This window comes from Mobula hypostoma, chromosome 6, assembly GCF_963921235.1.
Source record: "Mobula hypostoma chromosome 6, sMobHyp1.1, whole genome shotgun sequence".
Lineage (NCBI taxonomy): Eukaryota > Metazoa > Chordata > Chondrichthyes > Myliobatiformes > Myliobatidae > Mobula > Mobula hypostoma.
In genome coordinates, this window is record NC_086102.1 from 145,172,190 (window position 1) to 145,244,278 (window position 72,089).

Genomic DNA, 72,089 nt, shown 5'->3' on the forward strand with positions numbered 1-72,089 from the left:
AAATGGGGTTTTGTTGTTTAAAAATGCCACTATACACCACTGTGAACAGATGCCCTACTTTTGTGGATTCTATGGAGCCAGGCTGCTGTTGGATCTTAATACAGTGACGCAGTGAGGTGCTCTCCAGTGGAGTGGTTTCCTACGACATTTACTCAATTTGAAAAGATGTGTTGAAGTCTTGTCTCCAGTGTTGTTTTCTACACAATTTATAATCTAGTTTATAATCTAATTACTGCAGTAGCAGCAAACAGATAAGGTGATGATACATATTAGAACCTACTGCGAGAGGTTCTTCCAGCTGCTCTGCTTTCAGGTTGATGAGTTAAGTGGCCACTGTGTTGTATGTGTAGGCAGGTGACAGAATCCAAGGGGAGTTGCCGAGAATGTGTGGAGGATAAAACGGGATGAATGGGTGGTTGATGGTCAAAGTGGACTGGATGAGCTAAAGGCCTTGTTTCATTTCTGTATGTCCCAAAGACTATATGACTTCATTCATACAGAGCTGAACTAGATGGTGCTTGACTTTTGACAGGTACTTTATTCCTGATCCTTTCTAATAATTAAAGCTCACAACAGATGAGTGAAAGAAATTAGTCAAACAACTTTGAAGACGTAGGAGAGCAGAAGGCACACAGCCCGCCTCCACTGAATCAGTGAAAATTGCAATAATATTCCCTTCAATTGTCACATGGTTTCCATTCTGGTCACAGTATTCCCTTTTTCTTGCATAGAGCAACTGGATTTACTTTGTGTCTCATTTCCGACATACTCATTTTAAACATTCATCTTAATTTATCCAGCAAAGGAGTTTGAAACAGTAACAATACACTATGTGCTCACATCACATTGAAAGCAAAGCCTCAAACTAAATAGAATCTATTCTCCACTGCCTCGAGGGAAAAAAAACTTTTACTAAAGATGGCAGGACAAAGTTGAAATGTGTAAGTTTTAGACTAAAGTGCTTAAAATAAATCCCAGAATTTACATTATAATTATAGTTGACAAGAATCTTTACTGTTGATGCCAGCAATGCTCCTATAACTGTGGACAATCAATAGCCTGCAAATGACCATTGTCCAGGCAATCCCGATTCTCCCTTTACCACCACCTTCCTCAAATCCCAGACAGAATCCTGGTTATTTAGATTTCAGACTTAGTCTTGGTTCTCAACCACACATATTTCTTCCACTTCTACAGTGATGGCTGTGAAGGCTAGGAGCACCATGAAAATTGCAGCTCCTGCCCACCCTCATTTGCGAGCGGAAGCAGAGATTACACTCCACAAGGTCACTCCTGAAAATCGAAACAAACTAGATCAGGTTTCTCTGAGGCTTGACTTAATAGAGCTATGTAAATTTATGGGAGGCATATGTAATGCCCTAGTTCATTTTTTTTGATGTTATGCTGTTTTGTTTTTCATTTTGTGCTGTTCCACAGAATCAGAGTGTTTCACATGGATAAGGTAGTAAATCACAAACATAAGAAAAACTGCAGATGCTAGATACCTAAAGCAACACACACAAAATGCAGGAGGAACTCAGCAGATAGGGTAGATGGCCAATGCTTCTTTCCCATGTTAAAGATATTCCCATATAAAAACTAGAAAGCATAGGTGTATTTTGATGGGAAAGAGGCTTAAAGGAGATCTGAAACATAAATCTTCTACTCAAAGTGTAGTTGGTATCTAGTATGAGCCACCAGAGGAAGTGGTGGAGGCAAGGTCCATAAAGCCAATCACTTGAATGAGCAAGGCGTGGAGTGAGCTGAAATTGATGCAGGCAAAAAAGTTTAGTATAGATAGGCATGGCGGTTAGTGTGGATGCACTTTGATTAATGACAGAAATTCAAGGGAAAGAATTGCAAGTTTTGATTGACATCTGACATCTGATGTCATCTCCAGTTTGTGCATCATGTAAGAGCGGTATAGCAGATACAGAATTCATTGGCTTTTGTGACATTCCCCACAATTGTAACATCAACATCTAGTTTACTGATTCATCAATGAAAATATTTCCTCTTGGACACTGAACAAAACTGTAAAGGTACCCCCCCCCCCCCACCTTTGAGGATCAGCAACTTCAGAATTTCAGGAAAGGAAAAGTCATGGGTGTGTGGATGAGGTTGGAGGAGTGTGCAAGAGAAATCATTGGGGCAGTTATGAACCAAGCAGTCAAAGCTCCACTTGTGTTGGGAATTTTACATGCACATTGTCTTTTTCCTGTAGCATTTCCAAAGTCCAGGATGACTTACTTCCACACTGCCTTTGTGGGCTCTGAGGTCACTAACAGGGGTAATATGGGAACTGCAGACTCTTTTACAGATGGGGCATATGGTAGTTAATAAGGGACTTTGAGGCGGATGGTCCCAAGATCGAATCCAGCCAGGTCTCAACTTGGGCAGCAGCAGTATCTGTGCAGTAGAAAGGCCTGGCAATCTACTTCCATATCTTGCCACAAAAACACTATGGACAACTGTACTAGGATTATCATGCACTCAACAACAGGGAGGGTAGTAGATGGGTAATTTATAACATGGTCTGCTTCTTCTGCTCATGAAGGGCTTCTGTGTGCTCTCAATGCATGAAACCAATATTCTCAACTTTATCTCAAATGCACCTCCTCCCTTAGAAATGGTCATGGACTAGAGATTCCCAGGAGTCAGAGGGGCTGGTACAATTTCTTTAGAGAAATCCTTGAGCACATCCTTGAATCTTTTCATCTGTCTACATAGTATTCTCTTCCCACACCAGAGCTCATAGCAGTATCTGTTTTGGAATCTGGAGTCAGGCATAGGTGGCCACAGCAACTTCCTGCTGCAACATTGAAGTGCTTTTTGAGAATCATGCTATCTGTCAATATTAAGTGAACTACTGGATCGCTGGCTCTTGGCAATCATTCTGCTCCGTTGAAATTAACATACTGCTGGATGAAGTCTAGCACACGTACATGCAAATTAATGGTTTATCATATCTGGGAATTATTGCTTCTTCAGAACAAGCACTGGGGAAGTGCTGGGAGAAGAGGTGCAACCAGCTAACCGGAACTCTAGGATTTCCACTTTTGCACAGAAATTCTCATGTGGCAAATGGTTTTGTGAGGAAATAACAAAATTGATCTGGGACATGTTCCAGGGTAATGATTTCAGCTGGAATAGGTCATGACACTCAGAACGGCAGAATCTTTCTAAGTATGTGCCGTAAAGTGAGTAACAAATAATTAGTCTCAGTACTGAGTATATCCTTAGCACAACATAACATCATTGCCAGAAATACGATAATGATCACTGTGATATCCATGAGAGGGTTTTTCTATTTTACTTATTTCAATTACATATTAGGTCGCATAATTGATGGAATTGTTTGGTTAGTGTTGAATAGTTTTCAAAATTAACTGAAACTTCCCATTTCAAAATCACTGTATTTTACGATTCATTTTACATATGAAAGCATTTTGTGCAATCAATTCCAGACCAACAAAATACCAAAGCAACAAAGCAACGTTTATTCAATAATGTTATGCTAACCAAATGTTCATAACAGAAGTATTACACACTCTATAATGATGCACTATGGCCTAGAGCTGACAAGTGACTCATTTCTATCAGTAGGTAGCATGATTAAAACCAACTATTTAAAACAGGGTCACTTTATACAGTACTATCAAATGTTATTTAACCACTAACCCTCCTCCATCATAGCATACTTTCCTGAAAGCTTTATTTTAATGGATTCCATAGTCTGCCTTTAATTGGGGGGAGGGTCATCCATGGATTGTTAGAATTAAACACACTTTCAAAAGTTCCTGTACCTGAAGTTAGAATGCATGGTATCAATTGAGCTATCCCAGTCCAAAAGTATAAGGGAAACTATTAATAGCTGATTATTATTGATTTGTTTACTTAAACACTAGGGGTTCTCGAGTGATCACTGCACATGAAACAGAGGTCAGCGTGGTAACAAGATCAAGCAAGAACTCTAGAAATTTATCTAGGTTACATGACAGCACCCTACCCCAAGAGCTTAGCCTGAAGAAGCCATATCAAGGCTGATGTCAAGTCACTATTGTCATTGCTCTCAATGAGCCTAGAGTGGGGCCTTTGAGCAATCCAGGAAGCTGATTGTGTTCCAAACACCAGCTGGAATGAGGACTTACAATAACTGCTGGAAGGTTTGACATCACTGTCAAGTATTATTGACCGATTGTTGCATCTTCTTTCATCTGTCCTCACGTGGAGTGAATTTGTATTTTAGCACATGCCATGCATTTCCAGTTTCCAGTCGGATTATTTTGTTTTCATATACATCTGTCATGGCTATTTACATCTTCTGTGATTACAAAACGTGTTATCTTTTAGATCTTAGAAGCTACATGCAAGAGTGTACCAAACCAAATGTTGGCCTCTTTAAAGGCAAGTTTCAAAGGAAATCATTTTGAGATGGTCAAAATGTTAATTGCCATCACTTCGACTTTCCTTTGCCAAATATCAGTTCTGCTTCCAATATAGACTGTAGTCATCTGTGAGTGTGGTAACTAGGTTATATAGCACAGATTCACTTAACACAAACATTCTTCTTTGCTTGTGAACTAATGAAATTAGACAAATTTCAGATGTCTCTCATGACTGTGGAAAATCAGCAGTTTTTATACTGGATTAGAAGACAACAAAATATTTAATTTGATCAAGTCCACAAAATGTAAGCAAATGGAATGCTAAATGAAGGCAACTCAAACAGTACCTGCAACAATAGTTTAATGTACGAAAACAGAGATTAGACTCAATTAGAATTTGTGGTGGAAAAATCACATATACTTAGTCTACAAACTATTAAATAAATTTCTCAGGAGTACCAGTTTCATACATAAGCAGCTTTTCCTACTCAGCTTTACTGAGAACAAATGAGACCAAGACTTAGTGATTTTTCTGTCACCATGGATCACAAGTACATTAGAATGCTTGAAGAACCCTGAAGTGATTGTCCAGGGAAGGGCTTTCATTTTCAAAATGAAGTTGGTTTGTCACTTTAGCACCGTACTCCCCCAACAGCTGGATGAACTTCTTATGCTCTTTCCCAATCCAAGCCCTCATACTATCCTGTACTTGGTAAGGTGTAACATGTGCAAACACAGGAATACCGGTCTTGGCAAATCTTTTCAGGATTTCTGGATCGGTGACCCAGGTATTGCTTCCTCCAGCATGACCACCATCCAACCAATACATCCCTTTAATGTTACTGATGAAGGCAGCTAGTTCTTCGTCTTTTTGTGCTTCATTCAATGCATACAGCAGCTGGTTCAACACCACACAACCTTTGCTGAAACCAATCAATATAAACTTCAATGAAGGGTCAGTGCATTTCAAGTCTTCAACCTCTGTGTAATTTCCAGAAAGACTTGGAGTACTCAGATCATTCTTGGTGGAAAAACCGCTTGAAGTTTTAGAGAGATCTCTGCAGCCTTCATCATGTTCGACTGCAAATGAACCACAAGACCTTTCACCAGGACTTGTCCGTGAATGCAGAAGAGTGCGCTCTTGCTTGAAGCCATTCATTAACAGTGAATATAAGTGTTTGAAAGCCCCACTGTCAAAGCTATGCTCAGGTACACCAAATAGATTGCTCTGCACAAAGTTGTCGTAGCAACTGAACTTGTGTAGATGAATCCGGGAAGCCTTAATGATCCAGATGTGGCTGCGAGGAAATCGACGGAACAGTAAAACAGCCACTTCTTCTAGGCTCCATCGCTGCCAGCGAAGGTTTTCTGAATGGCGTGTCATCAGCTCATGATAGTTCTGCAAAGAAAGTGCAAGTACATGTATAAAAGGGTACCAAACTCAGAAAACCATTCAGATTTGAAATACTGCTGCTTGTTGTCAGCATGGAAATAATCATCCCCAGAATACAAACATGGAGAAATATTTGTTGCACTGTTATTAGACTCTGATGTACACACAGTTGAAAAGCTGAATCACAGGCACCAACACTAATGCAGATTCGCTCCAGCTTCTACAAGAAATTTGTTTTTTATTGTTTCAATACACTTAAACAATTCATAAACTTCAAAGGCTTATTGCTTGGTATTCAAAGCTCAAAGTAAATTTATTATTAAAGTGCATATATGTCACCATATACAAACCTGGGGTTCATTTTCTTGCAAGCATATTCAATGAATCCATAATAGAATCAATGAAAAATCGCACCAACTTGGGCATTCAACCAGTGTACAAAAGATAACAAAGTGAGCAGATACAAAACTTAAAAAAAGAAAAATAAATAAATAAATACTGAGAACATGAATGAAGAGTTCTTGAAAGTGAGTCCTTCGGTTGTGGGAACATTCCTGTACCTTCTTCCTGATGGCAGAAGCAAGAAGAGAGCACATCTTGGGTGGTGGGAGTCCCCGATGATGGATGCTGCTCTCCTGTGACAATGTTTTACATAGACGTGCTCAATAGTGCGCAGAGCTTTAATTGTGATAGACTGGACCATATCCACTACTTTTTGTAGGATTTTCCATTCAAAAGCATTGATGTTTCCATAGCAGACTGTGGTGCAGCCAGTCAATATACTCTCCACCACACATCTACAAAAGTTTTTGGAAGTTTTAGATGTCACGCTGAATCTTGCCAAACTCAGAGGCACTGGTTTCTTCGTAACTGCACTCACGTGCTGGGCCCAGGACAAGTCCTCCAAAATAATAATGCCCAGGAATTTAAAGTTGCTGACCCTCTCCACCTCTGATCCTCTGAGGAGGACCGGAACCTCTGGTTTCCTCTTCCTGAAGTCAATAATCAGTTCCGTGGTCTTGCTGACATTGAGTAAGAGGCTGCGGCATCACTCAGCCAGATTTTCACTAAATGCTGATTTGTCAACGGCAATTGTGAATATGACATTGCAGCAGTGCCTAGCCACACAGACATATGTGTAAAGCAAGTAGAACAGGGAACTGAGCACACAGCCTTGTGGTCCACCTGTGGTGATGGAGATGTTGTTGTCAACCCGAACTGACTGAGGTCAGCAAGCGAGGAAATTGAGGATCCAATCGCATAGAGAGGTATTGAGGCCAAGGTCTTGTACCTTATTGATTAGTTTTGAGGAGATGATGGTATTGATGGCTGAGCTGTAGTTGATACAGAGCGTCCTAATGTATGCATCTTTGCTGTCTAGAAGTTCCAGGGTTGAGTGAAGAGCCAAAGAGATGGTATCTGCTGTGGACCTTTTGCACCAGGCAGCACATTGGAGCAGATCCAAGTCGCTTCTCAGGCAGGAGTTGATACGTGTTAACACCAACCTCTCAGCACACTTCATCACTGTGGATGTAAGTGCTACTGGACAACTGTCATTGAGGTAGGTTTCCATGTTCTTCTTGGGCACTGTGTATAACTGAAGTATGCTTGAAGTAGGTGGGTATCCGAAACTGGTGAAGCAGGAGGTTAAAGATCTCAGTGAACACTCCAGCCAGTTGATCAGCACAGGTTTTTAGTAATTGACCAGGTACGCCGTCTGAGCTGGATGCTTTTCGTGGGTTCACCCTCCTGAAGCCTGCTCTCACGTCAGACTCAGACTCTAAAATCACAGGATTATCAGGGACTGTGGGAGTTTGTGATGATTCCTCCATGTTTTGATGGTCAAAGTAAGCATAGAAGGCATTGAGCTCATCCGGAAGTGAAGCGTTGTTGCCCATCTCAGTTGATTTTCCTTTGTAAGAGGTGATAGTATTCAAGCCCTGTCACAACTGTCAAGCATCCTTCATTGATTTAAGTTTAGTCTGGAATTGCCACTTTGCCCATGAGATGGTTTTCCAGAGATCATACTTGGACCTCTTGTTAACTTTCATCACCAGGCTTGAAAGCCTCTGACCTGGCCTCAACTGACTGTGGATCTCATGGTTCATCCAGGGCTTCTGAATGATTTTGTAGGGGCGCACTCGTCTACAACTGTTTTTTTATAAAGTCTGTGGCCACCACGGTGTATTCATTCAGATCCAAAGATGAGTCCTTGAACACAGCCCAGTCCACCGACTCGAAGCACTCCCAAAGCCATTCCTCTGCCTCCTGTGACTACCTTTTCATCGTTGTAAACTCTGGAGCTTTGTTCTTTAGCTGCTGCCTGAATGCAGGTAGAAGGACAGCCAAGTGATCTGATTTACCAAAATGCAGTTTGGGCATTAGGCATTACTTATCCCAGTACATTCCTTAACCAGGTAGAATTTGTGGAGAGAGAAAAAAGGGTTGATATTTCAGATCAAACACATTTCATCAGAGCTATTCTTAAAGAAACTCTTTCTGTTTCCATGGCTTCAGTCATTGACTTATACAACACGGAAACCGGCTGTTCAGCTCAACTTGTCCAGGCTGTGCGCCCTGCGTGGCTGAGCTAGTCCCATTTAACTGCATTTGCTTCACATCCCTCCAAACAATTCTGATGCACGAACCTGTCCAAATGTCTTTACAATATTCCCTCTGGTAGCTCTTTCAACATATACATCATCCTCTGTGTGAAAAAGAACAGCCCTTCAGCCACACACCCAAATTGCTGGAGGAACTCAGCAAGTCAGGCAGCATCTATGGAGGGGAATAAACAGTTGATATTTCAGGCCAAGACCACTTTATGTGTGTATCTTGTGGAAGGTTCCAGACTTGATTACCAAACAGGAATTTAGATAGCTTTGTTTTTAATAACCAAATTCACCTAACCAAATTACCAACCAACTCGGATATTCTTAAATGTCCATATTTTTCCCATAAAAAAACTTACCATTCCCTAATCACATCTCACAACGTTATGGCTAATATTTCGTACAGTTTGAGATAGCAGGTCATCGTGACTTCATTTATCCTCGTATTGACATTCTGAAGAATGGATATTATGCTAATATTCGGGATATTTGAACTCCTTTCACCACTGCAATAGCTGGGAGGCTACAGCTAGCTCCACAACAGACAGAAGTGAGGCGGCCGACATCCACTCCCGCGGCCCAGGACGAGGAGGGGGTCCCAAGGCTGGGGTGGGTGTGTGTCGGACACCCACGACCTCGACGCGGCGACGCTCCAAACCCCGGGGTGCCTCCCCCATTGCGCCTTCGCGGTCTCCCTCTCCCGACCCCCAGGCTCCGCATTTCGAAAACTGCACACACACCTGCACGTCCCCGGGGAAGTACACCACATGCTGCCCGCTCCGGGGGCCGTCGCCTACACCCAGCACCAGGTCGTTCTTCTTCCTCGGCCCCCAGCCTGTCACGCCGCTCAGGCGCAGCACCTCGATCCCGGGCACCTTCCAAATCCGAGCGGCCTCCGCCGCCCAGCCGGGCCCACTCATGACGACCGGGCCCCGGCCACCAGATCCCAGTACTCGGAGGCGCCCAGAGAGAGGCCGCCGACTCCAGGCTTCCGACTGCGGGCGGCAGAGAGCAAGGAGAGGTCGCTGGGTCCTAGTGCCCGTCCAGCAGAAAACGAGAAAACAGAATCCGAATTTCCGAGTGAATGTCGGAGAAAAGCTGCGAAGTGTTCGTGCCATCGCGGTTCACTGTTTTTTTTTCATTTTTTTATTACATCTTACTCGAGAAAGAAAGCAGACCCAAAGCACCCGGAATTATAATGCAAGTTTATTGGTTAGTCTGTAACTTTGTTTACGGATTAAATTGCAAAACTGTGCCGAATTAAACAATAAAACTGCAGATTCTAGAATCTAAATTAAAACAGAAATGACGAGAAAAGCTCTGCTAGTCAAGCAGCATCTGTGGAAAGACAAAGTCGTTAACATTTCCAGTCATTGACCCTTTTGAGAAAAGTGTTAGCAAGGAAAGCTGGGAAGATTAAATGGAAAGGACAATGCTGTGAGCCAAAAGGGGCTGGTCATACAGAGAAAGAACAGATCAATCCCAAAAACATAGGAAATGACTAAAGCAGAATCATTACCTAATTGTTGACTGAGACCATTTACAAACTTGGAGTAACCATTAATATTTGTAAAATTGCATTAATTTCCACACTAACATGAACATTAGCATTTTAGGGCTTTACTGGAGTATTATACTTCGTTGGGAGTAAATACTGATTCCAGTTCAAAGTGCTTGAATTATGAATTTTACATCCAGAGATAGGATTATTACCTTTTTCTCATATTTAACCCTAAATAGACATTAATTAGATAACATTTTGATGTAGAATTAAGTTTCTGTGTTGTATTGCTCTGTGCCAATGTCTTCAATTAAGGATCTAAACTTTACCTTGGATTTCAGTTCTTAATATGTTACAACATATTGAGTTTTAAGGTGCTTGGAAGTAGGTACAGAGGAGATGTTGGGTAAGTTTTTTACGTAGAGTGGTGAGTGTGTGGAATGGGCTGCTGGCAACAGTGGTGGAGGCGATTATGACAGGGTCTTTTAAGAGACTGCTGGGTGGGTACATGGAGCTTAGAAAAATAGAGGGCAATGGGTAACCCTAGGTAATTCCTAAGGTAAAGACATGCTCAGCGCAGCGTTGTGAGCCGAAGGGCCTGTATTGTGCTGTAGGTGTTCTATGTTTCTATGTAACTACAGTGGAAATTATGTTACGAATGGATAGTTTCATTTTATTTAACAGAAGAATGCTGGAGTCAAATTAAGTATTATCTAAAAATAATTTTAGGTACTTGTGTCTACACAAATTAATGAATCTTTTCGTATGAATAATTGCACTCAAAACAATACTTACCATTCTGAGATTAATTAAATAATGTGATTGTATACAGATAGTTCCTGGGTTATGACATCTAGTCATAACCTGAGCCATTTGAAAGTCAAAAATGAACACAAAGTAAGTGGGAGAGTATCACAGAGCCATGACAGGAGAGTGAACAGACACGGGAAGGGTGGCTGGTGACCAGCCTCTCTGGCTTAGTGAATAAGGGAGTTATTCTCAGCACTCACAGCTGTGCTTAGTTTAACTCAGTCTCCAACAGTTTCAGCTCCCAGGGTGGAGAAGTGGGGTAAGGAGGAAGAGAGCACATGTGGAAAGGCCTCATTTCCAGCTGGCAAGTAATGATTGCAGCCCACAGCATCTGGTAACTCCATCCCGAACCACCCTTCCAGTCTTCCAAAAGCTCATTCATGTGTATGGGATATCCAAAAGTCAGATGTTTGTAAGCCAGAGAGGACCTATAATGTAGAAGGTAACTGTTCCAGAAAAAAAAACCCAAAACTTTACCGTCAAGAGAAAATCTGTAGATGCTGGAAGTCTGAGCAACACACACACGCTGCTGGAGGAACTCAGCAGGCCAGGCAGCATCTTTGGAAAACAGTTTTGGGCAAAACTTCATTGTAATTTGAAAGTAGATAATTGTTTCCGAAGTATATTGTTGAATCAACTAAAATACTAAAATCAATAAACTCCCTTTATATATTTTTTCTTCTATAAACAATATAAAATCCCTCAACAGCAAAGAACATTTGAGTAACATGCAAAATATCTATGTATGTGCCTAATAACTTCATTATGGCAGAAAAAAGATCTGTTCATCTGTGACGTATTAATAAAGTCCTATATATACACTACTATTTTATCGCTGATTTTTGTGGCTACATTTAGAGACTACCTTTGCAAATTTGTCATGATGCAATTAGATTTTTTTGCTGGTGGGAGGGACTAAATGACATGTGTACAATCAATGGTAACAATAGCACAAACATTTTACAGGACAAGCTGCAGCTTGCAGGCAGTGGAAGGTTGAAATACCAGATTTTGTCGTGGAAACATTGGCAATTTCATATGCAATTATGTAGCTGATGGCAACCACAAGATTTCTGCACGAGGATGGAAATCCTCAAGTTGTTGTTAGTTTACTGCAGGAATACAGAGTTGCGGCAGAACCCCTCCATCTACTGAGGAGAACCCACCCTTCACAGCATTGTACCCTGTACAGGGACTGCTTCCCCTTTGAGTTCGTAGGTGATGAGGCTCTGAGGGACCAACTTGTTTAAGTTTAATTTCTAAAAATAGATTCTTGTTAGATGGTTTAATAGTTTTGAGAATTGGTGACTATTTCTGTGCAATTCAGAAACATGCAAATCTTTGTCAATTTTCAACAGTTGGCAAAACAAGAGGGTAGTGTGTACCTTATCCAGCAGTCAGAGTTTTTTTTAAACTTTTTTTTTGGTCAGGGCTTATTGTGGCCCCATTCAACTGTTGATTTTACTGTGCAGGTGTCCTTGATGAATAGAGCTTTATAGCCACTTCAGTAATCCATTATCGAATAAAATCAGTAATCCATGACTGACGTATATTCTGCATTTGAAATAAGCACTTTGCATTTATTCACAGACTGTCAAGGCCAGGGTTTATTCTGCATCCCCGACCATGTTACATATTATGGTGAAAAGCAGGTCTGCTGCTGGATCACGGCACCTCCCCGAAACTCCAGTTGTGTTGCTGAATTTATTACTCTTAATGCAGTGGTAACAACACCAAATCTGATTGAGAGTATCTTCAGGCATAGGGCATTAACGAATCCAATAATTTGATTGGCAAGATTTGGTAAATGCATTTAAAGTATAGTGATTATATTCACATTTATACGGATGGTGTGAAGGAACCTGAAACAGGAGTGACAGGGTTTGGGGTGGTAATACCAGCAAAAGAAATTGGAATCAGCAGAAGAACATCTAATAAGTTAGGGGTGTTTACAGTGGAGATGCTGGCAGTGTTGGTTGCGTAGCAATGGGTGCAGAAAGCCAGACAAGCCAAAGCATTGATATGTTCAGATTCATCCTCAGTTCTAGCAAGTTTAAGGTCTTTTCACACAAACAGTCGGCAAGAAGTACTTTATGAAGTCCTTCAGTTAGTTACAAGAATTGCAAATCTGGGAGGTCAGGTAAAATTTCTATGGGTTCCAGCACATGTAGGGGTGAAGGGGAATGAGAGGGTGGATGAGTTGGCAAAGAGGGCGTTAAAGAAAGAAAATGTGGAAATGCACATTAGTATCAGTAAAGCAGAGGTTAAGTGTGTAATCTGGGAAAAAGTCAACCAAATGTGGCAAGAAAGATGGGACAGGGAGGGGAAAGGGAGGCATTTATATCAAATACAAAAGAGTGTTGCAGTTACTAGGGTAGGTAATGGAAACAGAAGAGAGGAAATTGTGTGGACTAGTTTAAGGCTGGGGCACTGTGCATTAAACAAAACATTGAAAATGATAGGGAAACACCAGACAGGATTATGTGAGGAATGTCAGGAAGAGGAGTCAGTAGAACATGTAGTTTTGTGTTGCAGGAAGTATGGGATACAGAGAGAGATGATGAGAAATAAATTAAGGGAGTTGGGGATGCAGGAATTCACATTGAAAGGGTTGCTGGGCATGGGTGAGAGAGCACAAGTCCGGGTATTTTTAGTGTTTTTAAGGGGTACAGGGTTTTTTTTATAGAATATGACGAATAAACAGGAATAGGATACTAGGATGGTCAAAGATGGGAGGGTGAAGTGTAGGTTTGTGTGTGTGTGTGTGTGTGTGTGTGTGTGTGTGTGTGTGTGTGTGTGTGATTGGGTGAAGGGATTTAGAATGTATGTCTAGTGCACATCCTGGAGCAGAGGGTGGCGGTAATGCACCATTAAGCTGGATGCCAACCGCTGTAAAACAAGATACAGACAGAAGGCAAGACCAAGGCGGTCATTCACCCTCATTGAGGTTTTCTCACTACCTGACATAGGTTGGTAACGATGACCCCAGAGATCAGAAATGGTTGCACTCCATTGAAGATCCCTTCCCAGGGCTTGCACTTCCCGTGCACCTTGGGATTTCGCACAAGTAACAGTGTACGATTCATTGGTGGAGAGAGTGCAGTAAATAGTAACCAAACAGAGTTTTTTATGTCTATCTTTGGCCCAATGCCATGAGTTCATAGAAACATAAACATAGAAACATAGAAAATAGGTGCAGGAGTAGGCCATTTGGCCCTTCAAGCCTGCACCGCCATTCAGTATGATAATGGCTGACCATCCAACTCAGAACCCTGTACCAGCCTTCCCTCCATACCCCCTGATCCCTTTAGCCACAAGGGCGATATCTAACTCCCTCTTAAATATAGCCAATGAACTGGCCTCAACTGTTTCCTGTGGCAGAGAATTCCACAGATTCACCACTCTCTGTGTGAAGAAGTTTTTCCTCATCTTGGTCCTAAAAGGCTTCCCTTTTATCCTTAAACTGTGACCCCTCATTCTGGACTTCCCCAACATCGGGAACAATCTTCCTGCATCTAGCCTGTCCAATCCCTTTAGAATTTTATACATTTCAATAAGATCCCCCCTCAATCTTCTAAATTCAAGCGAGTATAAGCCCAGTTCATCCAGTCTTTCTTCATATGAAAGTCCTGCCATCCCAGGAATCAATCTGGTGAACGTTCTTTGTACTCCTTCTATGGCAAGAATGTCTTTCCTCAGATTAGGGGACCAAAACTGCACACAATACTCCAGGTGTGGTCTCACCAAGGCCTTGTACTACTGCAGTAGTACCTCCCTGCTCCTGTACTCGAATCCGCTTGCTATGAATGCCAGCATACCATTCATCTTCTTCACCACCTGCTGTACTTGCATGCCCACTTTCAATGACTGGTGTATAATGACACCCAGGTCTCGTTGCACCTCCTCTTTTCCTAATCGGCCACCATTCAGATAATAATCTGTTTTCCTGTTCTTGCCACCAAAGTGGATAACCTCACATTTATCCACATTAAATTGTATCTGCCATGAATTTGACCCATCCAAGTCACCCTGCATCCTCTTAGCATCCTCCTCACAGCTAACACTGCCGCCCAGCTTCGTGTCATCCACAAACTTGGAGATGCTGCATTTATTTCCCTCATCTAAGTCATTAATATATATTGTAAACAACTGGGGTCCAGTGACAATGGTAAGGACTTCCATCCTCCCATCACCACAATATAACCTCTGGTGGACATGATGGTCTTGATACCTGCTAATCCAGTGGGGGGTGGGGGATGTTAAAGAGTGACAAAGTGTCATGGTGCTGGAGACATACAAAGGTCAGGCAAAAAAGGAAGAGTGGGCTTCCTTCCCTAAAAAAAAACAGCTGGAGTTTCATGACAATCCAATAATTAGTAACGAGGCTTCTTCAGAGTATTTTTTATTTATATTCTCACAACAGTAGGCCTCTAATTCATGATTCCAAGATCGTTGGTCAGCTACCTAGCCAATGTACCCACCTTCCAAGTGTCAGGAGATTGGATGGAAGCCATGGTGATCTTGATATTTGAAATGGAAATGGAAGTAAGTAACTAAGATATTTTAAAGTAGGTTCTTTGTTCATTTATTGTGACTATAGTATTAAATTAAAAGCAGCAAATGCTGCAGCTACTCACCTGCTCAGGTACATCCTGTTTCGGGGGCGATGTCCTTTCATCATAAGTGCTGATGAAACGAGAAGCAAACCCGGGACACGACAGGGTTCCGTTCCTGAGAAATGTTCATAACGTGAGATATATGTAAGTTGGAAATGAACAAAAACAGTGGGAGAGGATCAGAGAAAGAGATATAACGGGAGAGCGAACAGGTGCGGGAGAAGCTGCCGCACTGACCCGGTGTCTGAGTGAGACTGTACAGCGCTCCCTCCTCGGCCGTGACTCAGTGATGAGGTGGCTAATGAAGACATACAGAAATGCACCGGTACGATCCGCCAGAAGATGCCGGTAGCCCTATAGCTGTTGGCAAGTCCACCCCGCCGGTCTCCCAAACGCTTATTCGGTTGTACAGGTGGTTGTGCACAAGTCAGGTGTTCCGCACCCGGGAAGGTCCTCTAAGATACTGTTTCTCCCTCCAAAATGACCTGCTAAGTATTGTCATTACTTTGTGCTTTTGTTTCAATCTTTCTGTATTTGCAGTATTTTGTAGAATCGTAAACAAATGGAAGAAGGAATACAGCCAGTGAACACACACTGGCTTTGCAAGTTCTGCCCTGTCAGTTCCACTCTATAGGCTCGGATTTTATTTCTTCTCCCATCTTTCTATCCACGTTCTTGTATGCAACAACTGAATCTGCTTCCTTTCGTACCATACAAAGACGACTTTCCTCAAAGTTGCCACTGGCTCTTTTCCAATCACTTCAAGTCTAGGTCCTCTGGCTCCTGAACCCCCTGCGATGGGAACTGTTTCTCCTTTTTATTACTATTTTGTCTAAACTCTTTTGAACATTGCTATAAAATTCTTCCTCAAAGTCCTTGGCTCTGAAGAGAACGATCCTGGGTTCTCCCCGCTATCCGTACCCCGCGTTATCAGGACTATCAAATAAATCCTTTATTCACTTTCTCTGGACTCTTCACCTGCAATATCCGAGTTGCTAGGAAAGATTCAACATAACTTCCTTGCTTCTGTACTCGGCACAAATGTAAATCTTGTGGTTTCAAAAATGTTTCTCAGCCTATCTGTCAATTTCTTCCATTTGTACTGTATATATTCAGCTCCGTTTCTGCAACCGCTTTCAAATTGTACCCTTTCATCATTTGCTTTTCCCTGTTCTTCCTACGCTTTTACTAACAAAGTAACCGTGCCATTTTGAATTGTGTATTGTGAATTTACCAAATTAGTAATTGCTATTATTGTTGTGTACCATTTCGCGAGGTTATTTAGTTATGAGAAGGTTTCCAGATTCCGTCCTAGATGTATTTATTCCACATCTGTCCGGAGCCTATAATTTCGAAAAGCAATGCTTTATCAATGCCGGACGGGGGCACCATTTGCTAAAGTTTGGATTGCGTTGCTTGCCATATTCGAAGTCTTGTCTCAGTGGCCAAAGGTCCAGTTGCTTGTTTCCACTCTGAAAGTTTTAGTAACTAATTGGTCCTTCTGGACTTGAAGGTGGGTGTGTTAACTTTTTTATTTAAAAATAGCCAGTGTGCATATATGCAAAAGTGTTGGTGTAGTTTCCCCCTCCCCTCAAAAAATAGTTGCAGAAAAACTAAATTAAGCCTATGCACTCTAAAGTGAGTATGAAACCGTTGTCTGGAAGTTAAAGATAAGTGATCAGCGCGAATGGAATAGTAGGTGTGAAGAGTATTTGAAGATACACGGCTACCTTCTGCGCCGTTCCAGTGGCGAACGCGTTTTGTGACATCACCGGCCCGGGACAGATTGATTGACAAGGAGGGGAAAGTCGCAATTCTTTCCGTGAGTGTAATTTCCTCCTCTGCAGAAAGAGGTCCTCGGAAACTGCTCTTTGAAGCAACAAAAGCTGGATACCAAGTGTGTGTATAGGTCAGCAGCTGTACAAAGTCGAGCTAAAGTTTGGGCTTTCGTGGGGATTCTTGCACTGGACTGTATTAATGTATTAAAGATTGACGGTTCGTTAACTTTCAGGGTGCACATGTCAGTACTGTAATCTGTTATTATTTCAGAGTTCTCGTAATTGCGGTCTGTATTTCCTAAATTACAGAAGTAGTAGACCAACATTGCCCAATTAAATTAGAAGTTTTTTTTTAAAAACCTGTACTGCTGTCACCTGTGGATAATTATTTCTGCTGGTGTTGAAGTAAATACTGTACAACGCTTCCACAGGTGTTGTGATCTGACCCCCAACACTGAGGGATTAACATATTTTTTAAAAATCCGCAGGTGGCTTCATAGTGGCCAATATCGTAATTAGTTATTGCAGAGCATGATATTTAGAAAGAAAAGGCAAAAGGGAGACGCTGGGGGCTCTAGCCAGGACAGTAAAGTAGGGAATGACACTGGTGCAGTATAAGTGGCGATAAAGGACAAAAGCACTAAAGGCAGTCACTTACTGGCTCCTTGATAGCGGTGACAGAGACAGATCAAAATGTGAGACCGATTGGCAGCAACGAAAATGCAGTAACTGTGGGGAAACCTTAATCCTGCACAGACTGGGCCAGTCAAATTGTAAAATGTAATTTGGATCAAATGAAATGGGTGCATTTTTGAGGAGCAGTATGTTAGAGAATAAGCTAAGGGACAGGCAGTTTTAAGCCCTAATGAGACACAGATAGTTAGTAATCTTGTATGGAGGGATATTCTTGGGAAATAATAGGAATAAAATGGCATGTTATGTTCAGTCCAGGAGGAACACAAAGAGTCTGAAGTGGAGTCTTGAATTTAAATAAAATCAATTACATGGGTATAAGTAGTGAATAGGTCTGGATCTGAAAATTAGATTAAGAAGTTTGCCAATAGATAAAGAACAGGAACAGCAAGCAGCTGAGAATGAAGAGCTGCACGGCAAAAGTGATCTGACTGTGTAACCAATTAAGGATATAGTTAGAATAAAGGATGAAATTTGTGTTGATGAGAAAGTACTAAGCCTGAGGATTCATAATTTTGTGACCTGCGGGTTCACAAAAGAAAAAGTAGAAAAATGTGAAATAAACTAGCAATAAATAGAAACTAAAAACTGCAATTCTATAAGTAAGAAAGAGTGATCAGAATCTGGTTTAATATCACTGGAACATGTCATGAAATGTGTTGTTTTGCTCCACCTTTATATTGCAATACATAACTATAAATTACAATAAGTATTAAAAGATAAGTAGTGCAGAAAGAGAGGGAAAATAGTGAGGAAGTGTTAATGGATTCTTCGTTCATTCAGAAATCTGATGGCAGAGGGGAAGAAGCTGTTGCTGAAATGTTGAATGTGTATCTTCAGTTACATAAGTTAAGGGAAAAAAATTCAGAAAGTCTGCATTTTCTCCAGGCAAATTAAACTAATATTCCTATGGGGGGGAGGGTTGGAAGGAGAGGATGGGGGGAGGGGGAGGGGGAGAAACCAAAAATATAGGAAATTCTAGATCAGTTAGCCTGATATGGGATGTTAGAAAAACAATGCAGTTTATTTTAAGGATGTGTCAATTGAGCATTTAGGAAATCATAATGTAATTAGTGAAAGCCAATGTGGTTACATGAAAAGGGAAGTTTATCTGACAAATCTAATAAGAGTTTTTTTTCTGAGAAAGTGAGAAGTAGATGAGCTGAGGGAAAATAGTGAATGTGGTGTTTCTGAAATTTAATAAAGCACAACAATAAAAATAGTTATTATGAAACTGGGACTCATGGATTTGGGTGTAACATATTAGAGTTGCTTAAAGGTCAAAAGAGTGTGGAGATAACTTTCAAGTTGGCAGGTTGCTGCGCAAAGGGAAATTTCTACTAGGCTTTCTGCTTTCCCAAGTATATTAATAACTTAAATGGAGCAACAGAGTAACACTGCAACACTGAGCGTCATAGGAAGTCATTCCTGCCTGTGGCCATCAGACTTTACAACTCCTCCCTTGGAGGGTCAGACACCCTGAGCCAATAGGCTGGTCCTGGACTTATTTCCTGCATAATTTATATATTACTGTTTAATTATTTATGGTTTTATTACATTTAATTATTTATGGTTTTATTACTATTTAATTATTTATGGTTCAACTGTAACGAAAACCAATTTCCCTCGGGATCAATAAAGTATGACTATGACTATACTATGACTATGACTATGATGTATACAAAGCTTGCTGGGAAATTTAGCTGTGAAGAGTCTAAAATGTCTGCAAGCGGTATAGATGTTTAAGTGGGTAAGAATGCAGGTTTGGTCTGGAAAAATGTGATGAAGAATAAAGAGATTTCAAATGTAAGAGGTATTGAATATTGGTGCACATGGAGACCTTGATTTACTGCTTCACAAAACACAGAAAATGACCATGTTAGCACCACAAGGATTTAAGAAGGCAAAATGTGGGCTGGCATTTGTTGCTAGGCGGCCAGGAGTTAAAGAATAAGGAAGTCTGCTGCTACTCCATGTGACTCTGGTGACTGCACATTTGGAGTCCTCTACAATTATGGTCTCTGTACCTAATCAAGGGTATGCTGGGCCAGGAGATTGTTCACTTGACATTTGTCAGATTTGTTCCTGGGAGAGATTGATTGATTAAGAATTGGATGATACTTACCAAAGTTGAGAAGAATGTGAGGTGATGTTATTTAAACGTGGATCTTTCTAGAATTGAATGGCAAGGATGACAGGAGAGAACTGATGTGGAAACTACAGACTCGTGAAGAGTCTGCACCAGTTATTCTCAAACCCTACAGACCTTGTACCCCAGGAAGCCGAGTTTGATTGATGGAGAAGCATCTATGATTTAAGAGGACCATAGGAGATACCAGCCTCGTTAAGAGGAGTGTGAGAGACAGCGGTCCTGGGAGAGGATGAAGTGTGTAAGAGATAGAGGCTCAGTGAGTTTAGAGCGATGATAATGGCCAGCTGAAAGGCTTCTTCTGGATGAATTCACCTCTGTCAGTACTGTGGGGACCATCATCCCACCCTCGGATCATTGTGGATCACCACACGCAACTTTGTGAGTGGCTGGAAGTTCAGCTGCAGTTTTCTGGTTTGAATTTCTGCGTTGTGTCACAAGCTTCAGCAGCATCAGTTGCAGGGACCTGGGATGGTGGCATGAGGGTGATGGCTGGTGGCTGGTGATGTTGAGTCCTCACTGATGGGGAGAATGAGGAGCCAGCAGCTTGCAGAGGGCAGAGGAGAATGGGTGATTCAAGGGGACAAAGAGAAGGTGGCAAATGAAGTTGAGAGGGAGCAGAAAGGGATGGAAGCCAAGAGGTAATAGGGTGGGTCTAGGTAGGGCTTGAAAGGCCTAGACAGAGTAGACATGAAAAGGATATTTCTGACAGTAGGGGAGTCTCGAATCAGAGTGCACTGCCTCAGAATACAAGAACATTCCTTTAGAACAAAGATGAGAAGGAATTTCTTTAGCCAGAGTGTGGTGAATTTGTAGAATTCAGAGCCAAATCATTGGATATATTTAAAGCAGAGATTGATAGGTTCTTGATTAGTAAGGTTACTGGGAGAAGACAAGAGAATGTGGTTGAGAGGGATAATAAATCAGCCATAGTGGAGCAGATCTCCTGTCAAGACAATCTTCCGCATGCAAGGTCAACCTCTCATTGTAAGAATTCCTACACAGGCAACTTCCATCCTAACAAGATGAAGAGGATTTGAGTCATCCAGAGTCCTGAAGGACTGTCCAAGAAGATTACAAAGAGTAGCTCAGGAAATTAGCCGGGTGTTTGCATTTAGATAGATCTTCCAGATAAATTTCATATTTGAACTACAAAATGGAATGTGCCAGAATGTTTCTTAATTGCATTCTTATTACAGTCAGTTTATTAGCTTGATGCAAAGCAAGAAGATAGGTAATAAAGAGCTTGTTCTATGACCTCCTGAGCAACAAAAAATTCCAATATTCTATTTCCAAAGGTCATCCTCAATCAATGTGAAACCTTTTGTGTACTGATAAAAAGTAACAGCCCTCATCACTTAATTTACTGCCATTTATTGTCTCAGAGTCATTGTTACTTCTGAAATATTTGCAAACAATCTGCGCAGCCACCAAATATTATTTCTGAAAAATGTGATAGAACTGACTTGTCACCATGTATCAAAAGCAAAATCTGTAGTCTTTATTCTTCTGTTTTTGTGAAACAAAGTAAGTTCTTTGCCTCTTTCAGTTGTAGGAGTTGGAGTATTGGCAGAGTCAAATGCTCAAAGTAGAGTTGGCTTTGTATCCTTTTCTTCCTATGAGAGGTCTTTGACCTGAAATGTTCTACCTTTATTTGTTTCTGTGCTGAATGTTTCCAGGATTATTTAGTTTCATTTTATATCTCAAGCATTCATTAACATGTATTTGCTTGCAGTGAGGCAGTGTCTTGGTTTTAAGTTCATTTGCATTTAGATTTGCACTTTGCTGCGCACGCCATGGAAAGTAAACCATGCTGCAGCGAAACAGATGCATCTGACGTAAATGTCTGAAGTCTGCAGAGCTGCAGGGAACAATGCAGAGCAGAATTGGTTGCTATTTCCCAGAATCAAGAGAGAAAATGGCAGAGCAAACCAACTGAATTTGCTCTGTGCTCCTCTATGCATATGTTATTTGGAGTGAATGAGGAAGAAGCCCTTCATTTGCTTGGAACGTTATGAGGATCATCAGGGCAAATTATTTTGCAAAATATTAGAAAACAAAACTTCCTTTATATTTCATTCGGTTTTAGGCTTCCTCTTTGAGCCAAAGAATGGCATCGCAAAGGTTAAACCTCCGCTTGGCTGTGTGTTTGCTGAATATCTCTGAAGCGAGGAAGAAAGACATTGTGCAAAGTGTTACTAAGGCTGCACTCAGTGATAAACAAGGTAGATTTAATTTATTTTATTACCAGTACAATTCTGAGAAAAAGTTCCTTCTTGAAATTCTTATGGATCAGCTTTTGCTTTGATTACAGGACAGAAGAAAATGCAAACAACTGTACTGAACATATTTTCAGATTATGACTACAACAGATCAGTTCTAACTCTTGCAGGTTCAGTTGAGACATTAGGTAAGATTTCATTTCATTTGGCTCTTAAAGTTATATTTTTATTAACTGTAGAAGCAATAAAGTGATTTCTGGGTCGAGGTAAATTCTTGAATGCAGAATTCAAGTTTGAAGCTCAGATCTGATTTCTCCATGGGTTTTAGGTTTAGTATTTACAAATTGGATAACAAAGGGGAAATTTGTTTGGGGCTGTCATGTTCGTGAGATGAGAGAAGAAAAAAATGGTCCTGCTGAGTTGATTCTGGGACTCATTATTGACTTTCTGATTGTCATGGGACTATTTCAGTGGATTTCTGAGGGAAGCGTTGTGATTGGAATTCATGAACAAACATCTATAAACTAAACTTAGTCACCTCTTCCAAGAATATGAGAAAATAAGACATAGAGCAAATATCTGGCCTTTCTGCCTCTCAGTCAGATTATAGACAATCTTTACCTGTGGGCAACTTTCTGGTATTAACTCTATATCCTCAAATCACTTAGAATCAAAATCTATCAATTATTATTTTACGTAAACTCAGCTTTCCTGGGTAGACAACTTCTTTTGAATGAAGAAATTCTTTCTCATCTCTGTTCTGGATGGATGACCTCATATTTTGAGATGGTGTCCCTGGTTCTGGGAAACGCAAACAGGAGAAACATCATTTCGGTCTCTAACCTGTCAAGCATCACAAGAATTTCTATCCTCATTCCTGTTCTGACATTTTGGTCCATGGCCTCCTCTTTTGCCACGATGAGCCCACTTTCAGATTGGAGGAGCAACACCTCATATTCCGTCTAGATAGCCTCCAGATTAATGGCATGAACATTGATTTCTCTAGCTTCCAGCAATTACTTCCTCTTCTTCATTTCTCCACTCTGGCCTCTTACCTCTTCCTCACACCTGCCCTTCACCTCCCCCTGGTGCCCCTTCTCCTTCCTTTTCTCTGAGGATCCACTCTCCTCGCCACTCAGATTCCTTCTTCTTCAGCCCTTTGTCTTTTCCAGTCATCACCTTCCAGGGGGTTACTTCATTACCCCCTCCCCCACCCACCTGGTTTCACCTGTCACCTTCCAGCCTGTCCTCCTTCCCCTCCCCACACCTTCTTATTCCTTTCCACTTCTGACGCAGGGTTCCCAGTCTGAAATGTCAACTGCTTATTAATTTCCGTAGCAGCTGCCTGACCTGCTGAGTTCCTCCAGAATTTTACGTGTGTCACCATAAGAATTTAATGAGAATTGGATCTGTTGGCTAAATGTTTCTTTAAAGGATACTGACACTCCATGCCGGGAATCAGTCTGTTAAACCTTTGTAGCTTTCCTTCTGTTGGGCAGGTCTCTCCCTTGGGTAGGGACACCATGTCAGTAGGCTTTCTGTGTTATCCTGATTCTAATGAAGGTGAGATGGGATGGAGCAGATTGTGGAAATGTGGCTGCACTTCTGCATTTTGCTTGAGGGACAACGAAAAAACACAAGAAACTTGCAGGGTATAAATAAGGAGCTTATCAGTAATAGAAAACACACAGGAAAAGTGATAGAGAATATATTCTGCCTTAAATATGGGCTTGTGGTATTAAGATTAAGTTGACAAACATTTCAGACATGCCATTCACCAGCCGAACTGCTTGTTTGACATCTTATGCATTGTCAGGGAGTGAGCATCAGGCACCAGGACAATACAGTCAATGGAATGGAATTTTAAAGTCTTTCTTAATTATATCAGCGATTTTTTTTTTATTCAAGGAGAAATTAGTAGTATTCTGTCATTTTTAATTAAAAAATAAGTTAATTTGCCACTACTAACCCAATCCTTTATATAAAAAAAAGGATTTCTTCAATCTCCAGCCCAGTCAGGTCAATGGGTGAAAACTTTAATTAGCTGATGCATTTATTTTGCAGAACTTTTGACTGTCAATTTAACCAATAAAAGAGAAGGGCGAGGTGCTTGCAAACCAGTCCAAAGAATTGAGGGTGGGACTGTGAAAATTGTTAAGGTACCTTAAGTCAAAAGAGACAGCCATTGATGTATCTGAAGTTCAAGGCACTTTTCCTCTTACAGGTAACTCCATTTTGTCAGCATGCGTTGAAGCATTTAACTTAATTGACATGAAAGCTCATATTGGCATTCATCCCTGTCTTGGAGCTGTGGACCTTGTCCCCATTTACCCTCTCTCGGAGTCTGTTAGTCTGGAGGAGTGTGGTAGAATGGCTCGTGGTGAGTTAAGTTCAGCACATGCTTCTTTTTATTCACACCTGAATGAAAGCTCTGTTGCTGTCTTATTATCTGCTTTGATTCAGCAGTAATACTGTCATCTCTCAATTTGGAGCATATAAAAATAGAGTGCAAGAAAGATTTGGCAGGTCAGGCAGCATCTGTGGAGAGAGAAGCAGTTAATGTTTCAAGCTGATCTTTAAACAAAACTTTCCCAAGAGGTGTATAATGTAGGCTGATATATTTTTGCAATACCGAGGAGTCAGGGGTACCACCCTTTGAATGAGATAGAAAACTGAAGTACTGACTGCTGGTGAAACAGACACTAGATATTATATTATACAGGAGGGGGGAATTTCTTTTTGGAGGCCTGGCTAACATTTATCCCTCAACCAGCATTGGTTAAATCATTGCTGTATGTAGGATCATCTTCTGTACATATCGGATGCTACATTTCTTGCATTAAACAAAACTTCATAAGAACTTCATTTTTTGCAAGGACTTTGGAAAATCCAGTGGTTATGGAAGATGCCATGAACATCACAAAATCATGCAGTTTTGCCATCTAGGAGAAACAAATCTGACCCATTAGCTCTGGTTTGCTAAAGTACCAATAGAGTTTGCTCTACTTCCCAATTCTTTTCTTATATTCCCTCATTTTCTGCACCTTGTATATTTATCTGTTTGTCTTTGAACACTTTATTGAACATTTCCACCACCCGTATCAACTTAGGCTAATCCTAATCATAGATAAGGAAGTTTCCCTTTAGGAATTTCAGATCTGCAGCCTCTAGGTATCAATCACCCAGCCTTTGAAAATGGGTTCTCATTGTCCATTTTCACTGAACTTCTCAAGTCATTTCATGCTGCAGTCAAGTAGCAACTGTGCAGGCAAAGGAATGGCTGGCATTTCAGGATGGCACCCCGCACCCACCTTCATGCAGGGTCTTGATCCAAAATATCAATCATCCTCTTATCTGCACAGATGCTGCTGGACCTATTGAGTTCTCCCAGCAAAAACTAAGCAGAACAAGCTCAGCTTCTACAGATAGAACTTGTATCTGTGATCTATCAGAATCAGGTTTTATATCACAAGCATATGTTGTGAAATTTGTTGTTTTGTGGCAGCGGTACATTGCACAACATAATAGATATAATAATTAAAAGTTCCAAATAAACCTATTATCAAAGTACATACACAGTATGTCACCATACACAATCCTGAGATTCATTTTCCTGCGGGCATACACAGTAAGTCCAAGAAACTCAAAAGAATCAGTGAAAGACCACACCCGTCAGGATGGACAAACAACCAGTGTGTAAATACAAAAGAAATATTAATAATAATAAATGAACAATAAATATCGAGAGCATGAGATGAAGAGTCTTTGAAAGTGAGTCCATAGGTTGTGGGAACAATTCAGTGATGGGTTGAGTGAAGTTATCCCCTGTTCCTGAACCTGGTGGTGTGAGTCCTGAGGCTCCTATACCTTCTTCCTGATGGCAGCTGTGAGAAGAGAGCATGGCCTAGGTGGTGGGGTCCTTGATGATGTATGTTGTATTCTTGCAACAACTTTCTGTGTAAATATGCACAATGTTGGGAAGGGCTTTCTTTATCTGTGATGGACTGGGCTATATCCACCTGCTATTTCTTGGCTTTTTCGTTCAAGTGCATATGTAGGCATTTCCATGTCAGGCCATGGTGCAATCAGTAATATACTCTACACCACAGAACATTAGAAGTTTGTCAGAGTTTTAGATGACATGCTGAATCTTCACAAACTTCCACGAGATGGAGGCGCTGCCGTGCTTTCTGACTGCACTTGCGTGCTGGTCCCAGGACAGGTCCTCCAAAATGATAGCACTGAGGAATTTTAAAGTTGCTGAACCTCTCCACCTCTGATCCCCCGATGGGGATTGGTTCATGGGCACCCAGGTTCCTCCCCCATGTCCTGGGTGATGGGGGTCCTTAATGATGAATGCCACTGTTTTGAGTCATCACCATTTGAAGATGTCCTTGATGCTGGGGAGGCTTGTGCCCATGATGGAACTGGCTGAGTTTGCAAGTTAAAGCAGCTTTTTCTGATCCTATGCAGTGGCCCCTCCAGACCAAACGGTGAGACAACCAGTTTATGTGCTCTCCACAGTACATCTGTAGAAATTTGCTAGAGTCTTTTGTTAACATACCAAATCTGTTCAAACTCCTAATGAATTATAGCTGTTGATGTGCCTTCTTTGTAATTGCATCAATATGTTGGGTCCAGGATAGATCTTCAAAGTTGTGGACATCCAGGAACTTGAAACTGTACAGCCTTTCCACTTCTGATGCCTCAATGAGGTCTGGTGTGTGTGTTCTCTCGATGCCCCCTTCCTGAAGTCCACAGTTAATTCCTTGGTCTTGCTGACGCTGAGTGCAGGACTGTTATTGCACCTCTGGAACCATTATAGTAAAACTTTCATGTCCATTGTGTGGTGCCCATCATTGGAAAGTACACTAGCTAAGCTCAAAGTATTGTTTTATACAAGTTTAGTATAACTTCCTGGTGTTTGTACTTACCACCTTTATATAGCAAACCCAACACCCAATTTGCTTTTGTAATTTCTTTCATAAGCCTTATCCTTGCACCTTTGAAACCTTTTACTATTTCACCAAGGTGACAATGCAGAAAACAACAATAATTGACCACCATAGATTAATAATCAAACCTTTCTTGGACTGAAAGTGAAAAAGAAATTGTTTCGTAAGTGATGAGTCTGCAGAAGGGAATGGGCACTGGGAATGTATTCTGCACTAGAGTAGCGTCTGCACAGCCAGTGATTCGGCCACAGGATATTTGGTTTTTATTCATTCTTGTGATGTGGAAATGCTGGAATTTGTAGTCTGTCCCTAATTGCCCCTGAACTGGGGAGGCATGTAAGAAATTTGCACGCGTAGGAATCATACACAGGCCAGGTTGTTGATCCAGCAACTTAACCACTGTGCCTCTGAACACATCTTTGCCTTTGTGAACGCCTGAAAGCATGTTTAGAGCAGGAGATCTGCAATATTGATTTGAGAAAGTAAGCCTGAGTCTAAGTTTGCAGGAAGAATTGTTTCAGCTTCACACAGAGGAATTTGTAGCCCACACCTTCGGCATTCTGAAAGAACTCTTACGGATCCAAGACACAAGAAATTCTGCAGATGTTAGAAATCGTGAGCAGCACACACACAACGCTGAAAGAGCTCAGCAGCTCAGGCAGCATCTATGGAGGGAAATGGGCAGCTGAAAGTTTGTGCTATGACACTTGGGGGGGAAATCTGCAGTAAAGTGGGAACCCCAACACCTCTGTTTAAAGGAATTATTAACTATTTGCTGATTAACGACTGGTTAATTTCTTTCTTGTTTTGACAATTCTACAATAGTTTAGTGTCTTCTAAATTTAGCTTAAACTGCACAGGTCTACAGGGAATGCTGAGACAGTTACTGAATCACTTCTTGCTGAATTAATTCTGCACCAATTGCTCTCAGCGATGGATGTAGCAGTAGACACTTTCTTTATAATGTTGTGTGACTGCATGAATAACCAGGAAGCTGGAGGCAAGACTTGCTGCTGGAAAAGGAGAAAGAGGAGAAGCTCTCAGCAGGAGGCTGTTGAACAAGAGCTTTGGGTAGCACTCTTCAACTTAAATTCCAGTAAGGAACAATATACTGTATGAGATGTGTGTGCTTCCATGCGGATGATCTCACTGCCATCTTCTGTAGCCAAGACTGTAACGATAGAGCAGGGCAAGGAGTGTATTGCCATTGACATTCATAAGCGGATGCTGGAGATACTGGCAACATATCACATTTTGCCATCCATCTTTTTATGAGGGTTCATTGTGATTATTTAATGAGAGCTCACTACACTTCATTGTCTTTGCTGGCCAGCAGGTGGATATCCTTCAAAGTTCAAAGTAAATTTATTAGCAAAGTATGTATATGCCATCATATTTTGCCCTGAGATTCATTTTCTTGCAGGCATTTACAGTAGAAACAATGAAAAACTGCACACAAAGACTGAGAAACAACCAGTGTGCAAAAGAAGACGATCTGTGCAAATACAAGAAAATGGTAATATTTATAAATAAGTAAATAAATAATACTGAGAACATGAGTTGTAGAGTCCTTGAGAGTTATGGAATCAGTTCAGTGTTGAGGTGAGTGTATTTATCTGCACTGGTTCAGGAGCCTGATGGTTGAAGGGTAATAACTATTTCTGAACCTGATGGTGTGGGACCTAAAGCTTTTACTAAGGCTCTTAGGGAGTTTTCAGAGATTTCAAGCTTTACCAAAGGGGCCAGTGGTGTGACTATGGGATATGCACCTTTGTGCCCCGTTGTAATCTGGAATGGCAATGGATTCCATTTTCTCAATGTTTATCTGATGTGTAACCATCGATGGAGAATTCCTGGTATCCTGACTTCCGTTACAATGCATTTATTCTGGACCAGGCCATGGTACATATTGTGCTTGACCCTTTGTCACAAACCAGAGGGTGGCTACGGGACAACAAGCTGTATCTGCTGACAGACTGGATGAGGCCTCCAGTAGACAACACACACACGCAGACTAGAATGCATACAATGGACACCAAGTTTCACACAAATTGTCTGGCTGCCCTCTAATCTGATGGTATGAATATCGATTTTTCTTTCCAGTGAACAGAATTAACCCCCCCACCCCCCCACATTCCTCTAGTCCCCTCTCTAGCCTTTTACTTTTCATCTGCCTATTACTTCCCCTGGGTCCCCTCCTTCCCCTTCTCCGATTGTCCACTCTCCACTGTCCTCTCCTGTCAGCTTCTTTCTTCTCCAGTCCTTGACCTCCCTCCCACCCCCCAATCTGGCTGGCTTCCTCTTTACCCTCTCCCAACCTTGTAATTCAGGCATCTCCCCCCTTCCCTATCAGCCCTCTCAGTTTAGTGGCCCATTTCAAGTGGCATCGCATCATCATCATGAAGGCACTACCCTTGGGACAGTTGTGTTCTGAGCAGCTGAAGATGGGAGGAGGAGTGGAGAAAAGAAGGAAGGGAGGAAAGAAGCTAGAGATTTTTTTTCTTTCAAGGCTGTCTTGTGAGGAGTTCATGCATGCATAACCAGCAAGTGCAATCCAAACCCCTTGTTTATCTACAATTCAGTACTTCCTCATCTGTCTGTCAAAGATTGCTGCTTGTTTTCTCGATCAGAAGGTAAAAACTAAAGTCTTCTTAAAGTATACGTTTCAAGCCAAATGTGTATGGTAAGTTGTGCTGTATTCCTAACAGAACATGCGATTATCCACAGTGATGTCCTCCTGGTTTAGTGCTCCTGAGCGGCAACATCAGTATTGCTGGTGGAAAAATTTCTCTTTTAGCAAGAGGAGGCTCCAGATGGCCTTGGATAATGACTCAAGGAACTTGACTTGCTGACAGCACAGCTGGGCATGAATAGCAGAAGTCCAGCTGGTTGCCATTCCCTGTAGAGTAGCAGGGTGGGAGAATGATTGACTCCTGCCTGAAAGACAGCGGTAGGTTTGAGCTTCAGAGAGTCATTGCAACTTCTCAGAGCATTACCTCTTAATCCATATTTTCTGTTTGATGCTTTCTACCCCAACATATCAAAAGCTCACTCATACTAGCAGCATAGGTCCTACCTATGTTATGGATGTCTGACTAGCAGTATGAACAGTCTATGCATTTGGGGAACGGTGGGGATGAATTTGTCAGCTGCTGCAGAGCAGCTGGCATCATCTGCCTTGAGGAAGCTCCATTCCTGGTGGCATTTCTGACTTGCAAACTGCTTGGGTTATAGCTTTCAGTAACAGAACCTTGCTGTAACCTGGGAATGATGCATATAATTAATTTAATACTTCAGAACACAGCTTTCTCATCCAGGATGACTTGGTATAATTACTATTTAATATTTACCTGTTTAATAAGGAAACAGAAACAGAGATTGCAAATGCTGGAGTTCTGGAGCAACAGACAAAGGAGCTAGAGGAACTCAGCAGGTCAGGCAGCATCTATGGAGGGAAATAGACCGTTAACATTATGGTGAACACTCTTCATCAGCACTTCATCACCATGTCATCCAGGATTCAGAAAGCTGTGTTTAGGGACATAAAATCCATTATACAGGTTGTCCTCAGGTTAAGGCAGGATTCCCACATGGCAGAAGATGCCTACAGCCCTGTAACAGGACTAAAAAGGAAGCATACTGTATACGTTGTCATTGTAGTGTGTAGTCATAAGTCTTGACTATGGCATCCATGTGAACATACTGGGGCAGGTGTAGCTTGCAGGGGTAAGTGCCAGAGGGAGATCAGTAGGGAGGGATAAGTGGGCAAGGGAGTCAATTGGAGAGCAATCCCTTTAGACAGTGGAGCAGGGGAGAGGGAAGTGGGAATAGTTGTGTGAATGGCATTGCCTTAAAACTGCCTTGGACTTATGGGACTAACTGGGTGGACAACTTAGTGGGTATAGATTGGTTGGGCTGAAGGACCTATATTGCTCTTTTGTTTTCCATCCATTTAAATAGAATGCGTTATTAACATAAACTCAATGGCTAGTTTATTAGGTACCTCCTTCACCTAATAAAGAGGCCAGAGTGTATGTTCATAGCCTTCTGCTGCTGTAACCCATCCACTTCAAGATCTTCTGCACACCATTGTTGTAACGTGTGGTTATTTGAGTTACTGTCGCCTTCCTGTCAGCTTGAACTATTCTGGCTATACTCCTCTGACCTCTCTCATTAACAAAGTACTTTCATCCACAAAACTGCTGCTCACTGGATGCTTTTTGTTTTGCACACTATTCTCTGTAAACTATATAAATCTCAGATCAGCAGTTTCTGAGATACTCAAACCACCTCTCGGGTATTGACAGTAACTTAGATCACATTTCTTCTCTATTCTGATGTTTGATGTGAACAACAACTGAACTTTTTGACATTGTATGTATGATTTAGTGCATTGAGTTGCACCACGTGATTGGCGGATTAGATAATTGCATTAATGAGCAGGTGTACTGATGTACCTAATATACTGGCCACCGGCTGTAACGTACAATAATCAATCAAGTCGTCCAGCAACGTGAATTAAATGGATAATTGATAACCTGTAGGCAGTGAGGTCACTTTGTCTGTGTCTACCAGCTTGGTTTTGCATACAACATCCTGGTTACAATGCAGATCACCAAGACCATCATTGAAGATGTTCTTGGCAGATCTGCATAGGGGAATTTATTCTACTTGATGCACAGAGGAAGTTGGTTACTCTGGTTGCTATTATTGTAAATGACACCCTTTATAACCATGATTAAGGCAAGGTATCCAGGCATCTTGACCTGCCTTTTACGGCCTTTGACATGGTTGATCACACCATTATCTGTCCTCTGTCTTCTGACTGGGAGGCATTCTTCCACTGTTATCTGTTTACTCATAGACAGAGAATTATTTGCAATGGCTTATCTTCCTGCATTTACATCATTTCCTCTGCAGTGCCTCGTTTTCCTCCCACAGATCTAACCGTAGTTCCTTCCTCTTGTTTAACTACAAGCCGCCCCTTGCTATCACAATTTGGAATCTAGATGCCCAATTCTCACTGCTATCATCTTTCTCAATCCTCCAGTGTCAGAGTTGGAATCAGGTTTAATATCACTGGCATATAGTATATCATGAAATTTAATATTTTGTGGCAGCAGTACATTGCAAATCATAATAAAACAATTATAAATTACCATATAAGGTATATTTTTAAAATAAATAAGTAGTGCAAAGTGAGGGAAATAAATAGTGAGGTAGTACTCATGGATTTATTGTCCATTCATTCATCTGATTGTGGAGGGGAAGAAGCTGCTCCTGAAATGTTGAGCGTGTGTCTTCAGTCTCCTGTACCACCTCCTTGATGGTAGCAGTGAGAAGAGGGCATGTCCTGGGTGATGAAGAAGAAAGCCCTTAACTCCGAGTGGAGTCATCAGGATGCCGTCATGATGGCGATTTTTTTAGCAGGCTTTCTTATTTTTACGAGGCCAAGTTGCTAGCTCGACGCTCAACCCAGCACGGATGGAAAACATGCAAGGGAGCTGGCTGGATTCGAACTCCGGAGCCTTCGCTCCGAAATCCGGCACTGATGCCACTACGCCACCAGCCAGCCTATGTCCTGGGTGATGGGGGTCCTTAATGATGGATGCTGGCTTTTTGAGGCATTGCCTTTTGAAGGCGTCCTCCATTGGGAAGACTAGTTCCTATGATAGAGCTGACTGAGTTTACAACTTTCTACAGCTTTTTCCAATCCATTGCAGTGGCCCCTCCATACCAAACAGTGATGGAACCAGTTAGAACCCTCTCCATGGCATAGCTGTAGAAATTTATGGGTGACTTTGGTGACATACGAAGTCTCCTCAAACTCCTAATGAAATATAGCTGTTTTCGTGCCTTTGTTGCAATTGCATTACTATGTTGGGCCCTGGATCAATCTTCAAAAATGTTGACACCCGGGAACTTGAAACTGCTCACCCTTTTTACTGCTGATCCCTCAATGAGAACTGGTGTGTGTTCCCTCAATTTCCTCTTCCTGAAGTCTTCCTGAGTCTTCCTCAAGTCTTCCTGAAGATTAATTCCTTGTCATTGAGTGCTAGGTTGTCTGATCTGTCACACGTTTTACCTGATAGGAAGGCACTTGCTGTAATGAAGCCCTTGTATTTGAATCTTGGTGCAATCTCAGTTCTTTAGCCACTGGCTCCATCCTTCTCCCTCCCTGTGTGTTGTCTATGGGTGAATCATGCTGGTTGCAACTTCAATGTTACATTAGTCCTTCAGTGGGCTTCCAACTGTTATCAAGGTCCATAATTTACAGCTCCATAATATCAACCAAAACCTGTGCTTCAGTTACTTTCTACTGCAGCCCGCATCCATGCCTTAGTAATGCGAGATTCCAATGCTCTTCTGTCTGATTCTACACCAGCAATCAGCTGTCCGTATCCCATCTTGCACACAGTTCTGATTGTCCATCAGACCTGTGATCACTTGCAAATATTGGATCTTGTATAATAATGACTTGACCTTAAAATATATGATTTAGGATTCTCTTAGGCAGGTTGCTTTGACCAAGTTTTATGCTATTTTCTAAATTTACTTGCGTGATCCATCTCATGTCCAACTTTGTTCAATAACTCTGCTGTCAAGTACCTTGAGTCACCCCACTACTTTAAATTGCCCTCAGGAACCTTATTCCTGTTATGACGGTGAGAAGAAGGGGTGAGGGCAGATGTGTGGGAAATCGAGATGCAGGTGGGGGCAGCAGCGATGGTGGTGGAAGGGAAACTCTGCTGTTTGAAAGAAGAGGACATCTCAGATGTTCTAGAACAACCACTTGGGTGAGGTATCTAATATAGATAACTAGCAAAGATTTATTATGTTAGGAGTGAAAAGGTACAAACGTAATGTGCTCAGCATATATAATGAGCAGCGTTCAGTGGTACTCTACTGAGGCAAACTCCCGTGGTGGTAAACAAAGCACCAGAGTGCGAAAAGGGAAGACCTTTTATCTAAAAGCTGCAGGAAATTAATCTTCCTCTGACCATTTTTGTGGATTCTGTTTTACTTTGATTGAGAGCAGAACCTTCTTCATTTAACTAACACATTGGTGCAAGAGTTAGATACCAGAGCAGGCTCTGTGAGTCGAGGATTTACTTATGTTTTTTTATATGCTCTGGTTTTTACATGCCAGGTCTTCTCTTACATACCAAATATGTACCAGTTAGCAGGTTAATTGGTCCTTGTAAATTGACCTGTGATTCGGCTAGCGTTAAGTAGCTGGGTTGCTGGGCATTGCATTTTGTTGGACTAGATGGGCCTGTTCCGTACTATATCTCTCAATAAAAATATATAAATAAAATACATCTCTTCCTCACAGATATTGCTGAAAAGTTAATAGTCGATGTGCCAGATTGTAGTCTCTTTTATTTTGGATACGCTGATCAACCTCTCAAACGAACTCTGGTCCAGCGCAGGAAAGAACTGAACTGGTTTAACAGGAGCAGCTTAAAGGTGAAGGAAAGAAAGCCAGATGTGGGAGCTGCAATTTCTCCCAGATGTGGTTTAACAGGTGGGTTTTCTGAACTGGAATCTACAATTATGTGATTGAAGTGAGTAAGTGAGTGTCAGGATTACAGTCGGAAAAACTCTAGGTTCCCAGATGCACAAACACTGTCTTTATCTCCACTGTTCCATCTTGGCATAGCATTATTATGACTTCTATTCATCCTTGCCTCAGTTGATACAAATTGCACCATCTGTCTCTGAGTTGCTTAACTATATTGTTAATGTTCCTGTTCCTTAAGTCAGGTGGGCTTTACTGTTGCTGATTTTAGCATTTGATTTTAAAGTGCTACTTTTTACATCAGAGCTGCACTTTCATCTGGATTTGGAGCTTGCCTGGAAAGTTCTTTGGTTCATATACTACTTTCCCATGACCCAAATAATATCACTGATGTTGAGTATTATCTATTTTATTTGGTAACAGAGACCAGCTTATCAATTGAAAAGGAGTGAAGACCGAATTTCTGCCAGTATAAACTTGAACTTCATGACATCTGAATTCCAAAATATGTTAGATCTATATAACTGAAGTGCTTATAGTTTCTTTTAATGAATGAATTTGCATCACATTCAGCCTTTGAGAACATTTGGGACAATGTGCTGCAAGTGTGGATAGTTGTGTGTTTATAGTTTCATTTCCAGCTTTTGATAGGATTTCAAAGTTAGAGATATATTTTATTTTCAACGTACATATATGTCACCATATATAGCTTTGAGATTCATTTTCACGTGGGCAAGCTCCACAAACCTACAGAATAGTAACTATAACAGAATCAGTGAATGACTGCCAAACTAGGGCTTTCAACCAGAGTGCAGAAAACGACAAACTGTGCACATGCAAAAAGAAGAAACAATAATATAAATAAACAAGCAATAAATATCAAGAACGAGAGATGAAGAGTCCCTGAAAGTGTGTCCATTGGTTATGGGAACATTTCAATGATGGAGCAAGTGAAGTTGAGGATTTAGTCAAGGGAAAGTTAATGCTCATCGTAAGTACTATGTGAAGGACAAATCTGTTTAGGATCCCAGGCAAAAATAAAGTGGAATAAGAAAGGAAATTGAGTTTTTTAGGTAATAGTTAGACAGCATACATGGTCATAATCCTGGAATACTCACCCTAAGGGAGGAAAAGAGGAATCTGAGGAATTGGCATCCTATGCCCTTCTTCTCTCAAAGTTTGCCTTCCTGCTTTGTTTAGCTACTGTATTTGATCATTTGTATCTCATAAGCTTCCAACCCCCCATTGGTCCATCACCAATTCTGCAATTTCTTCTTTTCTGTTTCCTCCCCGTTCGCTGTTGAAATTCACAATCATGTCTCTGCCACTTTTAGACAAGCCTGTTGTACTTCACATTGCTTTGATCTCCTATTCTGCGTACTTCGTCAGCCAGACATTATTCATCACATGGCTTGTATTTCAACCTGCTTCTAACCTGTCTTATGTGCATGACTTTTAAAGTCATTTTTAGTGTTTTCAGATCATATGCTTTAACTTTCTCTATCATGACTATTTTCTTTGAAATGCTCCAGCTTTTTAATGACAGTATGCTGAGCATTCTTGACTTTTTTTCTTTGCTACTGGTGACTCTAACCCTTGTTACCCCAAAGTTCCCTCTCTATGTCTTTACGCCACTCTACATCTCTTTCCTCTTATCATTTGCAAGAGAAAATAGAAAATGCTAGAAAAAGTTTGCAGTTTAGGTAAAATTTATAGACAACAAAACTGATTTAATATTTCGAATTGATGAGTTTTTGTAAAAACCCTTTGCAAGTTGTTAATTTTATAACATATCAGGTAATTGCCGTCTTCCAATAGAACAATCCCTGCAGTCCTGTTCTCCCTCTTTTTATATCTCTATACCTCTTCAGCTTGTGTTCTCTCACTCATGCCCATCAATTCCGCTTGAATCCTTTTTGCTATAAACCCACACCTGGGAGTAATCTACCATAGCCAATAAACCTACAAGCACAATTTTGGCTTGCAGGAAAAAATTGGTAAACCTGTGAGAACCCAACAGAGTCATGTAGAGGATGTGCACAGGCAATGCCAGAGGTCAGGATCAGTACAGCAGTGGCACTAACTGCTGCACCGCTGTGAACCAGGGAAAGATGAAGATGTATTTTTAAACCAAACTAATTACCATTTCTGAAAAGTGGCATCCATTAAGAATGTTTTTTTTTGCCCTTTTAGGTATTGGTGCCAGCCCATATGTTATGAACTGCAATGTGACCATAGACACACAGGATCTAAATGTTGGACAACAGATTGCTAGTGCCATCCGTGGAGCAAATGTTGGTGGCCTTAAGGGCATCCAGGCAATGGCCTTTCCTCATGAGGGTACCGTGGAGATAGCCTGTAATGTGGAAAGCTTTAAGGATGAGCCTTTACCACCGCTGACGGAAGAAAGGGAGAAATATATTTCTTATCGCATTCAGGGTGAAGAATACCTGTACTTTTCTCCAAGTTCCATTGAGAAGCAGATTAAAGGACTGGCTAAAAACCTCGGAGTTGCAACAGTGGGCACTGCATTGGTTGGTTTCACACCTGAACATTGCAAGAGTTTGGCAGAACAAGCTTTACAGGAAGGGACTGGAGAGTTCTGGAAAAAGCGCAAGGTCATTACAATGTAAGGGAGGCTTGTTAGTGTGAGGAGCAATGCTGAGCTCATCACATAGACGATCCTCTGTACAATAAAATTGATATTATCAGTCTGGTAATCATGTTCTTGGAAAATGAATAAGAAGATCAATGAGTGAGAACAAATGCTTGCAAAAGTTTGGCATCTGCAATTGATATTGGAATTTTTTTTTTAAATGCTGTGAGCTGGAAGATGGATGACCAATTTCCAACGAAAGCCTGTGTCACTGTTGACGCTCTGTGGTTGCTGGGAGGATATGCTTATTTGTTGACCCAGATTTGGTGTTAGTAATGGCAATAGGACTATCAAGTGTCACAATCGTGGAAAATCCGTGCTCAGATTTTGGAATCGGCTTAGGTAACTGTGGAAATCTGAAGATGCTGTCCGTGATTCTGTCTTCCTGGCAAGCAGGATTGTGTGTGGCCTTCTCCAGTGGTATCAAGGGAAATCACTTAACAGAAGCGACATTCAAACAACTCTTGCTGTTATGCAGCCTGCAAATGCCATGCTCTTTTCCCTGAGGACTAATTAAACTTTTAATAATTTATTATAGTTATTAAGAATTCTTAACTTACTGCCGAACAAATTCTTTTGCCTTAAATAAGACTGCACTACAATGTGGATTTTAATTAACTCACAAACGTTTCTAATATTGTGACTATTTTTCAAAATTAAATCTTTAAAAGAATTTCAGGTTCTACGTTAATTCTGTGTGTTTATATTTACAATCTGTCACAGGTGTAAAATTTCCCTTCTGATTTGCTGTGAGAACTCCTCAATGCGATTGATTTTTTTTAACAAGCTTGATGGTGCAATAATTGATGAACACCATTGATAAATGTGGATAGAGGCCTTACTGAGATGGAAAAGAAGTTCTTGTGACAGATCTTTTGATCTTGTTTTATGGGGAGCTTCCTATGAATTCAGTGCCAAGCACCATTGCTTCACCAATGACCTGAGATTCTGTGCTATGGTCTTTTGGAACAAATTTCCTCTCTGCCTGAAGACAGTGGCTCATGATTACTTGGATATTTACAGGTCGTAAGAGTCATAGAGAGATACAGTTCCAAAATAGATCCATTAGATCATTGAATCCATACCAACCATTAGGGACCCGTATCTGCAGAAATTGTTTTCTGTCTGATTTTTTCCTCACTCTATTCTCATCAACCTTCCCATCCCCAAGTTCTACCACTCACCCATACAATAGGGACAGTGTATGATGATCATTTAAACTACCATCCTGCACGTCTTTGGGATGTAGGAGGAAATTGGAGCACCTGGGGAAACCCATGCAATCACATGCCAACTCCACGCAGCACCAGAGGTTCACTTTGACCCCGGGTCACTATGCCATGACATTGTGGCTCCACAAGCTACTCCACTGGTCCGTACAAATGGTTTTGAAAACTCTTGGATCTCTCCAGTGTGTGGCTTGGCAGTTCCATCTGCCGGAGGTTTTACCCAGGATAAAGAGTGTCATTTCCAGTTGCTGAAGAGAATAACAAGTTGTTCAGCTGTTAAATACATTCCTTGACACAAAGGAATTTCATGGAGTAGGTAAAGTGGAGAATCCTTGCCATAAAATGGGTAGGAGAAATGTCTGGATAGCACCTTGTTTCTTTCAACCCACCCATTATTGAGGCTCTCCAATGGTTGCACTTGCCTTTGAGTACTGTGCTGCTTGGGTGAAGATTTAGTAATAAAATTCCTAGCCCCACAACTCCCAAGTTGTAACAATGCAATGCCATGTGTAAGCTTTAGAAACACAGAAAACCTACAGCACAATACAGGCCCTTTGGCCCACAAAGCTGTGCCGAACATTTCCTTACCTTAGAAATTACCCAGGGTTACCCATAGCCCTCTATTTTTCTAAGCTCCATGTACCTATCCGGGAGTCTCCTAAAAGACCCTATCTAATACGCCTCCATCACTGTCACCGGCAACCCATTCCATGCACTCACCACTCTCTGCATAAAAAAACTTACCCCTGGCGTCTCTTCTGTACCGACTTCCAAGCACGTTAAAACTGTGCCCTCTCGTGCTAGCCATTTCACCCCGGGAAAAAGCCTCTGACTATCCACACGATCAATGCCTCTCATCATCTTATACACCTCTATCAGGTCACCTCTCATCTTCCATTGCTCCAAGGAGAAAAGCCAAATTCACTCAACCTATTCTCATAAGGCATGCTCCCCAGTCCAGGCAACATCCTTGTAAATCTCCTCTGCACCGTTTCTGTGGTTTCCGCATCCTTCCTGTAATGAGGCAACCAGAACTGAGCACAGTACTCCAAGTGGGGTCTGACCAGGGTCCTATATCGCTGCAACATTACCTCTCAGCTCCTAAACTCAATCCCACAATTGATGACCGCCAATGCACCGTATGCCTTCTTAACCCCACAGTCATCTTGCGCATCAGCTTCGCGTGTCCTATGGATATTGATTCCAAGATCCCTCTGATCCTCCACACTGCCAAGAGTCTTACCGTTAATACTATATCCTACCATCATATTTGACCTACCAAAATGAACCAGCTCACACCTAGCTGGGTTGAATGCCATCTGCCAATTCTCAGCCCAGTTTTGCATCCTATCAATGTCCCGCTGTAACCTCTGACAGCCCTCCACATTATCCACAACACTTCCAATATTTGTGTCATCAGCAAGTTTACTAACCCATCCCTCCACTTCCTTATCCAGGTCATTTATAAAACTCACGAAGAGTAGTGGTCCCAGAACAGATCTCTGAAGCACACCACTGGTCACCGATTTCCATGCAGAATATGATATAATATCCATGCAACCACTTTTTGTCTTCTGTGGGCAAGTCATTCTGGATACACAAAGCAGTGTCTCCTTAGATCCCATGCCTCCTTACTTTCTCAATAAGCCTTGCATGGGGTACCATATCAAATGCCTTGCTGAAATCCATATACATTACATCTACTGCTCTTCCTTCATCAATGTGTTTAGTCACATCCTCAAAAAATTCAATCAGGCTCATAAGGCACGACCTGCCTTTGACAAAGCCATGCTGACTATTCCTAATCATATTATGCCTCTCCAAACGTTCGTAAATCTTGCCTCTTCAGGATCTTCTCTATCAACTTACCAACTACTGAAGTAAGACTCACTGGTCTATAATTTCCTGGGGTCTCTCTACTCCCTTTCTTGAATAAGGGAACAACATCCACAACCTTCCAAACCTCCGGAACCTCTCCCGTCCCCATTGATGATGCAAAGATCATCACCAGAGGCTCAGCAATCTCCTCCCTCGCCTCCCACAGTAGCCTGGAGTACATTTCGTCCGGTCCCGGTGACTTATCCAACTTTAACGTACTAAATCTCATGTTAATCACTAGTAGTCTTGTAGTCTCATCAGCAATGTACAGATAATTTATCAAATAGGATTGCACAGATTTCTCTTTTAGAAAGCTCATGAGATGCAGAAGTCAAGACTAAAACAGGAATTTTAGAAGTCGCGAGTGCTCCTTGATGCAGCTCTCTGTTAAAGCATTTGTTTCATTTTAGAATGTTTTGTGCCTTTCAAAGGAATTTTGATGGGGGATTGGTCCCAGCATCACTTCTGTGCGAATTGTTAATTGGCTGATCCATTTCCTTCTCAGGACTCCAGATTGCATCATTAAGGTACAGAAGTTCTCTCCTTTTTTATTAAACCCAAGAGAAATTAAGTAATTTTGATTTCATAAAATTAATTTTATGGAAACCATATTAAATTCACACACCCTACGTAATCCCCATAAAATGGCAATATGATTATGCTAATGTGGCAAATATTATTGAAAACCACTAATGTGTACTTACTTTCCCCATTTTCTCCTGTGTTCTAAACATTCTGACTTTCCAGAGATATGAATCCAGGGATGCCTGGCATCCATTGATAGCTCACCCTGTGGCCATTGTTTATAAATAAACTTGAACACTATCAATAGATTGTACTATCCTGAAGGGAGTCTCAGCAAGGCCAGTGCTTGTGCTCATATGACATCAACATTTTATACAAAGTCACTGACAATTATCAGGACAAATGCTGCTGATTTTGTTTTTTTTAATATTCCAACCCCGAGTTGCATAGCTCAGTTGTAGAATTTTCACTTAGGATCAACAAAGATCTGCTCAGAGCAGGCCGTAAACCCGGGATATTCTCCACCGCACTTCCAGTTAGACCAGTCATTAACTCTTCTTGCTGGGAAAGTAGTTGAACTCAAGAACTGTTGAAGGGAATTGGGATTACCAAGATGCATCCTACTGGACTATGGTACTGTCTGTCAAATGAATGCATTTAATTTGAAACTGTCTAAATGATGTTCTATTACATATTTAAACAACCTTTGTATATTTTAAAATTCCACAATTATAACTTTATTACAACTATCTGAACAAAAGCCGGGGTGTAATCGGGACTGGTGGGCTTGGGTTGTAAGGAAAGTCTGGATACTCTGGGACGCTTTTCCCTGGAGCTTTTAATAACCACATAACTGATTTTCAGATTTTTAATTGTGAAGATTTAGTGACATTAATATTTGAAGCTGCAACCTTTTGCACTGTACTCCTGCTACGCAGAATACTTCCTGGGTAAAATTCAACTTTAGCAAGGGTGCACAATGGCCAACAGTGGAGTGGCTGGTCTTTTCTTGCTGATGTCACTAAGGTTTGCTGTGTTGCAGATGGTCAATCCAATGTTGTCCATTTTGGAGAGACTGAAATTCTGGAAGTTGCCTAACATTCACTGTATTATCATTACAAACTTATATTTGAGTATTGCTAATATTAGCAGAAGTTTGACAGATCAAAGCTGATGTGCAAATTTGCGTTTTGGTATGTAGAACTCTGCTTTAGCATGAATGTACCTGTCTCCCTGTTTATAGTAATGCAGAGTTAACAAAATACATCAGACCTTTAAATGTTTACCCTTTGGATGCCCTGGCCCAAACCTGATCACTGAAGTATAGCAATCCAGGATAGCAATCTCAGGATTGCTACCAGTGACATGTGCAGGCAGGTTTAGAAATAGTAAGATAGCACAGATCAACACGTGACTGAAGACATGGTACGGGAGGGAGGGCTTCAGATTTATAGATAATTGGGCAGTTTTCCAGGGAAGGTGGGACCTGTTCTGGTGGGACGGTTTACATCTGAACTGGAGGGGGACAAATATTCTTGCAGGTAGGTTTGCTGGAGAGGCTTCCATGGATTTAAACTAGATACAGGAGGGAGGGAACCAGAGTGTAGGAACAGATGTAGGGGAGAAGGAAGAAAAAGAAAATAGTAAAGTTGTTTGCACCGTTAGTGATAAACAGAGAGTACGAGGTGGAAATTTTCTTAAATGCATTTATTTTAATGCTAGGAGCATTGTAAGAAAGGTGGATGGGCTTATGGCAAGGATTGATACCTGGAAGTATGATGTTGTAGCTATTAGTGAAACATGGTTGCAGGAGGGGTGTGATTGGCAACTAAATATTCCTGGATTTCGTTGCTTCAGGTGTGATAGAATCGGAGGGACAAGAGGGGGAAGAGTTGCATTGCTTGTCAGAGAAAATATTACAGCGGTGCTCTGGCAGGATAGATTAGAGGGCTCGTCTAGGGAGACTATTTGGGTGGAATTGAGGAATGGGAAAGGTGTAGTAACACTTATAGGGGTGTATTATAGGCCACATAATGGGGAGCGAGAAGTGGAGGAGCAAATTTGTAAGGAGATAGCAGATATTTGTAGTAAGCACAAGATGTCATTGTGGGAGGTTTTAATTTTCCACACATAGACTGGGAAGCCCATATTGTAAAAGGGCTGGCTGGTTTGGAGTTTGTAAAATGTGTGCAGAATAGTTTTTTTTTGCAGCAATACATAGGGGTACCAACTAGAGAAGGGGCAGTGTTGGATCTCCTGTTAGGGAATGAGATAGGTCAGGTGACGGAGGTATGTGTTGGGGAGCACTTCGGGTCCAGTGATCACAATGCCATTAGTTTCAATATAATTATGGAGAAGGATAGGTCTGGACCCAGGGTTAAGATTTTTGATTGGAGAAAGGCTAACTTTGAGGAGATGCGAAAGGATTTAGAAGGAATGGATTGGGACAATTTGTTTTATGGGAAGGATGTAATAGAGAAATGGAGGTCATTTAAAGGTGAAATTTTGAGGGTACAGAATCTTTATGTTCCTGTTAGGTTGAAAGGAAAGGTTAAAAGTTTGAGAGAGCCATGGTTCTCAAGGGATATTGGAAACTTGGTTTGGAAAAAGAGACATATCTACAGTAAATACGTTGTTGTTCGTCCATCGTTGACGTCGATGAGGACCTCGACACCATAATGATAGTGTCGAGACTAGCGCGTGATTTGGATTTAAGTGAGGGAGAGTTGCGCAGCGTCAGCCTCTCTCTCTCTTCCTAATTCCCATCTGGGTCCAGTGGCAAGACAGAGTCTAGACGGCTGGAGATGGGACTAGGCACAGTGGATGACCAGGACATCTTCTGTGTCTTGTCCTGCTTGACACATTCCATGACGCTTGCAGAGACCGCCTTCTTGACCGTTGGACCTTCCATTGGTCTCGTCCACTCAATTTGCCGGAGTCTGTCTTCACAGTAAATATAGGCAGCTTGGAGTAAATGAGGTGCACGAGGAATATAAAGAATGTAAGAAGAATCTTAAGAGAGAAATTAGAAAAGCTAAAAGAAGATATGAAGTTGCTTTGGCAAGTAAGGTGAAAATAAATCCAAAGGGTTTCTACAGTTATATTAATAGCAAAAGGATAGTGAGGGATAAAATTTGTCCCTTAGAGAATCAGAGTGGACAGCTATGTGTGGAACCAAAAGAGATGGGGAGATTTTGAACAATTTCTTTTCTTTGGTATTCACTAAGGAGAAGGATATTGAATTGTGTAGGGTAAGGGAAACAGGTAGGGAAGTTATGGAAACTACGATGATTAAAGAAGAGGAAGTACTGGCGCTTTTAAGGCATATAAAGGTGGATAAGTCTCTGGTCCTGACAGGATATTCCCTAGGAACTTGAGAGAAGTTAGTGTGGAAATAGCAGGGGCTCTGACAGAAATATTTCAAATGTGGTTCCATTGTTTAAAAAGGGTTCTAAGAGTAAATCTAGCAATTATCAACCTGTGAGTTTGACGTCACCGGTGGGTAAATTGATGGAAAGTATTCTTAGAGATGGTATATATAATTATCTGGATAGACAGGGTCTGATTAGGAACAGTCAACATGGATTTGTGTGTGTGGAAGGTCATGTTTGACAAATCTTATAAAACTTTTTGAAGAGGTTGCTAGGAAAGTTGACAAGGGTAAAGTGGTGGATGTTGTCTATATGGATTTCATTAAGGCCTTTGACAAGGTTCCACATGGAAGGTTAGTTAGGAAGGTTCAATCATTAGGTATTAATATTGAAGTAGTAAAATGGATTCAGCAGTGGCTGGATGGGAGACACCAGAGAGTAGTGGTGGATAACTTTTGTCAGATTGGAGGCCGGTGACTAGTGGTGTGCCTCAGGGATCTGTACTGGGTCCAGTGTTGTTCGTCATATACATTAATGATCTGGATGATGGGGTGGTAAATTGGATTAGTAAGTATGCAGATGATACTAAGATAGGTGGCGTTGTGTATAATGAAGTAGGTTTTCAAAGCTTGCAGTGAGATTTAGGCCAGCTAGAAGAGTGGGCTGAAAGATGGCAGATAGAGTTTAATGCTGATAAATGTGAGGTGCTACATTTTGGTAGGACTAATCAAAATAGGACATACATGGTAAATGGTAGGGCATTGAAGAATGCAGTAGAACAGAGGGATATAGGAATCATGGTGCATAGTTCCCTGAAGGTGAAATCTCATGTGGATAGGGTGGTGAAGAAAGCTTTTGGTATGCTGGCCTTTATAAATCAGAACTGAGTATAGGAGTTGGGATGTAATGTTAAAATTGTACAAGGCATTGGTAAGGCCAAATCTGGAGTATTGTGTACGGTTCTGGTCACCGAATTATAGGAAAGATGTCAACAAAATAGAGAGAGTACAGAGAAGATTTACTAGAATGTTACCTGGTTTTTAGCACCTAAGTTACAGAGAAAGGTTGAACAAGTCAGATCTTCATTCATTGGAGCGTAGAAGGTTGAGGGGTGACTTAACAGGGGTATTTAAAATTATGAGGGGAATAGATAGAGTTGATGTCGATAGGCTTTTTCCATTGAGAGTAGGGGAGATTCAAACAAGAGGACATGAGTTGAGAGGGGGCAAAAGTTTAGGGGTAACATGAGGGGGAACTTCTTTACTCGGTGAGTGGTAGCTGTGTGGAATGAGCTTCCAGCAGAAGTGGTAGAGGCAGTTTCGATATTGTCATTTAAAGTAAAATTGGAAAGCTATATGGACAGGAAAAGAATGGAGGGTTATGAGTTGAGTGCAGGTCGATGGGACTAGGTGAGAGTCAGCGTTTGTCACAGACTAAAAGGGCTGAGATGGCCTGTTTCCGTGCTGTAATTGTTATATGGTTATATGGTTATATGGTTATAATGCTTCCCTAATTCTCTGAATGTGCAGGATTACTTAATGGAATTGTATTTCATATTTTTGTTCTGTTAAACAATATCTGAATGTAAACTGGAAAATTGTGTATCTGTTAAACTCATTAATAGATGCATAGGGCATATTCTGGTTAAAGCAAGCTTAACTCTACTTCCTGACACATATAATAATTACTGGCTTTATGGTGTGCATGACTATCATGTGGTTCATATCCACCTTCAATCTATAACCTTCCTTAAACAAGGGCATTCAGTTTTAAAAAGTGTTCTTTTTTGCTTTTTAAGTTTTGTTTGGTATTTTTGCTGCAATTTAGTCCCATGGCAACTCTACTAACTGCCAAATGTAAACACAAAATACTCTGCAGATGCTGGGTTAGTGTTGCTACCAACAGCCAAGATGGAAAAGTGTAGAAGCATCAGTGGGCCTCCATGCCCCTCAAGTCTGACCTGCTGTTCAATTTGATCGTAGATAATCCATGCTGGCCTCAACTCCTCTTCAGCACCTGTTTTCCATAACTCTGATTTCTTCGATCACTCCAATGTATATGCATCTTTAACAACACACACAAAATGCTGGAGGAACTCAGTAGGTCAGGTAGCATCTATGGAAATGAAAAAACAGTCAATATTTCAGGCCGAGACCCTCCTTCAGGAGTGGAAAGGAAAGGAGAAGACACTAGAATAAAAAGGTGGGTGGAGGAGGGGAAGGCAGATAGCTAGAAGGTGATAGGTGAAGCCAGGTGGGGAGGAAAGGTAAACGGCTGGAGGGAAAGGAATCTGATGGGAGAGGAGAGTGGATCATAGGAGAAAAGGAAGGAGGAAGGGACCCAGGGGAAGGTGATAAGCAAGAGAGAAGAGTTGAGAGGCCAGAGTGAGGAATAGAAAAGGAGGGGAGAGGGAGGCAAAACATTTTTACCATAAGGAGAAATTGATATTCATGCCATCAGGTTGGAGGCTATCAGATGGAATATAAGGTATTGCTCCTCCACCCTGAGGGTGGCCACTGTGGCACACGAGGAGGCCATGGACTGACATGTCGGAATAGGAGTGGGAATTGGAATTAAAATGTTTGGCTACTGGGAAGTTCTCCTTTTGGTGGATGGAGCAGAGATGCTCGATAAAGCAGTCCCCCAGTTTACCACTGGTTTCAGCAATGTAGAAGAGGTTGCATTGGGAGAACCACACACAATAGATGACCCCAGTTGATTTGCAGGTGAATTGTGTTGCCTCACCTGGGAGGACTGCTTAGGAACTGAATGGAGGTGGGGGAGGTGGTGGATAGGCAGGTGTAGCACTTTAGCCGCTTCCAGGGATAAGTGCCTGGAGGGAAATTAGTGGGGAGGGAAGAATGGGCAAGGAAATTATGGAGGGGGCCACCTCTGCAGAAAGTAGGGCGGGGGGGTAAAGATATGTTTGGTGGTAGGATCTCGTTGGAGATGGCGGAATGTGGAGAATTATGTTTTGGATCCGGAGGCCCATTGGGTGGTAGGTAAGGACGTTGTTAAGGTGGCAGGAAGATGAGGTGAACATAGATGTTTGGGAAATGGAGGAGATGCAGGTGAGGGCAGCATCAATGGTGGAGGAAGGGAAACCCTGTTCTTTGAAGAAGGTAGACACCTCTGATGTCCTGGAATGAGAAGCCGCATTCTGGGTCCAGATGTGGTGGAGATGAAGGAACTGAAGATGGGGAATAGCGTTTTTACAGGAGACAGGGTGGGGAGAGGCATAGTCAAGATATCCGTGGGAATCGGTAGGTTTCTAAAAGATGCCATTTAACAGTTTGCCTCCAGAGATCGGGGGAGATGCCAGAAATGGACCAACTGAATTTAAGGGCAGGGTGGAATTTGGAGGGAAAGTTGATGAAATTGACGAGCTCAGCATGGGTGCATGAAGCTGCACCAATACCATTGTCAATGTGGCAGAGGACGAGCTGGGGAACATTATCAGGAAAGGCTTGGAACATGGACTGTTCTATGTAGCCATCGAAAAGGCAGGCATAGATGGGAACCATGTGGGTGCCCATGGCCTCACCTCGAGTCTGGAGAATGTGGGAGGAAGCAAAGGAAAAATTGTCGAGAATGAGGAGCAGGTCTGCAGGTGGGGGGGGGTGGCAGTTGAAGGAGAACTGGTTGTTACTTCTTTTGAGAAAGAACCAGAGGGCTTTAAGACCTTCTTGATGGGGGACAGAATAGGGATTGGACATCCATGGTGAAAATGAGGTAATCAGTGGTTGAGGAGATCAAGAGCATGAGAAGTGTCATGGATGTAGGTGGGAAGGGACTGAACCAAGGGGAATAGAATGGAGTTGGGGTATGGGATCACATGTTCAGTGGAGCAGGAGCAGGCAGAGACAATGGGTATACATGGACAATCAAGTTAGTGTATCTTGGGTAGGAGCTAGAAGGGAGCAGTGTGGGGTAAGGGAACTGTGAGTTTGGTGGTGGTGGATGGGAGTTCTCCAGAGTTGGTGAGGTCAGTGATGATGTCATTTTTATGACGGGGCAGGAATGGGGTCCCCTTCGAGGGTAGGTATGAGGAGGTGTCTGAGAACTGCCGCTTGCCTTCAGTGAGGTAGAGGTCAGTCCGCCACACTACGACAGCACCTTTTTGTCTGCGGGTTTGATAGTGCAGAGAGGGTGGAGGGCAGTGCATTCAAGGGTAAGATTCGAGGGGGAGAGAGGAGTTCAGAAGGGGTAAGGTTTGAGGAGGAGAGAGGAGAGATCCATCTTTACCTCCTATGTATCTACTGATCTGGTCTCCAGCATTCTTACTGAAGGCTATTGGCGTAGTAAAGTCTAATAGCTAGGACGAAGGGATGTGGATTCTTGTGATGTGGTTACAGAGAACCACAGACAAAGCCTAGAACTAGAGACATGGAACTTCACTAATTATATTATAGTCTGCACCCATTGTTGTAACAGAAAATTGAATTTACTGTTAGATCTGGGGATAATCATTTTATTCTGTAATCAGTACCTAGTCTGTTACTTAATTAAGTCTTCCTGTAGCCACCATTCTGTTATCAAAGTGTAATTTACTGGTTATCTCATTAACTGAGAATGTAAAAACTGTACCAAATTCATGCTCAGGTAGATAAGCTTTGATTGGTCTCCTGGTACACACCAGTTTTTAACAAATCACCGATTATTTTGAACGCCAACTCCGTGTGGCCTTTCAGTTTGCTCCTACGATGGGAAGGATGTGAGGACTACGGTAAGGATTCAGAAGCAAGTTACCAGGATGCTGCCTCAATTAGAGGGTATGAATAGAAGGGAAGGTTAGACAAACTTGGGGTTTTCTCCCTAGAGTGTTAGAGGCTAAGGGGAACACATACAACATGCTGGAGGAACTCAGCAATTCAGGTAGCACCTATGGAGAGGAATAAAGAGTTGATGTTTCAGGCTGAAACACTTCATCAGGGCTGGAGAGGAAGGGGAAAATGTCCCAAATAGAAGGTGGGGGAGGGGGAGGAATACCATCTAGCAGGTGACAGGTGAAACCAGGTGAGGGTGAAGGTGGGTGGGTGGGGAAGCAGAAGGTTGAAGTAAGAAGCAGGCGGGTGATAGGCTGAAGAGGAAGCAATCTAATATTGTAGGAGAGTGGACAATGGAGTAAAGGAAGCAACAGGAGAACCAGACAGATGCTGGGGAAGTAAGAAGAGAATAGAAAGGGTGATAGGGTAATCAGAATGAGGAATGGAAAAAGAGAGAAGGAGAGTGCGAGAAGATATTATTGGAATCGTGTTCATGCCATCAGTTGTTGAGATGACCCAGACGGAATATGAGGTATTACTCACATAGCAAGTTGAATTGAAATGGGTAGCCACTGGAATGGAGACACTGCATTTTGCCGCAGACAGTGAAGGTGCTCGACAAAGAAGTTTCCCAATCTGTGTCAGGTCTCACAGATGTAGAGGAGGCCACACTGGGACCACTGGATACCATAGAAAACACTGACAGACTCACAGATGAAGTGTCACCTTACCTGGAAGGACTGTTTGGGATCCTGAATGATAGTGAGAGAGGAATTGTAGGGGCAGGTTTGGCAGTGATAGGTGCTGAGAGGCAGATCTGTAGGGAGGGACAAGATCAGTGGGACGGACTAAGGGGAGACCTGATATAATTTTTTAAATCTCTGAGGCGTAGTTAGGGTCAGTGGTCATAATCTTTTCATCAGGGTAGAAATGTCAAACACTAGAGGCCATTTTTAAGGATGGAGGAGGGACCATGGAACAGGTTACCAAAGGTAGTGGTAGAAACAGGCAGACTGGGCAGTTTAAGAGGCTTTTAGGTAGAGACATAAATATGAAGGGAATGGAGGGATGTAGATGATACTCAGCAGAGGATATACTGTATATTGTGGTATTAATGCCATCAAGATTGGCACAACATCATGGCCGAATAGCCTGTCCAGTGCTGTATTGTTCTATGTTCTGTTTTATTTTCAACTGTGCGATGTTCTATTTGGTGATGTGAAAACATTTCTCACCCACAACTGAAGCAGAACAAGGTTTATTTTTATATCTCTAATATCCTGGTCCTTTCATCAATGTCAGTAAAAATATGATCTGATGATTATTTGATGACTGTCGCAGGAAATTTTGCTAAATGCAGTCTGTAGCTGCACTGGAACAGCCCTCGTGCACTTTTCTTTCTGAATTGTCATTGCAAATCAATAATTTTAACTTGTAGCTGAAATTATCAGCCTGTTATGACAACTCAGAAGCAAGATGTTCGTGTTGTAAATGGTTTCATGATGCAGCCTCTATTTATTTTTAACATTATTTTTGCTTGATAAGCCCTTCCTATGATATACTACAGCTTTCCATTTCACAACATGGACAAATTCTGCTTTCACCCCCCCCCGCCCCCCCCCCCGAAACTCTGAGTATCCCATTGGGCACGGTTAATGGAGCTGATTGTCAGAATGGTTCAGAGGCTCACTCAGACGTTTCACCTGCCGGTCAGCTTTTGCTCCACATATTGGGTGTCGTTCTCGATTTGCCTCCATTAAAATTCAGTCCAGTGGCCTTCTGCATCATCTGGAGTTCTCAATAGGAAGGGTGAATAAGGAGCAAACAAAACAAAAAGTTGAAGAAATATAAAAGCAAATTAGAGAATATTAAATTTGTGAACTGAGCAAAATAAAGGTAACAGTAAAATATTGGAACCTTGCTTTCATTTTTTCCCTCACATGCTTCTAAATAAGTTTTCCTTTAGATTCAGATTCTCCATTGTGGCTTTACATATAACCAGTTGGATTAACTGTTAAAGAATCTAGTACAGTCATAAGTAAAATACAGAGGCTAGCACATAATATAGGGTTAGGTACATATTACTATTTAACTATTTATGGTTTTATTACTATTTATTATTTATGGTGCAACTGTAACGAAAACTAATTTCCCCCAGGATCAATAAAGTGAGACTATGACTATGACTATGACTAAGTGAGAGATAAAATAAACTCAAAGCAATGCTTCTAAATGATCCCCAGAATAAAGTAGGAGGCTGAAATTCCAAAGTTTGGTCTGTGACACAGGCCAAGAAATAGAACATAAAGAAAGACCAGGAACAGTATAGCACAGTACAGGACCTTCGGTCCACGTTATTGTGTCAACCTTTTAAACAGTTCTAAGATCAATCTCATACTTCCCTCTCACCTAGCCCTCCATTTTTCTTTCACCCATGTGTTTAAGAGACTCTTAAATGTCCTTAATATATCTGCCTCTATCATCAACACATGTACCTACCACTCTCAGTGTAAAACACCTATCTTGCCATCCCCCTTATAATATTCTCCAACCACCTTACAATTCTGCCCTGGGCAAAAGGTGCAGGCTGTCCACTCTATCTATACCTCTTATCATCTAATACACCTCTAATAAGTCACCTCTTGGCCTCCTTCACTCCAAAGAGAAAAGCCATTGCCTTTCCACATAAAACACGCTCTCCAATCCAAGTAGTATCCTGGTAAATCTCCTTTGCATCCTTTCTAAGGCTTCCACGTTCTTCCTATGATGAGGCAACAAGAAATGAACACAATACTCCAAGTGGTCTAGCTATAGTTTTATAGAGTTGCAACATTACCTCACAGCTCTTAAACTCAATCCCAAAACTAATGAATGCCAACACACCACACACCTGCTAACCCCCCCATCAACTTTGAATGATTTATGGATATCAACCCGAAAATCCCTCTTATCCTCCACTTTGCTAATATTCCTGCCATTAATCTTGTACCTGCCTTCGTCCAACCTTCCGAAGTGGTTCACTTCATAGTGATCCGGATTGAATTCCACCTGCACTTTGCATCCTGTCAATATCCCGCTGCAACTTATGACAACCTTCTAGTGTTCGCAATACCGCCAACCTTTGTGTCATCTGCATGCTTACTAATCCACCCTTCCACTTCTTCATCCAATTCATTTATAAAAATCACAAAGAGCAGGTGTTCCTGAACAGATCCTTGTGAAACACCACTGGTTACCACTTCCAGGCAAGATATGCTCCACCTACTACCGTCCTCTTCCTTCTGTAGTCAAGTCAATTCTGAATCCATTCTGATATTCTGAATGAGCCTACCATGGGGAACTTTCTCAAATGCTTTATTTCATAAGTGGTGTTTAATCTATATACCTTCAGCAATTTGTTTTGTCACTCCTTCGAGGAATTCAGTCAGGCTCATGAGGCACAACCTGCCCCTCACAAAGCCATGCTGACTATTCTTCTCCAAATGCTCAAAATCCTTTCCAATACCTTACCCACCTCTGATGTCAGGTTCAACTGGTCTACAATTTCCAGGATTATCCCTATTACCTTTCTTCAGCAAAGGAATAATATTTGCCACCATCCAATCTTCTGGTACTACTACTGTTGGCCAGTGAGAACTCAAAGATCGTCGCCAATCTCTTGCCTCACTTCCCATAGTAACCTGGGATATATTCTGCCAGGCCCCAGGGACTTACCTATCCTAACGTTTTTCAAAAATTTCAGCACATCCTCTTTCTTAACGTCAACATCTTCCAGCATATTCGCCTGTTCTACGTTGTTCTCACATTTCTCGAGGCCCTTCTCACTGGTGAATACTGAAGCAAAGTATTCATTAAGGACTTCCCTTATCTCCTCTGACTCCAGGCACATTTTCTCTTTTATCCCTAATTGGTCCTACCCTCACTGTAGTCATCCTCCTGTTCTTCATGTACCTTTAGAATGCCTTGGGGGTTTTCCTTAACCCTACCTGCCAGGGCCATCCAATTCTCAGCTTTTCTTCAGTTTCATCCTGGCTACTTTGGAACTATCTGGAGGCCTGTCTGATCCTTGCTGCCTAAACCTTCAGTAAGCTTCTTTCTTCACCTGTACCCTAAGCCACTTCTTAACCTCCTTTCTGAGTACCTTATAGCTCTCAATAGCCCTGCAAAGAGAAAAACGCAAGAAAAATATTTTTCTATGCAAAAGCTGAGTAATAGAGGTAAGGTCTCCCCTTGAAAGGTGTCTGAAGCTGGGCTATTAACCACATTTATCAAATGGGTGCAAATTCAACAAGCAATTGTAAAGTTGTTTTTCAAAATTCTGAAATTAAATAAGTTATTATTTTAAGTGAAATTATCTGGAGATTTCTGTGTTTCTAAATGAACTGGGCACACAATATGTTTAAAGATCAAAGCCCTCACCTAATTGCCGACCGAGATGTCCAATCTACCACAGTAATAAGTAAAATATACAGGCAAAAATGCTTATAAAAGGATAGACATTTCATGGTTAGAGAAAAAGTAAACTCAAAGCCGCTGTCCTAGATGTTCCACGACAGAGATTAAGAAGCCACAGTTCCAGAAACCAGTCATAAATTGAATACTCTCAAACTGTGAATGTAACAGTTCATGTGTGAATAGGAACTGGTCTTTCACTTAGCAATGTAAACATCCAACAATCAATTCCTAAGTGATCAAATCTAAAGGAGCATATCCTATGAAGAATCCAACTGGTGTAAAAATTATCTCTTGGACACGGGTCTTACACTTCTTATCTTTAGTGCAGTCAGAGTCAGATCATCAATTTGAGACCAAAGATTTATTGCTGCTATTGTCTTAAAGGAGTTTCACCATCACAGGGAGAGGTAGTCGTATGGGTGAGGCACTGAGATATTAAATGACCGAAGAGACATTAAATGACCGAAGAGACTGCAGTACATTAAAAAAGGAAATGTTTTCTGTTACTCTGTCCTATGTATGCTGCATCTGACAATGGGAAGGTCCTCCACTGTCAGGGCCCATCATGTATGTTGCATCCCAGCTGCCCAGATACGCAACCCTGGGCAGTACAATATGGAGAGTAAGCTGTTGCCAATGTAGGAAGCCCTCCCCCCCACCCCGCCCACCACCACATATGAATCCAAAGGTACAGCAGAGACCAATACAGTTTGGCAACAGCAGCATCGCAGGAGTTGCCAGTCAGCATTAAACTCAGCGTAGGACTGCCTTATATTTTTTTTAATTGAGATATTGCACGGAACAGGCTCTTCCGTCCCTTCAAGTCTCAATTTAACCCTAGCCTAATCACGGGACAATTTACAATGATCAATTAACCTATCAAAGAGTATGTCTTTGGACTGTGGGAGGAAACCGGAGCACCCGGAGAAACCCCATGCAGTCAAGGGGAGAATGTACACACTCCATATAGGCAGTGACAGGAATTGAACCCAGGTTGCCTGTACTGTGCTGTGTTGTGCTAACCAGTATGCTACCCAGCTCTGCATTGTATTTCCTCAGGGTTTACTCCCAAAGCCTTCCCCGTGAGTGAGTGGGCATAGCCACAACGCAGCAGAGGTTTGAGATCGGAGTTTTCCTTCTCCTAGATGAGCTGCCAAACATGGACGAGCCCCATCTACCAAAGCGATTGATTTAAAGATATCAGTAACCCATCTTTGCCCCTTCTCCTGTCAGTGGAAACAATTCCGCCTGGCTTAGTAGCTAAGCCACTCTTGAAGGCCAGGAGCTGGACTTGATTGTCAGAAGCTATTTGAGGTACATGCCATTGGGAGCATTTGGTAGGTAGTGGGAATTTGTTCCCACTAACTCCCCAGGCTATAACACCCTTAAGGACAATAGAGAAGTTAGGTGGATGTTAACAAAAGCCAAATAGTAAATATTTGAATTAAAACAATGAACACTGGAAATAATGGAACTGATCAGGGCAGCATGAGCGGAGGGTGAAACAGAGTTGACGTTAAAACAAAGTCAATGACCTTTCATCAGGACATTGTTTGTTGGTTAGTTTGACCATCATCCTCCTATCTGCCACTAATTACACGTTAGGTTAACCAGGAAAGATCAGCAACCATAATGCACAATTAAATGGGTCTTTCTGGTCAGTAACATACTTTTCATTTTAAAAATAATTTTCATGGTGGACACAAATGTAGCCTACCATGAATACAGGGTCAAGGAAATACATTTTTTTCGTTCCATGGTTATAATTTTCATTCCTGATTTAGGTATGCTAATTAATATGTGCTGCTGCTTCTTATTTTTGCACTAGTGTTTGCTTTTAGTTTAGTTGAAAAATATATGTCTATGGTGTTTTGTATCCTTCTCAGATCCTACCCACTTACAAAAACAGGATTCTGTAATTAAAGCCCTGAAAAGTACAACAAAATAGTAATCAGATTGTATGCTTGATATTCACTGGATATAAAGTAAGTAGAATAGTTCATTTTAAACTGGAAATGAGATCAGCATTTTATAATGGTCATATTGCTAAAAGGTATTTAGTGCGGTTAAGAAATAGAGTTCAACAGCTAGTCATCTATTCAGGTCAGATTCAATAGATCCCATGAGCACTGGAGGTTTTTGTTTGTAGGTCACTTAACATTTTCATTGATGTTGCTTAATGGTGTCTGGCATTGCTGTGTTCAGTGGATGACCAATATTCTAAAGTATCAACAAGCTCCTGAAAAAGTCATCATTGCCTTGTGCAATTGGGAGAACACTACTTGCAACTATTGACTGGAGGAGCCAGGTAAGGCATGGTGCAACTACAAAAGACAGAGCCACTAAATGGCCCAGAAGTGAGCTGGGAAGCAGGGTGTGCTCCACCGTCCATCTAGTAAGCAGACATTGCCATTTCAGGAAGGTCTGAGGGGGAGGCCTTTGCGGCAAGAATACAGAATCATGATTTGCTTTGAAAAGAGTCAGGGATATCATTGGAATATTCATCTTCTTTGGCTTCCTAGATTGTCTCTAGAAGTCCCTTCAGAGACTCTATTTGGCCCAAGAATGACTGTCAAATAATTAATTCTGCGTTCCACACCTCGCATCCGGTCTCTGTTAGCAGACTGAAAAATATTCCTCCAGGTAGCCTGCATGTGTGATATGTTTTGAACCATGATTTTGGAAATTGTTCAGCATCACGTTCCAGAGCAAGGAACCATCATCACTGGGTCTAGATGGTGAAAGTATAAATACCATATGCCTGCCAGGCAGCTCTTGATGCATTGACCATCCAGGACAAAACGTTCTGGTAACTATCTAATTGAAGAAGATGTCATTTGTAACTGGATAAATTTCTATATTTGTGTTCTCCTCTAGTACCATGTTGGGCCTGATCCACTTCAACAAGAACCCAAATATCTCCTTCTATTGTTGAGGGAGATAGAGGAGCACGTGACACTCCCAATTCATTTCCTGAGAGGTCCTTTTCTCTGTGCCCTGTGCCAAGTGATATATAGCTATTAATTCAGATACTTATTTAAAGCTGGAATGGAAACTAATGACCTGTCTTATATTCATTCATATCATTATCACGTTAGTGCCCATAACGACTTCCTTGTTACATTACTATCCAGTGACAGGTTCATTTGTACTGGAAGTTTTAGACACCAATGATCATACTTATTAAAGACAGTAATCAGAGTGTATTTAATACTGTCATTTTACAGCGAACACTATTAATCTGTTTATTGTTATTTGATTAAAATTGAAATTGTGGTCTAAATTGATCTAATTAAGGAGATAAGTGATTTACCCGACATCAGATTTGCACTTCATTGCCACATTTATGTTGATTAATCCAAGTTATTTGCTAAATTGAGCTAATGCATTACATTGAATTAGAGCAAAAGAGTCAATGTAGTTTGTAGCACCAGAGATCATTGGGCCTATTGCAGCAGTGTTGTTATTTTGTTTGTACAACTTCAAACTAATCCCACTCGAGCCCCTCCGTTTCATCCATCAAAAGAGGAATTTCCCGGTGCAAAACTTTTAAATCTCACTTCCCAGTCCATGGCCTCCTCTTGTGCCACAACGAGGCCACCCGCAGGCTGGAAGAGCAACACCTTATATTGCGTCTGGGTAGCCTCCAACTTGATGGAATGAATATCAATTTCTCCTTCTGGTAACTTCCCTCCCCCCTTTTTCTATTCCCCACTCTGTCCTCTTACCTCTTCTTACCTGCCTATCATCTCCCCTGGGTCGCATCCTCCTTTCCTTTTTCCTATGGTCCACTCTTATCTCCTATCAGACTCCTTCCTCTCCGGCCCTTTACCTTTCCCACCCACATGGCTTCACCTATCACCTTCTAGCTATCCTCCTTCCCATCCCCCACCGTTTTATTCTGGCATCTTCCCCCTTTCTTTCCAGTCCTGAAGAAGGGCCTGGGTCAGAAATGTTGATGGTTTATTCATTTCCATGGATGCTGCATGACCTGCTGAGTTGCTCCAGTATTGTGTGTGCGTTGCTTTGGATTTCCAGCAACTGCAGAGTTTCTTGTGTTTATGATTAACTAATTCCACTGCCTTTCTGTATTTAGACATTTTGCTTATATTATGAATAGTTGTAAAATTTGGAAGTAAATATGCGATATATGCTCTAACAAAAACCAAAACTATTCCTCATGTCCACTTCTCTCCTCATGCTGAAGTAATTAACCCCCGTAGACACACATTGCATGTTAATAGCAATTGCTTATGTCAAAAAGAAATACAGAAATGATTGATTATCAGTTTAAATAAAAAAACACAGTGCTGGAAATAGACAATGTATGTGTCAGCATCTGTAAAGTAAAAAAATAAGTTAATGTTTCAGACTTAGACTATTCATCAGAACTGATTGAATGGTCTACACCTGGCATATTAAATTGCCTCTTTACAGATTTTTAAAATCTGCTATTTAGTTCTAGATTTTCCTATTTTTGTTGGGAGACTTGAAGTATTTTTATCTTCTTTCTTCTATTGACGTGTGCTTATTCAGTTTTCCAAACTAAAATATAATTTATATCTGTAAATGGATTTTTTGAGAATTGGCTTTCACCTTTACACAAGATAGTTTTGCAAGTATCTAGGGGAAAAAAAGTGAAACGTCCAGGTATTTACTGGAGATTAAAATTTTGAAGCAAGAAAACTCATTATACTAACTTTGAAGAGGGTAGACTTCGGGCTGTAATGATCGTATTGAAATAAATTGACAGACATGTTTTATTTCTGGTTTCAAGTGTGATCAGGACAGAAGGGAAAATATAAGCAAATTGTCTGATAAGAGGTTTTATCACAATATTATCAATGCATGCATGAAATATAACACTTAAAAGTTTTTTTAACATGAAACTGCATGTCAGAAATCATCTTGCAATCTAAATTGTCTGGAGGTATTTCCCATTGTCACTGACCTACTGCCAATGTTTGGGGAATGCCACAGGATTGCTGTAATAACCAGAAAGTAGTAACCTGTAGTAACCAGAAATAAGTACTTTAGAAAAATATCTGTAAGAATTCTCTTTCACTTTTTTTCCAAAGGATTTGAATGTTCTGATAAAATAAGAGAATATTGATTTTGAAGGATTTCAAAGGATTCAAAGATTCAAGGTAGATTTATTATCAAAGAATGTATAAAGCACACAACTTTAAGATTCATCGGCTTGCAGGCAAACATAAGGCTTGCATGGGGTTGAGTTTAAGAGTCAAGAGGTAATATTACAGCTATATAGGACCCTAGTCAGACCTCAGTTGGAGTACTGTGCTCAATTCTGGTCACCTTTAACCAATTTCCCCCGGGATCAATGAAGTATGACTATGACTATGACTCACTACAGGAAGGATGTGGAAACTATAGAAAGGATGCAGAGGAGATTTACAAGGATGTTGAGGACCATGCCTTATGAGAATAGGTTGAGTGAACTTGGCCTTTTCTCCTTTGAGTGGCAGAAGATGAGAGGTGACCTGATAGAGGTGTTTAAGATGCTGAGAGGCATTGATCGTGTGGATAGTCAGAGGCTTTTTCCCAGGGCTGAAATGGCTAACATGAGAGGGCACAATTTTAAGGTGCTTGGAAGAAGGTACAGAGGAGATGTCAGGGGTAAGTTTTTTACACAGAGAGTGGTGAGTGTGTAGCATGGGCTGCTGGCAACAGTGGTGGAGGCGGATATGATAGGGTCTTTTAAGAGACTCCTGGATAGGTGCATGGAGCCTTGAGAAATAGAGGGCTATGGGTAACCTTAGGTAATTTTTAAGTAAGTATATGTTCGGCACGGCATTGTGGGCCGATGGGCCTGTATTGTGCTGTAGGTTTTCTATGTTTCTATGTTATAAAGCAATTTCAATGAAAGACAAACTTGTTTGAGGATTGATATTGTTTTCTGGGTGAATGAGAAGGCTCCGAATCACCAGGGAAGTGGTTCTACTCAGTCCATTAAAAAACTTACTTGGGAGGAGGACGTTTCAACAATCCAGAGAAGAAAAACAAATGCAGTGTGAAGCAATCACATGTCATTAGTATCAAAGGAAAATTGACCAGTTTCCATTCATTATGTTTAATTGGAAGATATTTAAGTACATATAAATTATCTCTCTAATCCAAGGAAAAGTAAATTGAAAGGAAGGTGGGGTGAAGAAACTATGGTTGATAAGAGTACTTCTGGTCAAGATGGCACTGAGCTGTGATGTCTGTCGTCATGGCTCGGGCTGAGTTGTTTATTAGGGTGTAGGGATGGTTTTCTGGTCGGTGCAGGGAGTTAGGAGTCAGGTTGGGGTTTAGAGACAGGGATGAGAGAGTTAGATTTCAGGAGCAAGAGCTGGTGTTCAGAGTCATGTCAGAATGCTCCGCGCTCGAAGGTCAGTGACCCTGGAGGTCAGGTCTGCAGGTGCTGCTGAGGAGACAAGTAACCCAGTTGGCGAGTTCCATGCAGGCGGAAGCCATGAGGTCAGGTAGCACCCCTCCCCCCCAGGTTACTGGGGTCGGAGGTCCATGCACGTCCAGCCCTTGAAGGCCAAATGTCAAACCCGTGATCAAGTGTCCTGGGGTTGATACTCAGAGGTTTGGCGAAGTCTGGAGGGCAAAGCTGAAGGTCAGTCCAGAGCTCAGTGACTCTGGAGGTAGAAGTACAAAGGTCAAAGACCAAGGTCAGGACATAGAGGCCCAAAGGTCAAAGATCCTGATTGGCTTGTCTGGAGATCAGAAGTCTGATGTCTGTGACTCTGTGAGTCCAGGCTAGGGACTAGAGGTTGAATGTGAAATGTGGGTGGTATTGTGGATAGTGTAGAAAGTTATTGGAGTTTACAGTGGGATATAGACAGGCTGCAGAGTTTGCTGAAGAAGTGACAGATGTAGTTCAATTCAGAAAAGTGAGGTGATAAAGTTTTGAGGAATGAACATGAAGCAGAGCACCAGGTTAATATCAGGATTTTTAGCAGTGTGGAGGAACAAAGGGATCTTGGGGTTCAAATAGAAGATCCTTCAAAGTCGCCATGCAAGTTGAGAGGGTGGTTAAGAAGCTGCATGGTGTGTTGGCCTTCATTAGTCGAGATATTGAGTTCAAGAGCCACAAGGTTATGTTGCCTTTCTTCAAAATTTTGGTTGGACCACACATAGCATACTAAATTCAGTCCTGTTTACCACAATGTAGGAAGGATATGGAAGCTTTAGAGAGGGAGCAGAGAAGATTTACCAAGATGTTCCATGATCAGAAAGCATGTCCTACGAGAAGAGGTCGAGTTAGCAGGGGATTTTATCTTTGGAGTGACAAAGGAAGAGAGGCAAATTGGTCGAGGTGTACGAACCCATGAGGGTGGACAGCCAACACCTTTTCCCAGGGCAGCAATGGCCGACGCCAGAGGATATCCATTTAAGGTGAGTGGAGAAAAGTTTAAGGGAGATGTCAGAGAGAGATTTTTTACACAGAGTGACTAAAGTGACTGGTACACACTTCCAGCAATTGGTTATAGAAGCTGATACAATGGGAATATTTTAAAAATTCTTAAATGAACACATGAATGTAAGAAAAATGGAGAGTTTGGACTATGTAGGAGGGAAAGGTTAGACTGATCGTGGAGTATGTTTATATATGGCATACAACATCCTGAGGTAAAGGGCTTGGGCTCTGTTATGTGTTCTATGTCCCGTGTTTTAAATATAAAGCCTGAATAGCTGAGTGAGGTGTCTGTGTATTGACCGGATATTGGAGAAAACCTTACAAGTTCATTATACTTACACATGCAAATACACACACACACACACACACACACACACACACACACACACACACACACACATCATGTACGTTATCTCAACTGTGTAACTATGAAGTAAAAATCAAAAGATTTTGGATGATATGCCCCAATTACTTTATTGGTCAATTTTCATAAGAGATTTACTGTAGTTAATGCCGTATGAGTAAATGCAGGTTGTGGGGTGCTGGCTATTGCTTTCTGTTCAGTTGCTGGTCCAAATGTGCTTTGGGTAGAAAGAAGGAAAATAGAACTCAGAATCTCTCAGCGGAAAGGAAAACATGATCTGACTCTCACCGTCTGTTATATTTCCTCTCCAGATTGAGAATTTCTCCATGTGCAAAAATTGAATCAAAGGAATGTCTTCACACACAACCATGTAACACCTAAGGGCCTAAAATGAATTGAGTATGCGGATTCTATACTGGTATGCTGTGTCCAGCTGAGCAAAGCAGATGTTGTTTGACACTCCTGGCCTTTTGACGTTTTTTTTTCTCTAGAAACATGCTCGAAACCAGTGAACACCACACTCAGCTGTTTTCCTAATGGCATCTAAAAGATGGTCTGGACTGATTTTGAAGACTACCTGAAATCACTTGTTTGTCTTGGAGCTGAGGTTTTACAAACCCAAGAAGAGCTATTGAATGAATCTACCTTCCTGATGCAGAGGCAAGGAACACAATGATCGATCCCGTGATCAGGTTAGGGTTAAGTCAGGGTTATTGGGGGTTGCTGGGATGGTGTGGCTTCGAGGACGGGAAAGGCCTACTCGGCACTGTATTGCTAAATTTAAAAAATAAATAAGTAAATAAATTGATTGGAACACCTCAAAGATTCACTACAGAGTTTCAAACAAGACTTGTTAACTTTTCAACTTCACATTTTTATCATTGCTTGCAAAACTCTTTAGTCTATTTTCATAAGTTCTAAAGCTCGCTACATCTATTCAGATATTACTCCCCTCCTGATGTAAGTGGCCAGGGTTTGCTCTTGGCAAGTTCTTCTCTGACACTCTCAGTGGCTGGTCTCTGGAGATGAACGAGCCAGCTTCGTCTTGTAAGGAACCTTTTATACATTTCTTAACATACCTCCCATACATTAATCAATCCCTATCTGTGTGAGCCTGTGTTTGCTTTATTTCTTCAAACCGCTGTTGCTACTATCCTCCACTTCTTTAAACATATGGATCCTAAATTACCCAACTATTTACCTGAGATTTGTAATCAGAGAGTCCTTTTCAGGATCAGAATTATTATCACTGTCTTACACAACATGAAATTTGTTGCACTGCAACAGTGGAACGCAGACATAGAATGTACTACAGATTCTAGAAATAAATACTGCCAGAAAGGAAAAATAAGACAGTACTTATGGGTTCGTGGACTGTTCAGAAATTTGATGGTGGAGGGTCAGAAGCTGTTCCTAAATTATTCAGTATAGGTCTTAAGTTTCCTGTGCCTCCTCCCGGATGATAGTAATGGGAAGGGAGAATGTTCCAGATGGTATCAATGCTTATAGTATTGGATACCCACTTCTTGAGGCACTTCCTCTTGTAGATGTCCTTGATGGTGGGGAGGGTTTTGCCTGTGATGGAGTTACAACCCTCTGCAGCCTCTTGCAATCCTGTGCTTTGAAGCCTACATATCAGGCTGAGATGCAATCAGAATACTCTCCACCATACATCTGAAGAAACTTGCAAGAGTGTTTGGTGACATATCAAATCTCTTCAAATTCCTAACAAAGTACAGCCTCTGGGCACACCACCTTCATGATTGCGTCAATGTGCTGGGCTCAGAGTAGATCCTCTGACATGTTGACACCCAGGAACTTCGAGCTGTTCGCCCTTTCTACGCTGACCCTTCAATGAAGAATGATGTGTATGCCCCTGACTTCCCCTCCCTGAAGTCCACAGTAAATTCCTTGGTCTTGCTGACATTGAGGGCAAGGTTGTCGTGACACCATTCAACCAGCCAATCCCGTACACCACCTTACCACCCTGTCAGATTCTGCCAACAGTGATGTCATCGGTGAGTTGCTACAAGATGTCACACACCACTAACTGGTTGTTTTGTCTTTCAGATCGCTTACTGTAGGATGTTGACAATGGGATAGTCCACAGGGTTGTAAAGCTGTCTCAGCTTGCCCTCAGTTGAGACTGATGAGGTGTCGATAACCTCCTTCCTTCATTGTGATTTCTTTGTTCTGCCGTTTTCAACATTCTGTCCTAGGCAGCAGAGTTCCCCTCCCCCCTAAAAGCCTGATGGGATACTTGACATCACTCTGGCTGCTACAAATATACCGAGCAATATCTTTCATCCAGCTGAAGTTACACAAATAAGCAGGAAGCCAACAGAACTGCGCCCTAAGATTCCTGCCATCCTGCTGTTGGTGGTTGGGGGTGGGGTTGGTGGGAATCTGTGCCATATTGTAAGCAAATGGTGTATAATAGCCGGTAACGTTTAATGTGGATGCACAGAAAACAGTCGAGTGGACAGGATGTACACCAGAGGGACGGAAGGCTATGAATAGATACTGCTCTGCAGTTCTGACAGCTGAGATCAGTGGCTGCAATGTAATTCATCATAATTGCTAGGAAATTAAGTTGGCATTTGTAATTCATTGCTATTTTAGATGCAGTTTATTACACTAAAATAGTGTTGGTTCCAAATTTGGTTCCTCCACTGGAATTTAGGATATTTTACAATACAACATCTTTTGATATTCTGTGTTGAAGTTTGCAGTGGTTTGAAATGAAGGTAGCTCTGTGGTTAAAACAACGCAGTGGTTATGTGTTTTTCTACAATTCATTCCTTTAATAAATACTACTTTACATTTTCTTATATATGGTTCTCAGTCAGAATGATATTAAGCACTTTGACGAGCACCACTGTTCCTGCTCAACTGGCAGGAATACCAGATGGTCAGGACAAATTGTTCTATGTCTGCTCCGTGAGTTGTTTTAAGGCAAGCCAGCCTGTTGTCGAGTACATCAGTGCACACACTTCTAACACCTAATAAGAGCACGCAAGAGGAGAGAACAATTCCATCTTGTTCCAAGCTGTGCCTTTGCTCTGAGGTGTTCATTTTTTGTTCTGAGATTTCTGATCGACGTGTCCACATGTTTACTCCCACGTCCTTCCTTCCGTCCCAAAGATGCTGACTCTTGCTGGAATCTTGTTCCGACGGCAGTCGACCATTCAGCTCCTGATCCACATATATTTGCAGCATAGACCACTGAGCTTTACACCTGTGACTGGGTGGCTGATCACAGCTCCAATGGCATTTTCAAGTTTGCTGATGACACCACTGTCGTAGGCTGAATCAAGGATGGTGATGAATTGCCGTGGGAGGGAGGGGGAGATTGAGATTTGGCTGAGTGGAGTCACATCAACAACCTCTCACTCAAAGTCAGCAAGACCAAAGAACTGTTTATAGACTTCAGCAGAGGGAAATCAGAAGTCCGTGAGCCAGTCCTCATTGGAGGATCAGCGGTGGAGATGGTTAGAAACTTTAAATTCCTGGATGTTACTGTTTCAGAGGACCTGTCCTGAACTCAGCACGTAAGTGAGATTGTGATAAACGCATGGCAGTACCTCTAATTTCTTAGGAGTCTGCAGGCATTTGGCATGACGTCTAAAACTTGGATGAACTTCAATGGATGTGTGGTAGAAATTATATAGTCCATCATGGCCTGGTATGGAAACATCAATGCCTTTGAATGGGAAATCCTACGAAAGGTAGTGGATTTGGCCCAGTACAACATGGGTAAAGCCCTCACAACCACTGAGCACATCTACATGATATGCTGTCATAGTGAAGCAGCATCCATATCAGAGATCGCCACCACCCAGGTCACGCTCTCTTCTTGCTGCTGCTATCAGGTAGGAGGTACAGAACTCCCATCACCAGGTTCAAGAACAGTTACTACCCCTCAAACATCAAGCTCTTGAATAGAAGGGGATATCTACACTCACTTGCTCCATCACTGAAATGCTCCTACAACCAATGATCCCACTTTAAGGACTCTTTATCTCATTATCTCATGTCCTCATTGTTTATTGCTATTTATATTTGCATTTGCACAGTCTGTTGTCTTCTGCATTCTAAGCGATCTTTCATTGATCCTGTTATAGTTGCTATTCTACAGATTTGCTGAGTAAAATGAATCTCAGGGTTGTATATGGTGACATATAGGTACTTTAATAATAAAATTTACTTTGAACTTTGACCATGGTCTGAACATTTTCCTTTTGTCCTACTTCACACATAAAATATTCTTAGCTGCAGTGCTGGGATCTGTAAGTTCTACATAGACCATGGTTAAAAAATGCAAGTTACTTGGTTTCTCAAATGGCAATTAAAAGAAAAAAAACTAGTAATTAGCTGTTATTGCATCTCAAGTAGGATGAAAGTCCAGAGTTTGAAGATTTGTTCGAAGGTACCATAGTCCAAAGGTAGAACAATGGAAAGAAAATCAATGGCTGGGATTAGAGGAGCAAATATGTCTCATTCAGGGCAGGAGGGAATTACAGAGGTGGAGAGAGCAGAGAGCTCTCTGTTAAAGGGGTGAGATAAATAATGTGGTTAAAAGGCAATGTAGGTCACAGTGAGCATTCAGTAATGGGTGATAGGAATTTGCATTAATGGAGAGTGATAGATGGGAGCTAGCCAGTAGAACATTGGATTAGTTGGAACAGTATAGCACAGGAAATCAAAGTTCAAAGTAAAACTTATTATCATAGTACATACATGTCACCACATACAACCCAAGATTCTTTTTCCTGTGGACATTGCAGCAAATCTATAGAATAGTAACTGTAAACAGGATCAATGAAAGAGCAAGAGCATAGAACACAACCAACTGTGCAGCTGCAAGTATAAATAAATAGCAATAAATAATGAGAGCATGATAAAGAGTCCTTAAAGTGAGATCATTGGTTGTGGGATCATCTCAATAGATGGGTATAGTTATCCTCTTGTGTTCAAGGGACTGATGGTTGTGGGGTAGTAACTGTTCTTGAACCTGGTGGTGTGAATCCTGAGTCACTTGCACCTTCTACCTGATTAAAGCAGTGTGAAAAGTTTGTCAAGGATTCCGCAGACGTCTAATGAAGTAGACGTGCTGTCATGCTTTCTTTGCAAATTCATTTATATGACAGGTCCTCTGAGCTAGTAACACCCAGGAATTTAAAACTACTGACCCTCTCCATCTCTGATCCTCATGAGGATTGGCTCCTGGACTTCTGGTTTCCCTCTCCTGAAGTCTATGATCAGGTCCTTGGTCTTGCTGAATTGAATGAGAGGTTGTTGTTATGACACTACTCAGCCAAATTTTCAATCTCCCTCCTATGTGCTGATTCATCATCAGCTTTGATACTGCCCACAATAGTGATGTCATCAGCAAACTTGAATACGGTGTTGGAACTGTGCTTAGCCACACAGTCATAAGTGTAAAGTGAGTAGAGCAGGGGGCTAAGCACATGGTCCTGTGGTGCACCTGTACTGATGGAGATGGTGGAGGAAATGTTTTTGCCAATCCAAACTGACTGGAGTCTGCCAATGAGGAAATCCAGGATCCAATTGCACAAGGGTGTATTGAGGTCCAGGTCTTGTTGTTTATTGATTAGTTTGAGGGGATGATGGTATTAAATGCTGAGCTGTAATCAATAAAGAGCATCCTGATGTATGCATCTTTGTTATCCAAATGTTCCAGGGCTGTGTGGAGAGCCAATGAGATGGCATCTGCTGTGGACCCACTATGTCAGAGCAAAGTTGATTCAAGTGGTAACTAATGCCTATTATCAATTCATCAGTTTACCACAGGGAGTACCCATGCTTCGACTCTTTACAGTTTAAACAAAATTGGAGATTTTGAACACTGCAAAGTGTTACCTAATCATGTGTTGAATTATAAGTGTTTTAACCCAGTTCCAATAAACAGAGTGCAAGAATTAATTGGATCTTAACCAGGACAGAAGCTCACCATTGCATAAAATGAGGATGTGAGAGTAGCTTCATTGCTTCATGAATGGAGAGCAGGTTGCTCACAGCGGGTGTTCATTCAGTCTGCTCAGACACCCACTAAGAACCCTCGATGGCACATAAACTGATTGTGTTGTGGCAAGGTGCGGTAGATTGAGCAATAAACTTAAAAACCCAAGGCGTTCGTTTAAAGTTTGCTTGTCTGGCTGCTGTGGTCTGATAGAAGTGCCCATAGGTTGCAGACTATTTATCTTTCTTGATGGCAATCAAAGATAATAAAGTGTCTGAAATCTGTGTCAGTTTACTGGCTTATATAAGGCAAGGTCCTAATATCAGGGTACCCCAGCTAATAAAGTAGGGACCATGCTGCTACAGGGAAGTAACAGCCCACACACTCACTCGCTCTTGCAGCCCCGGAATATTACCCCATGTCCTGGAGCTCTATATATTTAGGAGCCAAGTTTGTTTATACCAATTGGTTGCCACAGTTGAAAGCCAGAGCACCTTTGTTCTATTTCTCTGCTGCCAGAATAGCAGAAGGGCCCTACGGAGCTGGTAAATGTTTGAGAGATTAGCTAAAGTTTGATTCTGTTTGTAAAGTAATAAACAACAGTCATCGCTCTAGTGAAAGGTCACTTTGCACACTGCATTAACCTAATTCTATAGAGTTTACACCTATTGCCCCAGATCTTCCTTGTGTGTAAGGAGTATTATATCCATTTATTCCTCAAACTCCTGGGGATAAGAAAACTGCGGGAATGGTGGGAGTTTTAGGAATGGGATACTGGGGGGTAAGAAACTGTGTGCATTCAAGGGATACTGACAAACCTCATACAATGTATAGAAATGTAACAGTAAACACAGGAGATTCTGCAGATGCTGGAAATGCAGAACAACCAACAGAAAACGCTGGAAGAACTCAGCAGGTCACAAAACACCTATGGAGAGGAATAAACAAGTGATGTTTCTGGTTGAGATCCTTCATCAGAGCTCAGCTTGACCTGCTCAGTTCCTCCAGCGTTTTTATTTGTTGCTCTAAAAATGAAATGGATTTGTGATGAAATTCTGATAGTTCCAAGTAAAATGTGCCGCAGACTCCCATTTCCCAAAGTTGGTTGGACTAAACCTTTTTGCACTCTTCTGGTCACAATTACCAGTTCCAGCTCAGCTGCTCTGCCTGGACCACATACCAGCTTCAAGGAGATGTTTTAGTGCTTGCAGATATTGATAAGATGACCCTGACTATTTTGAACCACCGTGAGTTAGGGGAGGCAGACCTGAAATAAACATTGCGAAGTCAGCTGAAAGGGTCATCTTCAAACAGAGTCCAGAGAACAGCCAGAGAGCAGGGCAGGTACAACACTAGTTGGGAGAGTGAAAAGAGGAAGCCAAGCATAAACATTAATTGCTGCGGAGTCCACAAAGGGAATTTTATGTTTATTGTTCCTGAGGCCTCCTTTTCAGAAATGGTCTATTTGTTATACGGAGAAGTATTGATGAGACGTGTGGGTTGAATCAGGCCATCCAGACATTCAGAGATTTCACCCTAACCCCAGCCTCCATCTCTCAGCCCCCAGCTTCCCGGGCTTTTTACCATCCACGGTCAGTCTGCAGACATTGCCAGCCTTTGAGGGTGTGATTTTCCCTGAACTTGGTGTCATTAATATTTCGGTTACTGTGGAATAGAATGTGGGACCAAAGTTCAAAGTCAATTTATTATCAAAGTACATCTATGTCACCATATACAGCCCTGAGATTTGTTTTCTTGTGGGCATACTCAGTAAATCCAAGAACCATAATAGAATCAGTGAAAGACTGCACCCAACAGGGAGGACAAACAACCAATGTGCAAAAAAAAACAAATTGTTTAAAAACAACAGAAAAAAATAATAAAAGTAAATGAGCAATAGATATTGAAAACATGAGATGAAGAGTCCTTGAAAGTGAGTCCATAGGTTGTGGGAACAGTTCAGTGATACAGCGAGTGAAGTTGAATGAAGTTATATAGTGATTCCCTGCCCCCCCCACCCCAATTCATGAGCCTGATGGTTGAGGGGTAATAAATGTTCCTGAACATGGTAGTGAGAGTCCTGAGGCTCCTATGGCTTCTTCCCGATGGCAGCAACAAGAGAGGAGCATGACCAGTGTGGCGGGGGTCCCTGCTGATAGAGGCTGCCCTCCTGTGACAGCACTGCGTGCAGATGTGCTCAGAGCTTGGGAGGGCTTTACCGTGGTGGACTGGATTGTATCCATTACTGTTTGTAGCCTTCTCCATACAGGGGCTTTGGTGTTTCCAAACCAGGCTCTGATGCAACTGGTCAATATACTCTCCTCCACACATCGATAGAAGTTTGTCTGGATTTTAGATGACATGCCAAATCTGCACAAACTTCTAAAAGAGGTGCTGTGCTTTCTTCATAATGACACTTCAATGCTGAACCCAGGACAGATCCTCTGATATTCTAACATCAAGGAATTTAAAGTTGTTGACACTCTCCACATCTAATCCCCCATGAGGACTCACACATAGGCCTCCAGTTTCCTCCCCCTGAAGTCAATAACCATCTCCTTGGTCTAGCTGACATTGAGTGAGGTTGTTGTGGTGGTGGTACCTCTCAGCCAGATTTTCAATCTCCGTTCTACATGTTGATTTGTCAGAAGCAAGGGACAGCTGCAGATGCTTGAGGCCTTGACATGGAGTAACTACAGGTCCTCTCCTGGTTACAAATGCCCAGCTTATGTACAGCTCATACGAATGAGTGAGCATTTGGGAGACCAGAGGGATGGAGAGGGAGAGGGTTAGATGTGCCAGCTGTTGCAGGGCTGCAAGGATGGGAACACGGCCACTTCCATGTGCCTTCTTTCTGCCTGCTCTTCTTTGAGCTTCAACAATCAGGGCTGAGTCAAAACGAGCAGGGAGGACTGGGCAGGGTCACTTGCTCACCCTTTGAATCAGTGTGGCCGGCTAGCGGCCCCTCTGCCTGCACCTGCTCAAAGTCAGAGTCAGAGTAAATTTATTATCAAAATACATATATGTCACCATATACTATCTTCAGATGCGTTTTCTTGCAGACATTGAGAAAAATAAAGGAATACAATCAAATTTATGAAAAAATATACTTAGACAAAGACCAAATAACCAATGTTCAAAAGACGACAAATTGAGCAAATGAAACAAAAATATTACCAAGAATATGAATTGAAAACAGACAATAGGTGCTGGAGTAGGCCATTCAGCCCTTCGAGCCAGCACCACCATTCACTGTGATCATGGCTGATCATCCACAATCAGTACCCTGTTCCTGCCTTCTCCTCATATCCCTTCACTCCGCTATCTTTAAGAGGTCTATCCACCTCTTTTTTGAAAGAATCCAGAGAATTGACCTCCACTGCCTTCTGAGGCAGAGCATTCCACAGATCCACAACCCTCTGTGTGAAAAAGTTTTTCCTCAACTCCATTCTAAATTGTCTACCCCTTATTCTTAAACTGTGGCCTCTGGTTCTGGACTCACCCAACATCGGGAACATGCTTACTGCCTCTAGCGTGTCCAATCCCTTAATAATTTTATATGTTTCAATAAGATCCCTTCTCACCTTCTAAATTCCAGAGTATACCCCCAGTCGCTCCAATCTTTCAACATATGATGGTGCCGCCATCCCGGGAATTAACCTCGTGAACCTACGCTGCACTCCCTAAATAGCTAGAATGTCCTTCCTCAAATTTGGAGACCAAAACTGTACACAATATTCCAGGTGTGGTCTCACCAAGGCCCTGTACAACTGCAGAAGGACCTCTTTGCTCCTATACTCAATTCCCCTTGTCATGAAGGCCAGCATGCCATTAGCTTTCTTCACTGCCTGCTGTACCTGCATGCTTACTTTCAGTAAAATGAGTCCATAGGTTGTGGAAACAACAGAAATTCTGCAGATGCTGGAAATTCAAGCAACACACATCAAGGTTGCTGGTGAACTCAGCAGGCCAGGCAGCATCTCTAGGAAGAGGTACAGTCAACGTTTCAGACTGAGACCCTTCATCAGGACTAACTGAAGGAAGAGTTAGTAAGAGATTTGAAAGTGGGAGGGGGAGGGGGAGATCCAAAATGATAGGAGAAGACAGGAGGGGGAGGGATAGAGCCAAGAGCTGGACAGGTGATTGCCAAAGGGGATATGAGAGGATCATGGGACAGGAGGTCTGGGGAGAAAGACAAAGGGCGGGGGGGGGGAGAGAAAAGAGAACCAAAGGATGGGCAAGGGGTATAGTCAGAGGGACAGAGGGAGAATAGAGAGAAAGAATGTGTGTATATAAATAAATAAATAATGGATGGGGTACAAGGGGGAGGTGGGGCATTAGCAGAAGTTAGAGAAGTCAATGTTCATGCCATCAGGTTGGAGGCTACCCAGACAGAATATAAGGTGTTGTTCCCATAGGTTGTGGGATCAGTTAGGTATTGAGGTGAATGAAGTTATCCATACTGGTTCAGGAACCTGTTAATTGTCAGGTAATGTGAAGAGAGAGGGGAGAAAGTTTAATGGTTCAAGTGGATGACCTACCAGCAGCGTACTCTGAGACATGATAGAGTCTGCCGCTGCTGTAAATACGGAGTAAGGCTCACAATATTTTGGAGGAACTCAGCTCATCAGGCAGCACCATTGGAGGGGAATAAACAAATAATACTGTGACCCTTCAGCATGATCCTTCACCCACTTTAAAATTTGTATAAATAGATACTTTAAATATATGAATTTGCTTAATATTCAGAAATTTTTGCTATTTGCTCAAGATTTCCAGATGCAGAAATATGAG

The 72,089-nt window shown here is 41.8% G+C and overlaps 2 protein-coding genes and 1 long non-coding RNA gene across 6 annotated transcripts; 2 read left to right on the plus strand and 1 right to left on the minus strand.

Annotated features, from left to right (window-relative positions):
* Positions 1–3,310: 3,310 nt before the first annotated feature.
* Positions 3,311–9,812, minus strand: c6h2orf69 (chromosome 6 C2orf69 homolog). Its single transcript, XM_063050060.1, has 2 exons — positions 9,134–9,812; positions 3,311–5,787 (listed from the first exon to the last, which is right to left on the minus strand). The coding sequence occupies exons 1-2, from the start codon at positions 9,509–9,511 to the stop codon at positions 4,945–4,947; spliced, it is 1,221 nt and encodes a 406-aa protein (XP_062906130.1). The 5' UTR covers positions 9,512–9,812; the 3' UTR covers positions 3,311–4,944.
* Positions 9,813–16,746: 6,934 nt separating this feature from the next.
* ftcdnl1 (formiminotransferase cyclodeaminase N-terminal like 1) lies at positions 16,747–37,933 on the plus strand. 4 transcript variants are annotated; one of them, XM_063050062.1, is made up of 6 exons: positions 16,747–16,833; positions 22,030–22,165; positions 22,255–22,350; positions 24,387–24,542; positions 34,454–34,645; positions 36,833–37,933. In XM_063050062.1, the coding sequence occupies exons 2-6, from the start codon at positions 22,051–22,053 to the stop codon at positions 37,270–37,272; spliced, it is 999 nt and encodes a 332-aa protein (XP_062906132.1). In that variant the 5' UTR covers positions 16,747–16,833; positions 22,030–22,050; the 3' UTR covers positions 37,273–37,933. The 4 variants fall into 4 exon arrangements, with proteins under 4 accessions (XP_062906132.1, XP_062906134.1, XP_062906131.1 ...); XM_063050061.1 differs by lacking the exon at positions 16,747–16,833 and adding an exon at positions 16,890–17,142; XM_063050063.1 differs by lacking the exon at positions 16,747–16,833 and adding an exon at positions 21,333–21,467.
* Positions 37,934–60,866: 22,933 nt separating this feature from the next.
* On the plus strand, positions 60,867–64,080 carry LOC134348477 (uncharacterized). Its single transcript, XR_010018430.1, has 3 exons — positions 60,867–60,926; positions 61,804–62,004; positions 63,383–64,080. It is a non-coding gene; the product is annotated as an uncharacterized LOC134348477 (long non-coding RNA).
* The last annotated feature ends 8,009 nt before the right edge of the window (positions 64,081–72,089 follow it).

What these genes read in the sequence shown, in the direction of transcription:
- c6h2orf69 (XM_063050060.1), bottom strand. Translation starts at nt 9,511, where the DNA reads ATGGCACGAACACTTCGCAGCTTTTCTCCGACATTCACTCGGAAATTC. An exon ending in ACTTCCCCGGGGACGTGCAG is followed by an intron (nt 5,788 to 9,133) that starts GTGTGTGTGCAG and finishes CTTTCTTTGCAG; the next exon opens with AACTATCATGAGCTGATGAC.
- ftcdnl1 (XM_063050062.1), top strand. Translation starts at nt 22,051, where the DNA reads ATGGCATCGCAAAGGTTAAACCTCCGCTTGGCTGTGTGTTTGCTGAAT. An exon ending in TGCACTCAGTGATAAACAAG is followed by an intron (nt 22,166 to 22,254) that starts GTAGATTTAATT and finishes CTTTGATTACAG; the next exon opens with GACAGAAGAAAATGCAAACA. An exon ending in GTGTGGTAGAATGGCTCGTG is followed by an intron (nt 24,543 to 34,453) that starts GTGAGTTAAGTT and finishes TCTTCCTCACAG; the next exon opens with ATATTGCTGAAAAGTTAATA.